Source organism: Crinia signifera, chromosome 19, assembly GCF_055691185.1.
Source record: "Crinia signifera chromosome 19, ASM5569118v1, whole genome shotgun sequence".
NCBI lineage: Eukaryota > Metazoa > Chordata > Amphibia > Anura > Myobatrachidae > Crinia > Crinia signifera.
The window spans coordinates 15,918,954-15,991,042 of record NC_139226.1 but is presented as its reverse complement, the minus strand read 5'-3'; the positions used below and the strand labels follow the sequence as shown (position 1 = coordinate 15,991,042).

Below are 72,089 nucleotides of genomic sequence, written 5' to 3'. Positions count from 1 at the left end.
GCCGACCCGACGTGTTAGTCATACACCTTGGAGGCAATGATTTGGTCAAGCGGACCGGCATTGCTTTGACAATACAAATTGAGACAGACCTGTCAAGGATACAGTCGCGTTGGCCCGGTGTGCTTTTGGTTTGGTCCGACATGGTTCCTCGCTTCACATGGCGCGGTTGTCAGAGCACAGAGGCCATAGAGAAGGCCAGGAAGAGGGTGAACCACGCTGTATCCAGATACGTAGTGGCAAAAGGCGGTAAGGCAGTCAGGCATCCTGCTATTGTAAAGGAAAACCCCAGTCTGTATAGGCCAGACTGAGTCCATTTATCGGACTCCGGCATGGCAATTTTCCTACAGGACATTATTTTGTGTTTAGTTTAGTTAGAGGAGCGGAGTTTAGTTGTTGTTTTGGGGTGGCGGGCCTTGTTGCACAGGTTGACCCTGCTGGGTAGTGGTGCCAAGGCAGTGGCGGTTGAGCGCTCTCGACCAGCACTCAGGTGTGGTGTCAGGTGGTCTCCGTGGGGTATGGCCCGCCCCTCTGCCAAGAAGGTAGGTGAGTCCCGACTCAACCCGGTGGGGCGCTGGACACTTCCTGGAATTGCCCGCGTCTGGCCCTAGGAGGAGCGTGGCATGCCGCCGCAGCGCAGGCTGTACACACAGTTTTGAGTGATGTTAGCGAGTGGGGCGACCTGGTCGCTGCCATGAGTGACATCCGCGTGAGGGTGCTGGTCTCAAGTGCTTCTTCTTGCCATCCCTAAAACAAATAGGGTCATACCATCTCTACAATAAATATTTTAGATGACCTTTAAACTTACGCACTTGGTGTCCGTGTATTATTTATAGTTTAAGGTGTCAGTGTGAGTTATTTCTAGGCTTAAGTGTTAGGTAAAGGTATAAGATAAAGCAGCATAATTCACTAGGCGTCTTAATAACCCATGATAGGCAACACAGATAGGAGTCATAACTGATGACTCCTAACAACAGGTCTGGTATATAGAACATTCGGTAACTTGGATGGACTGGCCAGCTCAGAGTTTAGATCTTCACCCTGTTGAGAACCTCTTGGATGAATTGGGGTGACTGGTCCAATCTAGGCTGACTCAACTCCACGTGTCACTGTTGGTCACTGTACATAAGGTACAATGGCAGAACGTACCACCTGCTGTTGTACAGGATCTTGTGGACATTTTTCCATGAAGAGCGTCTGCAGTAATCACATCGATGAAATGTCCTTTGCTGTATTTGCAGTCAGTGTCCAGTTACTTTTGCCTATATGAAATGATAATATCAGAATAAAAGGTGGTTTAACTAGATGTACTGTATCTTCTAATTATCCAAATGTGAGACCTGGTTATGACAATAAACCACATTTGCTAACGTAATAGTAATAGCATTGCAGGCTTGGGTGTGTAGTTATAACGACAGCTCACCATATACTGTTTTTCCTTCTGGGCACAGTTCAAAGATCCAAATTGTTTCTATAGGCCTATGGCACTAATACTAATGCTCCATGATAGATAGAATCTCATTGGTTGCCCACAGCAACATTTCTTCTTCAATAGAACTCCCATCTTAGTAAATGCACCCCTGTGTTTATGTGGACACAAGTTTTGGGTGAGTAGGGGTGGCCACAAGCAGCCCGCCACCCCCCCACCGATATATCTGTGACAATGAAAGAGGAAGGAAGTGTCATAAACTTTCCAGCCTAGTGCTGATACACATTGGGGAAAATTACTAAGGGAAATTTGTAAAAAATAGGTGTATTCGTATCCAGAAATACCAACTATTTTTTACAAATTTGTATCTTCGGGATTTACTATCCCGAAAATACGGCAATTCGTATTCGTATTGACGGCACATTCGTATTTGTATTTACAAATACAAATGTATAAATATGAATGAAGGAGGTTCCCAGAATGCGCCCTTCCTAAAGTGCGGGATAATGGTTATTCTATCCAACACCAAACCAAAATTTACAATGCCGGTACAAAAGGATAATTCTTTAACAATAAAAAGTTTTTATTTAAAAGTGGTCTTCTCAGTGAGGATGTTAGCCCAACGCGTTTCGTCAACAAATTGACTTCATCAGGGGCATTTTGACAGCAGCACAAAACATAGGAATTTCACACTGTAAATTACAATAGAACTGTGTCAAATAATGATAAAAATACATAATAAAAATGCAAGACATGATGAGGATGGAGGACAGGATCAGAAAAGAGGGATGATGGAGATGTTATTAAACAAAGGTCACTCTTAATCATTTATTCAGAGGAGTGGTGCAATCGATAGGTGGAGATTGAATAGTTAATTAAAAGACCCGTGAAAGATCTAAACTTGTCTGTGAATATCCAATCACCAATTTTACGACCTATAAGGTCATCATACCCGATATAGGTTCCTTAAATGGGATACATATATAGCGGTCTGTTTCTTATAAGTTGAAGATATTTTCGACGACAGAATCTAAGTAAGAAATAATTTCATGCTACAATCTGTCTGTACTTCCAAATGGAGAACAGAGGGATGAGGGGCTAATAGAGGTTTACATACCATAAGATATTGCCATGAGTGAGTATCTAATGTGGAAACACAGTCCACTGATTATTTCCGTATATAGCTTCTGAGGGAGATTGAATAACCTCAGCAACACAATTTGAGGAATTGACATCAACAAATATTTTCTAAAAATATAAATACAAAAAACTCCATTGGAAAAACATCTATTCGTCTATGTGACAGTGATTTAGCACCAATAGGAGTGGAACAGGATTACTTACAGATTGGTAGTGAAACCGGATGTGCTCTCCTGGATTCCAAACACTGAATGAAATCCTAGGACCAGTAGAGCTCTTATATAGGGAACTGCTGATTGCGTCATTTCCTGTTATCAGATTTCTATATATGTGGAGTGATCGGTTTTAATAGCCTCTAAATTAGTTGCTAATTGATGAGGAGGGCTTATTATTATTGTTAGATGTGCGCTATTCTCTGGAGTACTTTTATAGACTCCGGCTGTGTTTAAAAATCATTGTGTGACTATTTTAACGCCGTGGAACGCATGGCAACAGCGTCATGCGTTCCAAACGGCGGCCATTTTACTTCCTGTACGCGCATCTTCAGATAGAAGACGTCAGAAATATAGTGAGTGATGCCGTCGTCATGCTCGTCCTCTTTGCGGAGGGGAACTTCTCCGTGTGACTAGGGTTCCACAGTGTATCAGTGCTTTTTTATCCGACGGTCTTCCAGGTATATGGAGCGCATAATGCGTTCCATATTGCCTGTGTTTGAATTACTTAGGTGACGTGAAATATATGTAACTGGCCTGATAATATTTATCTATCTGGCCACTATCAAAGTGATCTTTTGAGTTAATTAGTGACCATGATGGTTTGTGGAGAACATATAAAAATGGGGGAAAAAAAAATTATATATGGGATATAATAAGAAAAGGTAAAAAATAATAATAATGAAATAAAAAAATAAATAAAGGTAAATAAAAATAAAAATAAAAATAAAAATACAAATAAAAATAGAAATAAAAATAAATATAAAAATAAAAATAGTAAAAAAAAATTTATAAAAAATATAATACAATGTGCGTGTGGTGGCTTCGTGTGTGTACGATACTAAGATGCATATGTACATGTGCCCTTTCATTAAAGTCAATCCAACCACCCCCTTGCCGTACTTCACTGTCACATTTACAAATTTTTTATTATCTAATAAATATTGGGATGAGGTCACAAATTTTTTAAAAAACTTTACAACAGTTGTATCTAATCAATGGTATACAATTCATTTTTCGGGATAAGATGTACAAACATCAAAGACTCATAACTTTCAGAATTTATCTGTAGTGAGGTATATCAAATGCCAGAATCCTATGGGGTACATCAACTCTTAATTACACCTTAGTTTATAAATGTAGAAAAATTTGATCCATGATACATTATACATTCATTTCAATACATTTATATATATTTTTCAGCTAACAATTTTTCTTATAGCGAGGTGAATTTGTAAGAGATTAAATTAATATATATCATTAGTGTAATACTAATATATTAGTTTGCCACGAAAGAGATCTAAAGGAATGCCCTGAAAGGGTGCACTACTCAATAGGATTTTATGGTGCAGGTGAAATTTTGAAGGGGAGAGGTGCATAGTGACCCTAATTAACTGGCCCCCAAGGAGATGAAAGAGGTGGTACAGAAAAAGGGTAAAAAAAAAAAAAAAAAAATTATGGTCACTTGCGCTAATAAATCGTTAGATGAGCAGCTCAATAATGGGAGAAAAAGAAAATAAGTCCTTTTGTTTCCTGTGACTGTGTGAAAAAAATTAGCGCTGGTGAAAGGAGAAAAATAGGGAAGGAAACGGGTTGCAGAAAGGTAAAAGGATGAGGTATAAAGAGGGTGAAGAAAGGGGAGAAAGAAGCAAAGCGGCACCTGTAAAGAAACGGGATTAATTGAAAATGTTTACGCTCCTTTGCAGGAGTAAAATGTGAGTCCGTTCGGGAAACCTGTAAGCTGTCCCTACCTCTATCCTGGCGCTGACGTGCAGGCTGCAGCGTGGAAGGGAGCGAGCGGCAGAGATGTGAGAGCCGCGTCTGAGTAAGCTCCGTTGCTGCAGCTTGTCAGCGTGTCCCGTAGCGTCCCGTCTTCAACTGATGGTATTCTTAGCGGGGTCGGAGCTGGATAGCGGGGTAGTGATGGATGGGTATTCCTCTTCTGAACGGGCAGCAGGATCAACGCGTTTCATGCGCAAAGCGCACTTTTTAAAAGAAGCTTTATTGGTAAAAACGGATGTGATCATCCACATTTGGTGGGAACCACATTGCCAAGTTCCATTTTCCAACAATTGAAAAATAAAAACGAGTGTCATAGCTTATTTTAGGTGGCTATTTTGAAAATTATTAAAAAAGCAACAGTGTTTACTATCAATAAACTTTTTGTAATCTATATACCCTACTTTCTTGGCACCCGTATCGAACTGTGTAATTTTTTTAACCTATACTTTTTATGACAAAAAGTTTATTGATAGTAAACACTGTTGCTTTTTTAATAATTTTCAAAATAGCCGTCTAAAATAAGCTATGACACTCGTTTTTATTTTTCAATTGTTCCAAAATGGAACTTGGCAATGTGGTTCCCACCAAATGTGGATGATCACATCCGTTTTTACCAATAAAGCTTCTTTTAAAAGAGACAACAGTGCCCAGCAGAACTTATCTTGAAAAAGTGCGCTTTGCGCATGAAACGCGTTGATCCTGCTGCCCGTTCAGAAGAGGAATACCCATCCATCACTACCCCGCTATCCAGCTCCGACCCCGCTAAGAATACCATCAGTTGAAGACGGGACGCTACGGGACGCGCTGACAAGCTGCAGCAACGGAGCTTACTCAGACGCGGCTCTCACATCTCTGCCGCTCGCTCCCTTCCACGCTGCAGCATGCACGTCAGCGCCAGGATAGAGGTAGGGACAGCTTACAGGTTTCCCGAACGGACTCACATTTTACTCCTGCAAAGGAGCGTAAACATTTTCAATTAATCCCGTTTCTTTACAGGTGCCGCTTTGCTTCTTTCTCCCCTTTCTTCACCCTCTTTATACCTCATCCTTCTACCTTTCTGCAACCCGTTTTCTTCCCTATTTTTCTCCTTTCACCAGCGCTCATTTTTTTCACACAGAAAAAGTTTGTTCCGTATCAGATTTAAAGAAATACCACTATGTCTACTTCTTCGTTCGGTCCTTTTGGAGACTAAGAATTCATGGTATGGAAAGAGTGATATAGAAAAAAGGGTATTCCATATCAGATTTAAAGAAATGCCACTATGTCTACTCCTATGTCTACTCCTTCGTTCAATCCTTTCGGAGACAGAGAGTTCATGGTATATATCCAGTAACTTTCTTTTTTAATGAGTTCTTTGTCCCTATTGCCTCCTCTGGGTTTGGCAGGCACCCGTTCTAGGACAGTGAATCTGAAGTTGTCCTTGGTTATGGTGGAATTATGTTTTTCAGCATAGTGTCTTGGGACACTGTGTATCTTTACCTTGTTTTTTACATTTCTAATGTGCTCTTGGAGCTTGGTTTGTCTTATAGTTTTCCCAATGTAGTTTAGATTACAACTACATGTAATCATGTACACCACGTGATCTGAGTTACAAGTTACAGCTTCTTTTATGTTGTAAATTTTTCCATTATCTAAGATGTGGTTGAATTGTTTTTTGTCCATATATTGACAACAAATGCATTTGTTACACGGAGTGGTCCCTGATTTTTTTGTCAGAAAATGTGTGTTTTTGGGAACTGAAGTGATGACAGGTTTCAATTTGCTAGGTGCCAGAATTGATTTCAAGTTTTTTGCTCGACGGAACACAATTTGTGGTTTTGGAGGAAGGTGTTGTCCTAATACCGGGTCACGCAAGAGGGTGCTCCAGTGATTTTCCAGGATCTTCTTAATTAGGCGATTTTCACAATTAAATTGTGTAATGAATGGTCTACATTTGAATTCAATCTTGGGTCTTTCAGGTCTTTGTAGCAGATTGTTTCTTTCTTCATGGTTTGCCTTTATACGGGCTTCTTCAATCTGTTCTGTACCATATCCTCTTTCTAAGAACCGATCTACTAAAAGTTGCGATTGGGACCAGTATTCGTTTTCATTACTACAATTTCATTTTATCCTCAAGAACTGGGCATATGGGACACTGTTCTTCCAGGCCGGATAATGGCAGCTATTTTCCGGTATGTACCTATTGGCGTCTACCATTTTGAAGTGTGTTCGGGTGATTATTTCTTGGTTTGGTTTTCCTTCTAGTTCGAGGTCTAAGAACTCAATTTTGTTAGGATCAGACTTGTAGGTAAATTTTAAATTGAGATCATTGCCGTGAATGTAGGAAATGAACTCTTTGATACTGGTTTCATCTCCCCGCCAGATGAATAAGAGGTCGTCAATGTATCTTTTGTATATTATTATCTTATCCTCAAAACGTGAACCATAGACAAACTTCTCCTCCCAAGTTCTCATATGGAGGTTGGCATAAGCCGTGGCAAATTTTGTCCCCATGGCCGTGCCCTGTTGTTGGAGGTAATAATCATTATTAAATTCGAAGAAATTGTGGTTGAGAATGAATTTAATACTATCCACGAGAAATTTGGTTTCAGATTCGGATTTCTCTGGGTTCCCTTTGAGTATACAACATCGATAGAATACGAATAGGAATCACCATTCAAAAGAATGGTGATTCCTAATTTACTTAACGGCGGTATTGAAAATACGACTGCTAATTTGCAGTAGACGGCCGCTAATTACAGGCCAATTACGCCAGGAAAATACACTTCATTTTCCTAGGGTATTTGGAAGAAGCCTGCACAGATCAGTCCAGTGGCGGGCTGGACAGGGGGGCAGGGTGCCTTCTGCCCCCCAGGCCAGAACAATTTAGTAGAAATAGGGCCGCTGTGTTTGCAGATCTGACAGCCGGGAAGGTTTCTGTGCTTCCTCCCGACTGTCAGTGTGAGTGTGTGGCTGCTGCACACACGCTGCTGTGTTTAGCAAGCAGCATGAGAAGGGGGCACTGTAAGGGGACTCTCCTGCACACCCTGATTATCATTCAGGAACCTGCCATAGGAAGAATCTCCTCTCATTCACAGGTTCCCCCCTCAGCCCCCCCCCCCACTACCAGATCAGCCTACTTCCTTATCCCGAGGTAGCTCCGCCCCCAAAGCTCGTCTTCTACTCTGGTCCCTGCTTCCCCCTGGCACCGCACAGGCTGGGGGAAAGCTGCACCTGATAATAGCTGCAGAGAACAACACAGAGGTACCCCCTGCACTGCAGTCTCTTCCGATTTCTACTGCAGTCTTTCTACCTCTCTCTCCCTCACCCCTGCAGTCTCTGTATCTCTTCTATGGGTTTTCTCACTCTCTCCCTTTCTCCTGCAGTCTCTATCTCGATCTTGTGGTCTTTCTGACTCTCTCTTTCAGTTTCTTTCCCTCTCCCCTCACCCTTGACTCTCTCTCTGTGGTCTCTCTCACTTTTCCCCCTGCAATCTCTCTCACTCTCACCCTCTCCCCTGCGGCCTCCCTCACTATCTGCCCTGAGGTCTCCCTCGCTGTCTCCCCCGGTGGCCTCCCTCGCTGTCTCTCCTGAGGCCTCCCACGCTGTCTCCCCAGCGGCCTCCCTCGCTGTCTCCCCTGCGGCCTCCCTCGCTGTCTCCCCTGAGGCCTCCCTCGCTGTCTCCCCTGAGGCCTCCCTCGCTGTCTCCCCTGAGGCCTTCCTCGCTGTCTCCCCTGCGGCCTCCCTCGCTGTCTCCCCAGCGGCCTCCCTCGCTGTCTCCCCAGCGGCCTCCCTCGCTGTCTCCCCAGCGGCCTCCCTCGCTGTCTCCCCTGCGGCCTCCCTCGCTGTCTCCCCAGCGGCCTCCCTCGCTGTCTCCCATGCGGCCTCCCTCGCTGTCTCCCCTGCGGCCTCCCTCGCTGTCTCCCCTGCGGCCTCCCTCGCTGTCTCCCCTGCGGCCTCCCTCGCTGTCTCCCCTGCGGCCTCCCTCGCTGTCTCCCCTGCGGCCTCCCTCGCTGTCTCCCCTGAGGCCTCCCTCGCTGTCTCCCCTGCGGCCTCCCTCGCTGTCTCCCCTGCGGCCTCCCTCGCTGTCTCCCCTGCGGCCTCCCTCGCTGTCTCCCCTGCGGCCTCCCTCGCTGTCTCCCCTGCGGCCTCCCTCGCTGTCTCCCCTGCGGCCTCCCTCGCTGTCTCCCCTGCGGCCTCCCTCGCTGACTCCCCTGCGGCCTCCCTCGCTAACTCCCCTGCGGCCTCCCTCGCGATCTCCCCTGCACTATCTCTTGATATTTTGCCTGCTGTCTCTTACTATTTCTCTTCCCTGTGGTCTCTCTATCTCCATCTCCCCTGCGGCCTTTCTCACTATTTCCCTGTGATATCTCTTCTGTGGCCTCTCACTATCTTTCTCTGGTCTATCACATTATCTCACCTGCAGTATCTCACTGTTTCTCCTGCGGTATCTCTATCTCCCTCTACCCTGCGGTTTCTCTCGCTGTCTCACCTGCGGTCTCTCATTATCTCTCCTACAGTCTCTCTTGCTATCTGATGTGTGGTCTCTTGCTATTTCCACTACATTCTCTTACTAATCTCCCTGCTGTCTCTTTCACAGTCTTCCTGTCCCTTTTTGATCTGTCTCTCACTTTCTCCCTGCCCCTGCAGGCTTTCTCACAATCTCCCTCTCCACTGCAACCTCTCTCACGATCTTCCTGTCCCCTTTGTTCTCTCTGGCTATGGGGCCCATTTATCGACAAATCGCATATGCAGTGCGATCTGGGCATGGTATTAGCACCCAATATCACATTGCAATATGCAATTCTATTGGCCGGATGTTCATCCCTGTGATGTGCTCCAGGTGCTACTGTGACCGCTGTACATGCACAGTCCCATTGGCCATTGCTGGAGAGGGTTCTGCAGGCTAGTTACGCAATGTGTGGCCCATAACTGTGGGGAATGTTAGCTGCGGGGAACAATTTCCAGGGATTCATAAATCAGGCAGCATCACATCTGCTGTCTCTCACTAGCTCCCTTTCCTCTGCCATTTCTTACTCCTTTTCCGTAGTACAGTCTCTATCACCCTGGGGCCACTTGCTTGTGTTTGCCCCCCAGGCTAATAGTTGCCAGCCAGCCCCTGGATCAGTCAGATCCGTGCAGGCTGCAGTGTAAAAAAATGTGAAAAATAAATAACTAATTTTAAAAAACGGCATGCCCAACCCCCCCACCCAACGCGCCCCCCCCCCCCCCCCCCCACGGTCGTAAATTGCCCTAGGCTCAAAGAGCCGGTCCTGGTTGTAAAAAAACCTGCCCCCAAAACGAAGCCTCGTCTAGCCGGGCTTCTCCCGGATAGGAGTTTTAAAAAGTCGGCATGTATGCCGCTCCTGCAGCACAGCTCAGCCTGAGAAATCTCCACCAAAGGGGTTAAAGGTCTATAAGGGTCCATTAAATGAAAAATATTTAAACTTTACAAAATTTTTGAGAATTGGATAAGCATAAACTTTAACCTATACTTTGGATGGGCATTAAGACTAGTTGCATTATCGAAAGTTGCTGAATTTTTTTACTATATTTTTCAATTAATTTGGTGTGCAACTGATAAGAACATATCTATACCCAGTAAGAACAGTAATATTAATAGTCCCTACTACTCCAAAACACTCTGATTATTTTTGACACCAGATAAACAAATGTATTTTCCACTTACATTATGTTGGGGTGCAGCTAACAGGCAAGGCCGGCGCCACCACTAGGCAGCTTTAGGCATTTGCCTTGGGTGCTGGCCACTGGAGGGCGGTACTGAGCTGATGGAGCAGCAGCAGGAAAGCTCCCACCAGAGGAGAGCAGGAAGAGGAAAGCAACTGCCAAGCCCACCCAGCAGGGAGCAGCAGCTAAGCTGTACCCCCGCCCGCCCCCTGGAGCACGCCCATGGATCAATCAGTGCTATTCTGCAGGTGGCACCCACTGCCCGCCCGCAGCCCCCGCTGATCCCTGGCTACCACTGCCTCCCCGTGCTGGTCAGCGGTAGTGGCCGCATCCGTGGGTGCACGCACCATGCGCCTGCACATGCGCAGAAACACGCCAGCGCAGACTCACAACATCGGTATTGCGTGCGAATGTGCGCAGTACCGATGCAATCTGAATAAGGCCCAAAGTCACACCTAGTAAGTACACTAATATATGGTGACTCTCCAAAACACACACAAACTCTTGAAATACGATGTATATTGATTTATAAAATAAAAATCAATTTTTGTTTTAATTCAAAAATGTATTTTCTGTATTCTGCATTAATTAATTTGGTGTGCACCTGATTGAAACATGACCATACCCATTGAATATAGTAGTAAACTGTATGCTGTCCTTCCAAAACACATGGAGTAATCAATCCTGAATCTGTCTTCAATGTTCCAACTGTTGAGTGTTGCAATGTCCGCGTTTTGTCAGAAACGGACAATAAATTGTCAGAATCGGCCGCAAATTCGACTATTTCTAAAAATTAAACTTTAAAAAAAGCAGAATCTGAAAGCCTTCAATGCTGTTGCTAAATCCGAGTTGCTGAAGTAAATAGCGGAACAGATTGAATGACCCTGTCAACCTTACCCAGGTTGACCTAATGACCCTGTCGACCTAAAGTCATGTCTACCTTCTGGCATGTTGACCTTAACTCATGTCAACCTAAATGCATGTCGACCTAAATGCATGTCGACCTAATGACTGTCTAACGACTTGCTGGTGACCAACTGATCCACATCTGCAGAATATGTGTGTGCTATATAAAAAAACTGTAAATAATAATGCAGAACTACCAACTACACCTTTGACCACAAGATGGCGCTGCTCCAGCATTTACATTTTCCGTTTTTGCTAATTTATTTTCATATACTGTATTTTGGTTTATTTATTCCAGTTATTTCCAAACTTGCTTGAAATATGCAGCACTTGGGTATTAGCAGTGACTCAGCCCACAGCTAAACTTAAAGTTACTTATTGAGAAATTCAGCAAAATTATTACATGATGGATCAGAGTTGCCGACTTTTTAATCTCCTCTCCGGGAGAAGCCCAGAGTGGAGACTTGCAGCAGAAGGTCGGGGGCGGGGCTTGAGGAGAGTAACATAATTAAGCGCGCCCCCCCATTATGGAAATTACCAGATTTGCCAATCACAACGGAGGGGGCGGGGCTAAAATGACGCAATTCTGCCACTTTAGCCCCGCCCCCTCATCAGAGATCTGCATATCCTGTTATTTAAACAGGGTACGGGGGAAGGTAACCACAAATGGGGGTTGCATTGGTCCCCCAGAAACCGGGAGGGTTGCCCACCTTCCGGGAGGTCGGTAGGGGGACCCGATCATTCAAAATGCAAAGCACTGGGTCCCCGCTCATTAGATATGTATAGGGCGGGACCAGCTCAGGGCTCATTGCTTCCTGGATCACCTGTCAGTTTAGCCAGAAGCGCCTCCCACAGACCCCACTGGCACCGCTCCCCCAAGCCTCCGCAGGGTAACCACAAATGGGGGGTGCAGGGGTCCCCCAGAAACCGGGAGGGTTGCCCACCTTCCCGGGAGGTCGTGAGGGGGACCCGATCATTAAATATGCACTGCACTGGGTCCCCGCTCATTAGATATGAATAGGGCGGGACCAGCTCAGTGCTCACTGCTGCCTGAGTCGCCTGTCAGTTCAACCAGCAGCACCCAGCGGTGTAGCTAGGTGCCACGGTGCCCGGAGCAAGGGCATATTTTGCGCCCCCCCTACCCCGGTAATGAATTAGGGGCGTGGCTAACATGTGTTTGCATGTTACATTTGAAAAGAAAAAACTTAAAAAATAAGACACTATATAAGACGCTGTAACGGAATCTGCTGCACTATATAAGACACTGTAACGGAATCTGCTGCACTATATAAGACACTGTAACGGAATCTGCTGCGCTATATAAGACGCTGTAACGGAATCTGCTGCGCTATATAAGACACTGTAACGGAATCTGCTGCGCTATATAAGACACTGTAACGGAATCTGCTGCGCTATATAAGATATTGTAACAGAATCTGCTGCGCTATATAAGACGCTGTAACGGAATCTGCTGCACTATATAAGACGCTGTAACGGAATCTGCTGCGCTATATAAGACACTGTAATGGAATCTGCTGCGCTATATAAGACGCTGGAACGGAATCTGCTGCGCTATATAAGACGCTGTAACGGAATCTGCTGCGCTATATAAGACACTGTAACGGAATCTGCTGCGCTATATAAGGCGCCGTAACGGAATCTGCTGCGATGTATAAGACACTGTAATGGAATCTGCTGCGCTATATAAGACACTGTAACGGAATCTGCTGCGCTGTATAAGACACTGTAACGGAATCTTCTGCGCTATATAAGACACTGTAACTGAATCTTCTGCGCTATATAAGACACTGTAACGGAATCTGCTGCGCTATATAAGGTGCCGTAACGGAATCTGCTGCGCTATATAAGACACTGTAACGGAATCTACTGCGCTATATAAGGTGCCGTAACGGAATCTGCTGCGATGTATAAGACACTGTAACGGAATCTGCTGCGCTATATAAGACACTGTAACGGAATCTGCTGCGCTGTATAAGACACTGTAACGGAATCTTCTGCGCTATATAAGACACTGTAACTGAATCTTCTGCGCTATATAAGACACTGTAACGGAATCTGCTGCGCTATATAAGACACTGTAACGGTATCTGCTGCGCTATATAAGACACTGTAACGGAATCTGCTGCGCTATATAAGACACTGTAACGGAATCTGCTGCGCTATATAAGACACTGTAGCGGAATCTGCTGCGCTATATAAGACACTGTAACGGAATCTGCTGCGCTATATAAGACACTGTAACAGAATCTGCTGCGCTATATAAGACACTGTAACAGAATCTGCTGCGCTATATAAGGTGCCGTAACGGAATCTGCTGCGCTATATAAGACACTGTAACGGAATCTGCTGCGCTATATAAGACACTGTAACGGAATCTTCTGCGCTATATAAGACACTGTAACGGAATCTGCTGCGCTATATAAGGTGCCGTAACGGAATCTGCTGCGCTATATAAGACACTGTAACGGAATCTTCTGCGCTATATAAGACACTGTAACGGAATCTGCTGCACTATATAACATGCTGACAGCTGTAAATAAATAAATATACAGCACAGCAGGGCAGCAGCAGATGCCAGAGAGATTCACTCCCCCCCCCCCTCCTCCCCTCCCCCAGGACCCACGAATCCCCCAAACCCCAAGTGTATTATTAATCTTATTACATCATAAATTAGCTGTAAAAAAAAAAAAAAAAAAAAATCCACCTTGAATAATGTTAGCAGGGCGGCACGGGCGGCAGCAGAAACTCTCCTCACCAGCGCTTGGGATGTCTGTGGCTGATGACGGAGGAGGGAGTGAGAGGCAGGCGACTGTTTGAGGAATCTGAGTGCTGCTGCACTGCGCTGCCCGGAAGCCGGTCCGAGCAGCAGCAGCACGAAATTACAATGGAGTGACAGAGTGACCAAGCGTCACGGACCGGGCAGGGGGCAGGAGGCAGGCGCCGGGCAGGGCAGCCGCCGGGCAGGGCAACCGCCGGCGCACGCTGCCCGTATTGATCTTTCTTCTGCAGGTATGATTTTTGCGGAGGGGGGGCGGGCCGGCGGCGCCATCCGACCAATCGGCGCCCGGAGCAGGAGCTCCGGTGGCTCCGCCCTCCCTACGCCTCTGGCAGCACCTCCCACAGACCCCACTGGCACCGCTCCCCCAAGCCTCCGCAGGGTCTGCCACATATGTAGCTACACCGCTGCTGTCATTAGTCATTGTCTGTTTATTTAGAGAAGCCCCTCCCTTTTAACAAGACAATCTGCAGCGCAGCACTGGAAGAGAGCAGGCAGATCTCATATTTAGTTAATAATGATAGTAATTATGATTATTATTAGTTTATCATTTATTTTATTATTATTTTATAATTATAGAATGCTATTTCTCCTATGTGACTCAGATATTAACTGTACGCCTTCATTGTTTTTCGTGTTATCTTAGCATCAATTACTAACTTCCTTCTGAGATACATTTGGTTGTATTTAGGGAATGTGTGAGCTTCATTGAAACTCAAAGTGGAAACAATGAACGATTGAGTTATAGAGCATGATATCACTATTAAGCCTTATATGGATATTCTTAGCACATCAACAGCTTGCAGTAGTAATATAATGCATAACAGCAATGGTACAAGACAGCTAGTATAATAGTGATCTCATAGAAACATAGAATGTGATGGCAGATAAGAACCACTTGGCCCATCTAGTCTGCCCCTTTTTTAAACATTTTACCTCAAACTGTATTTGATCCTTATTTCTTTGTAAGGATATCAATATGCCTATCCCAAGCATGTTTAATTGTACTACTGTATTTGCCTCTACCACCTCTGTTGGGAGGCTATTCCACTTATCTACTACTCTTTCTGTGAAGTAATTCTTCCTCACATTTCCCCTGAATCTTTCTCCCTCTAGTGTCAGTGCATGTCCTCGTGTTCTGTTGCTCCTCTTCCTGTGAAGAATGTCTCCCACCTGTACCTTCCTCCCTCTAGTTTCAGTGCATGCCCTCGTGTTCTGCTGCTCCTCTTCCTGTGAAGAATGTCTCCCACCTGTACCTTGTTAAAGCCCTTGATATATTTGAAAGTTTCTATCATGTCCCCCCTTTCCCTTCTCTTCTCTAAACTATACATATTAAGATCTTTAGTCCTTCCTGGTACATTTTGTGATGTAGGCCATGCACCATTTTAGTTGCTCTTCTTTGTACAGTCTCTAATGTATTTATATCCTTCTGGAGATATGGCCTCCAGAACTAAACACAATACTCTAGATGAGGTCTTAACAATACAGTGGCATTATTACTTATTACTTTCTACTGCTGACACCTCTCCCTATGCAACCAAGCACCTGACTTGCCTTGCTTTGCTACATTGCCTACTTGCCTTTAAGTCCCCTGAAATAGTGGCACCTAGATGCCTCTCTTCTTCAGCAGTTTCCATTATAGTGCCATTTATACTATATTTACTGTAGTCTTTGGATTTTTGAGACCCAAGTGCATGCTTTTGCCTTTTTTGGCATTAAACTGTAGTTGCCATGCTCTTGACCATTCCTCTAATCTACCTACTGTAGATCATCAATCATTTGTTTTACTCCTCCTGGTCAGAGCCAGATTAAGGTCTAAATTGGCCTGGAGCTGAAAATGATCAAGGGCCTATTATGCGCAATAATGTGAGGGGCGTGACCAGTGTTCTGGTTGGGTGGTCTGCTCATGGGTGTGTCTTTATTTGTGTAAATGCTTTCAACTAATTATATATGCCTGGAAAAGGCAGGGGGCTGGCATAAGAAAAATGCATGGAGATATATTGGCAGGTGCCCTCCAAAGGTACACCCGCAGGATGCCGATGTCCTCAGATACTTGCGGGGTGAGGCGGCACTCCAGTTATAAAAAAAATACTGAAAGCCGAAACTTGGTAGACAACATTTCAGCACCTTTTATGTGGTCACCTAAAGTTACCACACCGTATACCCCTTATACAAATCATGTAACACAATAGTAACCCCCTTATACTGTACTTGCCTCTTACATATTATGACATATGGAATGAGCCAAAATTCACACCAATTGAGCCAAAATTCACACTATGGCAAACAGATTGAGTCAAAATTCACGTTATGCCACACAGATTAAGGCAAAATTCACATTTTGCCACATGGAATGAGCCAAAATGCACACTATACCAGGCATGTCCAAACAGTGGCCCTCCTGCTGTTGTGAAACTACACGTCCCAGCATGCCTTGACATAGTTTTAGCATTCCCTAATAGCAAAACTGTGGAAATGCATGGTGGGACTTGTAGTTTCACAACAGCTGGAGGGCCATAGTTTGGACATGCCTGCACTATACCAAACAGATTGAGCAAAAATGCACAATATGCTCCATAAACAGGGGCATTTGGCGCGCATTAAAAATTGACACCATAATGCCCATTACATGTTAAGCCACACACCATAATGTCCATTAGGTATTATGCCAAAAACCATAATGCCTATTAAAAATGATGATACATAAGTGTTGCTTACCTACATGTTCATTGTCAGGGGTTCGATGCTCATTGCCAGGGGTTCCATTCTCGTTGCCATGTGGGATTACATGCTCATTGCCAAGGGGTAATACATGCTCGCGGTAACTGGGGGACAGTCACCGCGGGGCAGAAATGACAGCCATTGACAGCAGGGCCAGATTAAAGCAGGGGCAAAAGGGGTCAGTACCCATGGGCCCCCTCTAGCTAGGGTCCCCCTGTGGTTGGCATGTATTTTTAACAAAAACATTATTATTATTTTTTTAGCTAAAGGTTTTGTGCATGGGAGTGGGGTAGTGCTGCAGCTTCACCTATCTGCCAATGTGACATTGATTAATGGTGCTGAGCATCGGGAGCTAAGGCACACTGACTGCACAAGTGTGCAGTGCATTACTGGGAGTTGACTAAGTCCCATGACACTTTGCACAAGAAGGCAGAGGCTGAGAGGTTTATGCTGAGCTCTGATTGGTGGAGCTCATTACATGCTTCTCAGGCCTATGGAGGACAGCAGCAGCCTAGTCATGGGAGGGTTTTTAATCAGAGGCACTGACACTATGAGGTCTCCTACAGTCCTACAGAGTAAGCAGTTACCCATTGACCAAGTTTATACTGTCTTTACTCTGTGTTTTGACAGTATAATATTCTCTCATGCAATTTGTGGCCAGTAATGACAAGTGCAAGGGGGTCCCCCTGTCTAAAGTGCCCCGGGCCCCCCGAAGGCTTAATCTGGCACTGATTGACAGCCGTGCAGAGAGCAGGGGGCTGCCCGGCTGTATTCAGAGCACTGCATGTCCCGGCTATTTGAAATAATTCCCCTTTCACACCAGAAAATGCAGGGACTTACCCGGGAATATGATCCCAGGATCATGCAAGGACATTCTCGGACTGGCCCCTTTTACACCAGCCTAATCCCTGCATTGTCTGGTGTGAGGGGGAGAGAAAACCACTGCCACCCCCTTTAAACAAACAGCTATATCTTCGGAACCAACTGACCCATTTAAATGTAGGCTTCGAATGATTTTGGTCCCGTGAAACTGGGCCGTTTGGTTACAGAGAATTCTGACCTCAAACAACATTAACAGCCATGAAATTACATTTTAGAAATGAAAAAAAAAAATTGGTTTACCCACAATATCTCTAGAACCAATGAACCCATATGGACCAGGTATCAGATTGAAGGCCCAGCGATTTGGGTTCGACTGAGATCAACCTCGAGCTTCTGTAATGCCGGAGTGGGAACTGACAGCCGTTGGAACCAGGTGGAGGTCGGAATTAGCGGGTCCCATGTTATCCTATGGGGACAACGTTCCAGGTTGCCTGGCGGTATCTCTGGTTCCCGGGGGGCTAGCGACACGGGGCTGGGCTCGTTGGAAAGCCCGGGTCCTCAGCTACAAAATTGGAGATTGGGCCTGGAGCTGTAGCTCCATCAGGCCCATTATTAATCCGGCCCTGCTCCTGGTGTGTCTACCCTGTTGCATACCTTTGTGTGATCTGCAAAAAGGCATAGTTTACACTCAATTCCATTTGCAATATCACCAATAAAGATATTAAAAAGCACTGGTCCAAGTACAGATCCCTGGGGTACTCCACTGTTAATCTTTCCTTCCTGTGAATGTAATCCGTTTACTACAACTCTTTATTTTTCTGTCCTACGAGCAAGATCTTGGACGGGATGTAATAAGGTAAAAATGTGGTAAAACCCTAATTGTTGGGGGTTTTACCACATTTTCAAATGTATTAAAACCCGACTACCGTGTTTTGCCGGCTTATCTTAGCCCACCGCAACCCACGTTTGGCCTTCTTATCTTAGCCCACCGCAACCTGCTAACCCCTGCCACAGGTGCCGACCCCACTCCCCAGCTGGCATACCTCCATCAAACTCCTCCTCCCCCTAGCAACACAACTAGAGGTCCTTCTGGCTGCAGAGGGCAGCAGTAGGCACCCAGGACACCGGCTTCCCATCCATGAAGAAGAGCTGAAGAGGGAGAGCCCAGGGATGTGATGGAGACCCCCCGTACATCACATCACAGGTATCGCAGGGAGCCTCCGTCACTGCATTGCAATGCTAATCACATATGTTAGTACATATGCAATATCATCCCATTGGTGGCGTGACAAGGGGGGCGATGTACTTTAAAACATCCTGCCCAAAATCCATTCAACCATCTTAAAATCCAATCGCAAACTTTCAAGTTTATTTAACAATCTGCACTGTGGGACAGTGTCAAAAGCTTTACTAAAGTCTAGATAAGATACATGATCTTCCCCGGTAAACCCATGCTGTTTAGGATCCTGTAAATTGCTGGTTTTGAGATATTCTACAACTCTTTGTTTTAAGAGTGTTTCCATCAATTTCCCTACTACTGATGTAAGGCTCACTGGTCGGTAGTTGCTTAATTAATGCTTGCTTCCACTTTTGTGCAGTTGGACTACATTTGCTATTTTCCAGTCTTCTAGGATTACTCCAGTAGCTAGTGACTGATTGAATAATTCTGTTAATGTTTTTACTAGCTCACCATTAAGCTATTTTATTATCCTTGGATGTATCCCATCTGGCCCCATTGATTTATCCACTTTCAGCTTTGTTCTGTTAGGTCTTTCTCCTCTGTGAATGTAATTGTTTCTCCCTAATTTTTCTCATATAATATAAATATGGTGATCTGTTCATATGACCTGATAACATCATTGGTTATTAACATCCTTGAAGCAGGCAGAAGCCAAAAAAGTGAAGGGGGTGGAGGGATATTGACAATGTACATTTCATTGTGTGTGTGCGTGTGTGTGTGTGTAATTATGTAATTGTTTATTTGATACTTTGAAGAAATAAGAATTCACTAACCCAGATCAAAGAGAATTATGTTTTAAACTTTAATCATACATGATAAATGATCATACTCAGACATGAAAGTGACATTATTGTACATTTGACTGTTATTCTTTATTCCTTAATATAGATATTTAACTTTACACCAATCTCCCCTGTAGGTGTAGCCAGTTAATCTAGAACGGTTTCTCCAAAACGTCCATCAACATTTAACATCGTCGGCAATATTTGAATAAAGATTTTATCTTTGTGCATCAGAACGATTAGTGCATAGAAAAAACACAAACATTATACACACTAATGAAGTTGCGATGGCTTTGATTGCATTGTAATCTTTGTCTTACTGCCCTAAGATAAAGAGGATGAGGTTTAATTTTTAATTGTCAAAAAATGACATATATGTGTGTATAATAAATTCATGTCGGCTTACAGTATGTCAACAACACAACACGCTGGGAGACGAGCGCCAATGGACAAATAGAGATGGCACGTTGAACCTTGCTTTTAGGACTTACTGTAGTACAGGGGACGTTCTAGCTTATGAAACAAGGAGATTTTACAGATGTGGCCAAGCTCATCATTGGCCGATCACCGCCGCTTGAACCACTTTGTTGCACCAAATTGACACCTGTGTTACAGAATTGTCCTGCTGCGGTATCGCTGCTCAATGCATTTCTAAGAACTCAAATTAAATGCCTGTGGCAATAGGATTGTGCAAATCGTCACAAGAGTCACGCGCATGATTGGCGATGAGTGTGGCTACATCTGTACTTCATGAGAGCCCACTTGTATTTCATTTATGCTGTTATTAATTTATACAAGAAAGGATTTGAAAACATTCGCCAGATTGGAAAGGTTTCGGAAATATCCACAATATGGAAATAATTGTTTAAAGTACAGTTGTCACCCAGTACAGGTCATTGGCACTATATTATCTTCACTTTCATTTTCCATTCACACAGTATGCGCTATTTGTAATGTCTGCTTGATTTACTGGTCACCTCCTGAAAAATGAATCGACTAACCGAAAAAGTAGCGCCTATCAGTTAGATTGAACTTACGCTGCACTCATCACATGCATGCTGGGCCAGATTAACAATGGAGCTGATGAGACAACAGCCTCCTCATAAAATAGGCCAACCATGGTGGGCGCCACTTGGTAACCCATAGATCACAATAAGTAGTATTTTCTATTTTCCACACATAATTATACAATTTCTTAATTTTCTATTCACATTAGGGAGACTCTGAGGCTGAAGGTGCAGCAGATGTGCTGCACACAGTCACATGGGGCTGGACACATCCCCACGTCAATGGCAACACCCACACATCACTGGTCCCACCCCTTCTGCTTCTCACAATGGCCCTTATTCTGTTTCGTGCGGTACGGCCCGCGTGCGGCCGTACCGCCGATGTTTACAGTCTGCACATGCGCAGAGGTCAATCTGCGCATGTGCAGCCCCCTTCGCCGCAGACGTATTTCGTCCGCCGCAAAGGGGGCGTATAGGGGCGTGAGAGGCTTCATGCCCTCATTTCCCTATGTGTACGCCCCGCGTTTCATGGGCGTTCCCATGCAAACGCGGGGCGTATGCATGGTAATGAGGGCATGACGCAACTCATGGGGGCGGAAAGCTGACGTCGACGGATGTCAGCTTTCAGCCCCCATACAAGCTACCACACGGACGATTGTCCGTGTGGTCTCAGCTTGCGGGAGCTGCCGGGGCGTGCGGACCTGCCTTCGATGGTCGACGACCATCGAATGCAGGGGGCAGCTCCCACCATGGTGGAGGCGTACGCCTCCACCATTTTTATGCGGATCGCCAGCCGTCCGTGTACGGACGGCCGTGGCGATCCGTAGGGTGGGCGGGGATTGGTTTGTGCGGCCGGAGCCCCGTGTGCGGCTCTGGCCGCACCAACCCGAATAAGGGCCATTAGGCTCCTGATCGTTTTAAGACGTATACCCAGTTGGCTTTTAATCTGGCCTTGTAAAAGATGTCACTGGCAGTGGCGTAACTCCCGGAGGCAATGGAGACATTGGCCGCCGGGCGTTAGCCACTAGGGGGGGCACAGAGGAGCCAGAACCAGGCATCTCCTGTCCTTCTGCTTCTGCAGTGAGCGGCAACGCAGAGCAGTCACAGCAGGAGAGAAGGAGCAAGTGCAAAAATTAGGGGGGCAAAACTGTGGGAGCCCAGCCAGATCAAAGTCAGCAGCACTTACAGTCACTGCTGCTACGGCAGCCGGGTCCTGTGTGCACTCACTGCAGGCATGAAACTGAAAGTAAACACAATATCATTTACTTTCAGTTTCTTCCCTGTAGTGCTGTCCGTGCACCCGGCAGCCAGATGAAGATGGGGCTAGTATTATCAGCCCCTGACACCCCTCACCAGCCTTTCCACAGGGTTTAATAAACCAGTCAGCAGGCTGAGGCTCTGGAGGAGCTGGACAGTCCGAAAAGGGGGCGGGGCCAAACGGTAGGCCCTCAGGATGAATGGTGAGTGTGACAAGGTGCACTCTATGTATTTATTTATCTGTGTAACTATTGTATTATATATGTGCATTGGTGTGACTGGCTGTGAATAGGTGTGTGACTGTATATGTGCATGGGTGTGACTGTCTGTGAATAGGTGTGTGACTGTATATGTGCATGGGTGTGACGGCTGTGAATAGGTGTGTGACTGTATATGTGCATTGGTGTGACTGTCTGTGAATAGGAGTGTGACTGTATATGTGCATGGGTGTGACTGTCTGTGAATAGGAGTGTGACTGTATATGTATGCATACTGGTGTTTGACTATGTATATATGACTGAATGTATGCATAGGTGTATGTATGCATATGTGGGACTATATATGTGTGATTTTATGTATATTGTGTACGCAGTTGCACACATGCAGACAGGCTGACGGGGACCGGGGGGAGGTTGTGTGCTGGTGGGTGACAGAGATCCTAGTCTCAGCTACTGCTTACTGTCCCCATGTTAGCAGTTAATAGATGCTGGGGGGGGGCACTGCAATCTTTGTCGCCTCCGGGCACCTGGTATGAACTTACGCCACTGGTCACTGGTGTGCAGATGTGTAATTGTTGTCCAGAGTGTTAGTTGTGCACTGCTCAGGAGAGTGCATTGGCACTAGTGTGCACTAATTGTGTCATTTGGTCCATTCTGCAATTATTCAGTAAGCATCGGTGAAAGAATTGACATCTTTCCATTTGCCTGATTTATCATCACGAGTGCAAAATTATCTCCGTCTCCTATTTTTAGCAGATGTTTACTATTACCACTGCCCGGTATGACATGTCTGTAGCAATTAAGATAATTTACTGTGAGTGAAGTCAGGAAGCAGTTCCCAAACTCTCCACGTTAGTTAGCTATTAACCTTCACTCACATATTTGTAATAAACAGCACAGCCTCTCTACGTAATTGTATAGATCTTTAATGTGATCGTTAAATAGTCTAGAATATTTGTACGCTAGTATTCATTTGTTATCTGTTTTGAGCAATGTTATTAGTATAGTATGTGAGTGTCAAAAATTGAAGCCTAAGGGCCACGGGTAGACTGTCTCTTAGACAGCCCTTGTATTTTAGGAACAGTCACCTGTGATGTAAGCATGTTCCATGCACGGCATATTAATATATAATGCATGCACTTAAGTGCTTGACGTAAAAAAACAAACAAACACCAAAAGTTGCGCCCCGAATGTTTACACACGGGAAGTTGAACACTGTTAGAACAGTGGCGTTGTATGCTACCGATGGCCAACGTGGATTAGAGCATTAATCTGAATGCCGATATAACAGTTACCGCCAGGAGGAGTAAGCTGGAGCGCAGATGAATGCTATCGTTTGAGCAGGTAATCTCTCTCTTCAAATTTGTGCCTCCATAATTGTGTGACTGGCTTCCGATGTCACAGATGGCTTTCGTTCCGCATCCTCGGACGGCCGTCTTCCCATACTTTGCTCCTACAAAAAAAAAACAATTTATTTGGTGTTATGTGTATGCTCGGGGTGTATCTATAACACTGTATATGCTGCGTCAGTGGATCTCAACCTACAATGTCAATAATTCCCTTTTTGCTCTGCTGTCTGGGTTAACCGGGTCAGGGCTCCGTGTTAAAGGCTCCCGAAAAAATAATTTGGGTTGGGTGTTTCCGAAATCCAACCCTGGAACTTACCATGATCAGACCTTGGTAAGGGATAAAAACGGAAGACCAGCAGTTGGGATCCCGTCAGTCAGATTACTGACGCCAGCATTCCGATGGAGGGAATCCCAACTGGCTTAGGTAAGTATACTTACCCTCCCCCTGCCCTCTAACTCTCCCACTTCACAGCCTAACCCTAATCCTCCTCCCAGCCTAACCTTAAGTCTTCCCTCTAGTGCCTAAACCTAACCCCCCTAACCTACCTCCTAATCTAATACCTCTCACCCTGCAGCCTAACCCTAACATCCTCCCCACAGCCTAATCCTAAACCTTCTCCCAGCCTAACCTTAATCCTTCACTCTAGTGCCTAACCCTAACCCCCATCTCCTAAACCTAACCATCCTTCCCGCAGCCTAACCGTAACATACTCCCCACAGCCTAACCCTAATCCTCCTCCTAGCCTAACCTTACCCCTTCCTTCTAGTGCCTAACCCTAACCCCCATTCCCTGCCTCCCCTCTCACCCTGCAGCCTTACCCGAACATACTCCCCGCAGCCTAACACTAATCCTCCTCCTAGCCTAACCTTACCCGTTCCTTCTAGTGCCTAACCCTAACCCCCATTCTCTGCCTCCTAACTTAACCCCTCTCACCCCGCAGCCTAACCCGAACATACTCCCTGCAGCCTAATCCTTTTCCCAGCCTAACCTTAACTCTTCCATCTAGTGCCCAACCCCCATTCCCCACCTCCTAAACCTAACCATCATCCCAGCAGCCTAACCCTAACCTCCTCTAGTGCCTAACCCCCGTAACCCGCCTCCTTAATCTAAACCCCTCCTCCCCCGCAGTTTAACCTTAACCTCCCCAGCCTAACCTTAACTCTTCCATCTAGTGCCTAACCCCCATTCCCCACCTTCTAAACCTAACCATCATCCCAGCAGCCTAACCTCCTCTAGTGCCTAACCCCCGTAACCCGCCTCCTTAATCTAAACCCCTCCTACCCCGCAGCTTAACCTTAACCTCCCCAGTCTAACCTTAACTCTTCCATCTAGTGCCTAACCCCCATTCCCCACCTCCTAAACCTAACCATCATCCCAGCAGCCTAACCCTAACCTCCTCTAGTGCCTAACCCCCGTACCCCGCCTCCTTAATCTAAACCCCTCCTACCCCGCAGCTTAACCTTAACCTCCCCAGCCTAACCTTAACTCTTCCATCTAGTGCCTAACCCCCATTCCCCACCTCCTAAACCTAACCATCATCCCAGCAGCCTAACCCTAACCTCCTCTAGTGCCTCACCCCCGTACCCCACCTCCTTAATCTAAACCCCTCCTACCCCGCAGCTTAACCTTAACCTCCCCAGCCTAACCTTAACTCTTCCATCTAGTGCCTAACCCCCATTCCCCACCTCCTAAACCTAACCATCATCCCAGCAGCCTAACCCTAACCTCCTCTAGTGCCTAACCCCCGTACCCCGCCTCCTTAATCTAAACCCCTCCTACCCCGCAGCTTAACCTTAACCTCCCCAGCCTAACCTTAACCCTTTCCTCTAGTGCCTAACTCCTTAACCTAAACCCCTCCCTCCCTGCAGCTTAACCCTAAACCTTCCCCCAGCCCAACCTTAACTCTTCCATCTAGTGCCTAACCCTAACAACCATACCTCGTCTCCTAAACCTAATCCCTCCCATGCCACACTGTTGGGGGGAAAGATAGCAAGCTATCATTCAGGGTGCTGTATGGTGAGCTGTTGAGCCAAGCTGCAGCAAAAAATTGAGTGGAGGGTCAGGTCCACATAAACATATACTAAGCAGAAAAAGGGTATTGCTGCGCTAATAAAGAGTGCAGTGTTGAAATTTAAAAATATATATTTATTATAAAAATAAACAGTGGGTCATGACATAAATATTGTCAATAATAAGAAGTATGATAAAAAAGATGTGCATATACCAGATTTGATATTCACCCAATAACCTCTGTTGATAGATAGAGTGGTGTCCGTCTCAGTGAGCTCCTTGGAGGGTAAAGAATTATTTGTAATTCCAAATGCAATGGGGTGCCTGAATAAGATCTGGTTGTTTAGAGAGGTGGCGTTCCTCCCAGAGTTCTTTATTATCCGGTTAGGGTCCCCAAGGTGCAATGTGGTGATGGAAGTCCCATTGTAATGCTAAATCTAATTACTGCAATGACATGAATGTACCTGAATATACATCTGTCTGGAAGATGCACTTGTTTTCTTGTCCAGTGCAGTCAATTGTTTCACTAGTGTGACACCAGATTGAATCGTGCGAGGTGCAGCTCCGGCAGGACAGACCGTTTCTCTGGGCGTCATCCAGTGGCACTAGGGGTGACAGATGTGTGATATTAGAAAGAGAAGTTGGGTGACATTTAATAGGATGAGAGATTCCAAAAGTGAGAGATTTGGTAAGAAATCTCCAGTTTTTTTTTTTTTTTTTAAAGCAGCAATCATTTACACTGAAACAGCACTTTGGTTTTGAAGTGTAAATGATTGCCGCTTTAAAAAAAACCCTGGTGATTTCTTACCAAATCTATCACTTTTTGAATCTCACATCCTATTAAATTTCCCCATTAATATCTGACTGTTGCAAGTAAGTATACTTGCCTCCAACTACTTTGCGGCATCCTCCCCACTGTGGTGCCTCCTCCTTTACTTCCCCATAGGGCCACCTCCTCCACAGTTGTGCCGCCCTTAGGGGTGCCAAAAGGAGGCTCTTCCCCCAACCTATACATATGCTGATGCCCTTGATCCTATTAATAACTTATTAAAACTGTTAAAATATTCCCAAGATTTCCCTATATCCAGGGCGGGCTCTACCATTAGGCAGCTTTAGGCAGCTGCCTAGAGCGCCAGGATCTGGGGAGGGCGCCACCAAGTCTGCAAATCGAAAAATCAAGGGTGTCTATGAGGATCCTTGTTGTACTTAATGTAGGTGGCGGCTGTGGAACTTCTAAGACCTCACCTCCATACGTTCCCTTGAGACATACTTCCCCACTCTGCTGCCTCCTCCTTGTAATCTGTTGTGGGTGGCAAAGGGGAGGGTGCAGAGGGCCTCCAGGGAAAGCAGGGGACTTGCCCTCCTTCCCGGGGGGCTGGGAGGACCAGAGTATTTTTTTTTGTGGGGGGGGGGGAGTAGGTTGAAGTTTTGCCTAGGGTGCTGAGAAACCTTACACCGACCCTGCCTATATCTACTACCTTTTATTGTTGACTCAGTCTAATATCTCTAGTCACAGGTGGTTGTATATTATAATTAGGCAGGGTAGACGCCAGAAGATATGTTTTCCGATCTTGCGGTTTGGAGTGACCTATCGGGTACATTGTCTGGTGTGCAACCACAATATGCATGGGCAAGACTGGATGAAGGGCCTCATGAGAATAGAGCTGAAATTATTCAAGGGCCTATTAAGTGAGGAGGAGGTGAGGCCAATGCCATGTAGGCATCTACAATCCATACATTATTGTCTCCCTAAATATATATATGTTCAAACATTGCATTATTATGTGGAAAATAGAAATGCAATGTGCCGGAGCGCGCTACGTTAACAATGTCGAGTTTACACACTAAACAATATTGTTCACAAGGGCCTTATTCTAGTTCACTCTTTCTGACAAAATCCTTCTTAGATGGACAAAACCATGTGCACTGCAGGCGGGCAGATTTAACATGTGCAGAGAGAATTAGATTTGGGTGTGTTATTTTGTTTCTGTGCAGGGTAAATACTGGCTGCTTTATTTTTACACTGCAATATACTGTAGATCTCACTTTGAAGTAAAACTCCACCCAAATATAATTCTCACTGCACAAGTAACATCTGCCCCACCTGCAGTGCACATGGTTTTGTCCATCTAAGAAGGATTTTGTCAGAAAGAGTGAACTAGAATAAGGCCCAAAGCCCTTTTCTGAGCCTAGTGTGTATGGGGCTTAATAGTATTAAGTAGATCTTGTGATCTTAATCAGCGATCATTGTCCTTATTTTTAGCAAGCCTTCAGTATTACATTAGATCAGGATATCTGTTATCTCCCCATATTGGTAAAGGTCACTTCGTTCCAACATTCAGTTCATATTAAATCATAAGGACTTGAATCATTTGACGTCAGCCAGACACCGGAGACCCATTAAGACATGATACAAGCAGAATAGGGGAGGGACTTGGTTTCTTACTGGATGACGAGATTCAGGAGGACATGAGATTATGGGGGAAATTTACTAAATGCTGTATTCTACTTCACAGGTCATGTTGCTATGGGTAACCAATCAGAATCTACTTCTTATTTATTTAGCACCCTCTAGAAGATAGTAGACAGGATCTGATTGGTTTCCCATAGCAACATCACCTGTGAAGAAGAATACACATCTTAGTAAATTTCCCCCTATGAGTTGTCAAAACTTAATTAAATAAAAAAACAATGTGTCTCCGGCGAGGCTCAATAATATATACAGTATATACCGCTGTCTTACTACATTGCTGGGGGCACCGTCATAGAGGGCTCCATGGTTTATGTAACCTGTATATACTACTGCTCGTGAAAACACAGTCACAAGAATACTCTGTTTGAGGCTACTTGGTTTTCTACTACCCACTAAGATTTCTACATTTCATCTAGATTTCTATTTGATTTTCCTACATAAGCAAAATCGAATCAAAATCAAACAGAAATCGAATGCATTCGATTTCAATTCGATCCCGCGGCATAGAAATCGAATAGAAAATTAGACTTTGTGGGCAACACTATATAGTACAGATCTGTACTATATAGTCTAAATCGAATATCTACACCGAGCGATTCGATCCCAATCATCGGGATTGAATAGAAAGTAAATTGCACGGTGTGTACACCCCGTTACAGTCGCTGCAAGCATCCTAGCAGCGGCTATTGTACAACGCGCACCTCTGGGGAACTCGGACTGTATGACATCATTGTCTATTAGAATATTTGTATAAAAACATGTTCTTCTTATCCAAAATAAGGAATCATATAAAAAATAAATGACAGTCGAGACCTGGGAAGCGTGCTCCTATAGGGTATGACCAACAGTGTTCCTCTAGAATAGCCCAGGCCAACCTGTGGCTCTCCAGATGTTGTGAAACTACAAATCCCATCATGCCTTGCCACAGTTTTGCTATAAGGGAGTGTTAAAACTATGGCAAAGCATGCTGGGATTTGTAGTTTCACAACATCTGGAGAGCCACAGGTTGGCCAGGCCTGCTCTAGAACTTACATGCTGGGCTGGAGGGGTAGCAGGAATCTGAGTAACAACAGGATATAGCGGTTTTGATTTTGCCTCTCTGGTAGCCGATACTCCCAGATGTTCCGCAGGTGTTACGTCTTTCACACGACCTGGTAAATGTTTTTGTTGCTCTCCCCTCTGGAAGGAAAAGAAATTGAAGGAAGATGTTAAGATACAATCGTGTATTTTCTTGTCAAGAAACTGAATAGCAGGTACAGTAGCAGCAAAAAAGTATCTTATTAACCGCTTAATCGACAGTCTTTATTAAAGGTTGAGTATCCCTTATCCAAATATATGTAACTGGCACTACTGGGGTCATGATATGTAACTGGCACTACTGGGGATGTCTGTAACTGGCACTACTGAGGACATGATATGTAACTGGCACTACTTGGGACATCATATGTAACTGCCACTACTGGGGACATCATATGTAACTGCCACTACTGGGGATGTCTGTAACTGGCACTACTGGGGACATCTGTAGCAACATTACTGGGGACATGATATGTAACTGGCACTACTGGGGACATGATATGTAACTGGCACTACTGGGGACATCATATGTAACTGGCACTACTGGGGACATCTGCAGCAACATTACTGAGGATATATGTAACTGGCGGACATGATATGTAACTGGCACTACTGGGGACATGATATGTAACTGGCACTAATGGGGACATCTGTAGCAACATTACTGAGGATATGATATGCAACTGGCACTACTGGGGACATGATATGTAACTGGCACTACTGGGGACATCTGTAGCAACATTACTGAGGATAAGATATGTAACTGGCACTACTGGGGACGTCTGTAACTGGCACTACTGGGGACATCTGTAGCAACATTACTGAGGATATGATATGTAACTGGCACTACTGGGGACATGATATGTAACTGGCACTACTGGGGACATGATATGTAACTGGCACTACTGGGGACATGCTATGTAACTGGCACTACTGATGATATGATATGTAACTGGCACTACTGAGGATATGATATGTAACTGGCACTACTGGGGATGTCTGTAACTGGCACTACTGGGGACATCTGTAGCAACATTACTGAGGATATGATATGTAACTGGCACTACTGGGGATATGATACAGTATGTAACTGGCACTAAATATGTACAACATCGCTTAGCATTAATATTTAGTACCTGAGATTGCACACAACTTTGTTTCATGTGTTAAAACATTGTTTCGTGCACAAACAAAATATATTTGTGTGTATTTCATGTGTTTGATGTGTTTATACAAATAAATGTAAGATACCTCAAGATACATCATTGAAATATAAAAATATTCTGAAATCCATTATTCAAAATTATTCTGGTCCCGAGCATTTCGGATAAGTGATACTCAACCTGTACTTATTTAAGTGTTATTAAGTGTTATTAATATATTCAAATATTGTTATTTTTTTGCACTACACTCCCATGTGCCATAGGCTCGCAGTGGTTTTAAACCCTAATAATAGTAACCCCACACCCCCGTAGTAGCAAAGAAAAAATACCACCTGTAAAGAGCCCCCTTTTTTATACCCCACTCCTCACCCGTGGCCAATGTATTTTTTTGTTATTTTAATCCCCCTCCAGCATAATTTTGTTGTACCACTCCCCTACCCCCACTAATGATTGATGTCCCCTACCCCCTCGTTCAAAAATCACCTGGATTGCAAATTCTCGAAATAGCGATTCATGCTGTCTGAGACCCAATTATCCTTATGGCTTCTTGCATTTTAAATAAGATTTCTCTTGGCCAATTATATGGAACCACGTGTAAAATAAAATACATGAACAAGTCCTGAAACATCAGTGTTTTTTTCTAGTAGATCTTCATCATTGCTTTGGGGCTCATCTGTAATTGAATGTATGTAATTTTATGAAGTGACTCTCAGATGTAGCAGTACACCTCCACGCCTCTAGGTGTCACCATCTCAATCTCCCTGACATGTTTATTCAAAGTAGGCACGCACGTGTGATTTACTGTAATAATCGCTATCAATATAAAAAGATGTATCAAAAATAATCAGGTGTATATTTAGATCAGAACTGTGCCTTCTTTCATTGCTTATCTAGAATCTTGTCCGGTTCGGACTTGTAACCTATAGTGGGGTCACAGGATAATTTACCATAGTCTTCTAGATCCCACATAGATTCCCCTTCCCTTATCTGCAGGGCGAAACATAATGTCATCTCAATATTTTCACGGCAGTCCATTGATCCCTATACAAATTAGAGATTTATTTGTTTGTTTGTGTGTCTCCGATACAGGTTTGTGAGTCAAGTGCTTTAATATAGCTCTGGATTGCCATATTGTTTGCGTATTGGGTCAATTCCTGACTTGAAGATATCGTCTTTTAGTTCAAACATAGATGTTGGTGTCTCCTCTTTATTGTAGAACACTCTTAGTTTAAGTTGCCTATTTAATCTTTGGATGTCAACTTTCAACTCCAATTCCTTGAATATCTCAGTTGGAATAAATGGGTTACAAGCCGGAACTGGGCCAGATTCTAGACATACAGTAGCAATGAAAGAAGGTATTGTTTCCCCCTCGGTGAGCTCATTTCTGAAAATGGAATGCCCAAGAGTTCCACTGTTATACTGTTTACCAAAATGCATAAGAGCTTAGTACACCCTTTGGGGCGGCCAATAATATCAACCAAAGAATTCCTTTACAACCCTGGCCAACATTGCTGGGTCAATGTATCATACAGCCCACCAAGAGAATGTGCAATCTGGTAAATCATTATGCAATAGAAACACCTATCCTTGTGTATCATTGTCTATTCCCATTTACATTGTAGGCTTGCGAGCAAAAGAGAACACTACGCGCCCAAGAAATTATTGGGCCGATTCAGACCCGTCAAATTCATCCCTGTCCCCAATTGTCCAGAACATTTGAAAAGGACACAATACTGAAGCAATGAAACCATGTAGACTTCCGATACATTACCCATTATAGTGATGGTGCTGGTAGCTGCACAAACATAGTCCTTAGGACACACTCTTTCCTCTCCTGTGCAAGTTAACGCATCTTCAGATCTGCAGACCACACATGTAAGAGAATGGCCTAAAGAAAACAATAAAAACATGTTAGTGGTTTTGGGACCTGCACAGTGCAGTTTAATGATGTTATGGTCAAGACAAAAGATTCCCAATGGTGGTCATTGAATAAAGAAATAAATCAATCAAATAAAAAATAGGGAGTGACATTCTATGGGCTGAGAGAAAAGTGCATATATTTTTCGCACTCCACATCGCCGCTCTTCGCACTTTCAGAAATCGCATTTTTTTGTCATAATTTGCATATTTAACCCCTTCCCGACATTTGACGTATATATACGTCATGGCCGGGATGTACTTCCAGACACATGACGTATATATACGTCATGACTTCAAAGTGCCACTGCGTCTCGAGACGCAGTGACAGAGGGACGATGTCTGCTGTCCCTGACAGCAGACATGTCCCTGTATGCCCAGGGCGGGCGGCGATGCCGCCCCCCGGTCGGCGATCGCTGTGATTGGCTGTTCAATGTGAACAGCCATTCGCAGCGTTTTCCTGTGTTACCGGTGAATCAGACGCTCGGTAACACAGGTGTCAATCACCGCCGGGTGTGAGGGGGCATGAGGGGGTCATCGGTGACGACGACACCTCACCCCACCTGCCCCCAAGGCTGTGATTGGTCCGTCGGACCGACGGACCAATCACAGCCAAGGCGCGCCATTTAAACTAACGGTGACTGCGCTGCAGACGCCATTCCGGTCTGGAATTGCGTGCAGAGCGGTCACCGGCCACTCTCTCGTGATATACATACCTGAACCTTGCCTGATACTTACCTGATCACCGCTGATCACCGCTGGTAGCGTGCTGCCAGCAGTTGGATGCTTCCTGGATCTTGTGACTTCCTGTGTCCTGCTGCTGCAGTGTCATAGAGTCACAGATCGTGAGAGATAGTGACAGAGAGTGATAGAGAGTGATAGAGAGTGATAGAGAGTGATAGAGAGTGCTATATTTTGTGTCTGCTGCACCCCTTTTGTGCTGATCAGTATATCTGTGCTGATCAGCAACTTTTTTTTTTTTTTATATATATATACCTGTCAGTTGCACCAAAGGTTGTGCTGCCTGTGCAACTGACTGCTGCCCCCCCTTTTGTGCTGATCAGTTTAAATTAATTAACTGATCAGCAACTTTTTGGGGGTCCAGGGTTTTTTTTTTATATATACCCTGTCAGGTTGCACCCACAGTTGTCTGCCTACTGCCCCTCACTGCTAATCAGTGTCGCATCACTGCATCACTGATCTGCAGTTTTTTTTGGGGGGGGGGGATTGCAGTGGGGTTTTGTTTTTACACCCACGTTGCTTTTGTGGGTGCTTTTGTGGGTGTCCTGTGGCCGCTGATCAGTGACATACATCACTGAACAACATTTTTGGCACAGGGTTGATATTTTATTTCTGCAGTTTTTTTAAATTGTTTTTTTTTTGGAGAGTGCTGTGGTATTTTTTTTTTTAAATTGTTTTTACACCGGTTGCCTTTGAGCGCTGTTCAGTGACGGACGTTACTGACCAACATCTGTGCTCAATTTTTGGCGCAGGACCTTTTTTTTTTTTTTTTTTTTAACCCCTTCAATTTTTTTTTTTTATTGGGATCAAATTCCTGTATAAAGTATTTTTTTTTCTGCACTACATACACACTACACATTACATACCCCCCGTGTTGAAATAAAGTTTGTACCCCCCCAAACACTATACACGTGTTGAAACATTACACTTACAGAAACACAAAAATAAAAATGGCATCCCAAATGTCATCCCAAATGTCATCCCAGTCATCCAGAAGAATGTATTCAGCGGAGGAGGCATATGCCATGCTTGCCTCTGACTCTGACACAGCCAGTGATGCAAGCGGGGAATTTGAAGGATTCGTCTTAAGCTCCTCTTCCTCCTCTAGTGATGAGGGACCCCCTCAAAGACACCCCCGTAGAGCAGCTGAGACCCCCCCCAAATGATTGATCCCGTATGGACCCCACCACCAGACAATTTTGAGCCCCAGGTTCCTGAGTTTTTGGCCATCCCAGGAATCCAATTTGATTCAACAGGTCTCAGAGAAATTGACTTTTTCAAATTATTTTTCTCTGATGATTTTATAAATTTAATGGTGGACCAAAGTAATTTATATGCCCAGCAGTTTATTGCTCAAAACCCCACGTCATCATTTGCTAGGTGGACCCCTGTAGATGCAATAGAGATGATGACGTTTTGGGGTCTGGTGTTACATATGGGCATAGTAAAAAAGCCAGAAATTAGGCAATATTGGAGTACAGATGTTCTGTACAGCACCCCACTTTACCGTATGGCCATGACTCGGACTCGTTTTGAGATAATCCTTAAATTTTTACATTACACCGATAATGCACAGTGCCCACCCAGAGATGATCCCACCTTTGACCGGCTATTCAAAGTCAGGCCGGTCATTGATCATTTCAGTGCCAAATTTGCAGAGATGTACATCCCTGAAAAATTTATTTGTATCGACGAGTCCCTTATACATTTTAAAGGAAGGGTTAAATTCCGTCAGTACCTTCCCAGTAAGAGGGCAAGGTATGGCATAAAAATGTATAAGCTGTGTGAAAGCACCTCAGGGTACACCCACAGGTTTAGGGTATATGAAGGGAAGGACTCAAGAATTGAACCGCCAGAATGCCCCCCCTCCCTCGTAGGTGTTAGTGGAAAAATTGTCTGGGATTTAGTGCACCCCTTCCTGGATAAAGGTTATCACCTCTATGTGGATAACTTTTACACTAGCATCCCCCTGTTTAAGGCCCTTGGTTCAAGAGGTACAGCAGCTTGCGGTACTGTGCGCAAGAACCAAAGAGGCCTCCCAAAAACGCACGTTGCCCAATTACTGAGAAGGGGTGAAAGCAGGGGAATATGCACCGAAAATATGTTGTTGGTCAAATATAAGGACAAGAGGGATGTCCTTATACTGACAACAATTCATGGAGACAGTACCACCTCCATCCCTGTACGAGGTACCAGTACCCACACCTCAAAACCTAATTGTATCCTAGATTACAATAAGTACATGGGCGGAGTGGATCTTTCAGATCAGGTACTGAAGCGGTACAGTCCCCTGCGGAAAACAAAAATCTGGTACAAGAAGCTGGCCGTGTATATCATCCAGATGGCACTGTATAACGCTTACGTGCTATTCCGTTCTACCAGCCAGAGGGGGACATTTATGCACTTTCAAGAGGAAGTCATAAAGGGCCTAATATTTGGGAACCAGCAGGCAGAGGGCCCCAGTACTTCTAGTACTGGCCCCCGTATTGTACCAGGGCAGCATTTTCCTAACGAAATCCCCTCCACTGCAAGAAAGGGCAGGACACAAAAAAGGTGCAAAGTTTGCTATAAAAAGGGAATAAGAAAGGATACTATTTTCCACTGTGAAACTTGCCCCGACAAACCCGGCCTATGTATAAAGGAGTGTTTTAAAATATACCACACATCTATGGATTATTAGGTTCATCATTTCACCGTGCTTCAGGGGTCTTGCTAATGCCACATAGCACCCACCATTCATTCCACCAGAATCTGAGCTGCAAAATCCAAAAATCACTCCTTCCCTTCTGAGTCCTGCTATGCACCCAACTGGTATTTTTTGGTCACATATGAGGCATTGCCATACTCGGGAGAAATTGGGGCACAGATTTTGGGGTGCTTTGTCTCCTTCATTCCTTGTGAAAATGAAAAATTTTGAGCCAGAACTGCATTTTTGTGTAAAAAATGTAATTTTTCATTTGCACAGCCCAGTTGTATCAAAATTGGTGAAACCCCTGGGGGTTTGAAATGTACACTATACCCCTAGATGAATTCCCTGAGGGGTGTAGTTTGCAAAATGGGGTCACTTGTGGGGGGGTTCTACTGTATTGGTGCTTTGGGGGTCTTGCTAATGCGACATAGCACCCACCAACATTCCACCAGAATCTGTGCTGCAAAATCCAAATATCACTCCTTCCCTTCTGAGTCCTGCCATTTTTTGGTCACACATGAGGCATTGCCGTACTCGGGAGAAATTGGGGCACAGATTTTGGGGTGCTTTGTCTCCTTCATTCCTTGTGAAAATTAAAAATTTTGAGCCAGAACTGCATTTTTGTGTAAAAAATTTAATTTTTCATTTTCACTGCCCAGTTGTACCACACTTGGTGAAACCCCTGGGGGTTTGAAATGTACACTATACCCCTAGATGAATTCCCTGAGGGGTGTAGTTTGCAAAATGGGGTCACTTGTTCCACTGTATTGGTGCTTCGGGGGTCTTGCTAATGCGACATAGCACCCACCAACATTCCACCAGAATCTGAGCTGCAAAATCCAAAAATCACTCCTTCCCTTCTGAGTCCTGCCATGCACCCAAATGGTATTTTTTGGTCACATGTGAGGCATTGCCGTACTCGGGAGAAATTGGGGCACAGATTTTGGGGTGCTTTGTCTCCTTCATTCCTTGTGAAAATGAAAAATTTTGAGCCAGAACTGCATTTTTGTGTAAAAAATGTAATTTTTCATTTGCACAGCCCAGTTGTATCAAAATTGGTGAAACCCCTGGGGGTTTGAAATGTACACTATACCCCTAGATGAATTCCCTGAGGGGTGTAGTTTGCAAAATGGGGTCACTTGTGGGGGGGTTCCACTGTATTGGTGCTTCGGGGGTCTTGCTAATGCGACATAGCACCCACCAACATTCCACCAGAATCTGAGCTGCAAAATCCAAAAATCACTCCTTCCCTTCTGAGTCCTGCCATGCACCCAAATGGTATTTTTTGGTCACATGTGAGGCATTGCTGTACTCAGGAGAAATTGGGGCACAGATTTTGGGGTGCTTTGTCTCCTTCATTCCTTGTGAAAATGAAAAATTTGGAGCCAGAACTGCATTTTTGTGTAAAAAAATTAATTTTTCATTTTCACTGCCCAGTTGTACCACAATTGGTGAAACCCCTGGGGGTTTGAAATGTACACTATACCCCTAGATGAATTCCCTGAGGGGTGTAGTTTGCAAAATGGGGTCACTTGTGGGGGGGTTCCTAACTTTTAGCATCTTATGGTGCCTAGAAACCTACATGGTGCCTAAAAAATAATCTCATAAAAAGGAGGCTCCAAAATCAAGTAGGTGCTCCTTCTATTATGAAGCCTGTGGTTTGGTCAACGTGCACACTAGGGCCACATATAGGATATTTATGAAAAATATTAAAGAATTGGGGGAATCAATTTTTAGTCACATTTCTCTAGTAAAATCTACTGTGTTTCTTAGAAAAATGTATTAAAATTGCAAATCTGCAAAAAAAATGAAATTTTGAAATTTCACCTACACTTTGTTTTAATTCCTGTGAAACACCTAAAGGGTTAACAAACTTCCAAAATGCTGTTTTGAATACTGTGAGGGGTGCAGTTTTTGAAATGGCATCATTTATGGGGGTGTCTCACATACAAGTCTCTCAAAGTCACATCAGAACTGAACTGGTCCCTAAAAAAATCAGTGTTTGAAATTTTCTTGAAAATTTGAGAATTTGCTATTCATATTTTAAGCCTCCTAGTGTCCAAAAAAATTAAAAGGATGTTGAAATAATGATGGAAACATAAAGTAGACATATGGTCTATGTTAGTTATTAACTATTTTGAGTGGTATGATTATTTGTCTCACAAGCAGAAAATTTAACATTTTAAAAATTTCTAAATTTTCCATTTTTTTACGACATTTTGGTATTTTTCACAAAAAAACACAGACTGTATCGACCCAAATTTACCACTAACTTGAAGTACCATGTGTCACGAGAAAACAATCTCAAAATCACTGGGATAAGTAAAAGCAAAAAAAAGTTATCCCCACTTAAGTGATACCTGTCAGATTTGAAAAAAAGGGCTCTGTCAGGAAGGCAAAAACAGGCTGCGGCGGGAAGGGGTTAATGGGATGCGCATTAGAGGCTAAAAAGTGCGATTGAGTGTGATAATGGGCGAATTTTCGGCATTAAAATGTGCGATTTTTAGGCATGAAAATGTGCGAATTTGAGCTTATGTGCGATTTTGGGTTTGTATTAAAAAAAAATTGAGTGGGGTCCCCCCTCCTGAGCATAACCAGCCCCAGGCTCATTGAGCCGGACCTGGTTCCAAAAATACGGGGGACAAAAAGTGTAGGGGTCCCCCGTATTTCTGAAACCAGCCCCGGACTCTTGGACCGGTCCTGGTTCCAAAAATACTGGGGACAAAAAATCTGGGGGGGGGGGGGGGCGTATTTTTAAACCAGCACCGGGCTCCAACAGCCCGCAGTGTCATGCCACAGCCGGGGGACACTTTTTACATAAGGTCCCCCGGCCATACCATGAGCACCGTGGTTGCTCAGCCTTGGACGGGGTACCTGGAGGAGTGGGGACCCCCCCAATAAAGGGGCCCCCCCAAGGCTTCACCCGTCCAGGGCTGAAGTCCCGGGCTGTCACCGGTGTCCCTGACCAGTGGACGCCGGCCTGATGGTGTAAAATCTTTCAATCCTAACATTGCTTTATACAGGAGAACCACAAGTCCCAGCATGCGGGGCATTAATGGGCCCGCTGGGACTTGTAGTCCACCTGTAAAAAGAATGTTAAAAGAAAACACACACACAGAAAAGTAAAACTTTATTACATACACATCCACACACCTCACTTTTACAACCACATACTCACCGATCCAGGATCCAGCGCTGGTCTCCCTTCTGCTGCAGAGCCGGCTACCCCCGCACTGACAGCGGGGACAACCGGCTGTCTCCGATGCAGTTAACAGCTTCAGTCGCGTTGTCCCAGCGCGACACAGGCTGAGAGCGTGATTGGGCGATACGTCTCCATGGAGACGCATAGCTCAGCCCTGATTGGCTGAGCTATGCGTCTCCATGGAGACGCATAAGCCGAAGACGCTCTCAGCCTCTGTTGCGCTGTGACAACGCGACAGAAGCTGTTAGCTGCATCGGAGACAGCCGGTTGTCCCCGCTGTCAGTGTGGGGGGAGCCGGCTCTGCTGCAGAAGGGAGACCAGCGCTTGATCCTGGATCGGTGAGTATGTGGGTGTAAAAGTGAGGTGTGTGGATGTGTATGTAATAAAGTTTTACTTTTCTATGTGTGTGTTTTCTTTTAACATTCTTTTTACAGGTGGACTACAAGTCCCAGCGGGCCCATTAATGCCCCGCATGCTGGGACTTGTGGATCTCCAAGTCCCAGCCTGCGGGGGAGGTCTGCTGGGACTTGTAGTTCTCCTGTATAAAGCAATGTTAGGATTGAAAGATTTTACACCATCAGGCCGGCGTCCACTGGCCAGGGACGCCGGTGACAGCCCCGGGCTTCAGCCCTGGAAGGGTGAAGCCTTTGGGGGGGGACCCCTTTATTGGGGGGGTCCCCACTCTTCCAGGTACCCTGTTCAAGGCTGACCAGCCACAGTGCTCATGGTATGGCCGGGGGACCTTATGTAAAAAGTGTCCCCCGGCTGTGGGATGACACTGCGGGCTGTTGGAGCCCGGTGCTGGTTTAAAAATACTGGGGCCCCCCAGATTTTTTTGTCCCCCGTATTTTTGGAACCAGGACCGGTCCAAGAGTCCGGGGCTGGTTTCAGAAATACGGGGGACCCCTACACTTTTTGTCCCCCGTATTTTTGGAACCAGGTCCGGCTCAATGAGCCCGGGGCTGGTTATGCTCAGGAGGGTGGACCCCACGCAATTTTTTTCTAAAAAAAACACATTTTTTACAGCAGAACCATGCACAGATCTCAATGATCTGTGCAGGGTTCTGGCCAACTCGCATATCAGAACCTGGTCTGAAAAAATGGCGATTATTAGACACCTTAAAAGTGCGATTTGCGAAATCCCATTCCATTAAATAAGCGAATTGTATACTTTTCTATTGGAAAACATCTGGATGCGATAAAAGTGCGAATTTTTACCGCACTTTCAGTGCGCATGACTTATCGCAAAAAATATGCGATTTAGGGACCTTTTCCCATCAGATTAAATATGCGAATTCACGGAAAAATGTGAATTAGCCATTTTTTGGAGTCAAAATCGCCAAAAAACACAACTCTCATTCCATAGAATGTCACCCAAGAAGTGGAATTTGATGCAGTACCAATTGTGACCAATAGAGCCCACTGTTCCTATTATGGCAATTAATGTGGATACGAGCTATGGGGGTGATTCTAGTCATTTCGAAACAGGGCAAATTTGGCCCCGTTCCGATGGTTGGGGGACTTTCATGAGCATATGCAAGTCCCCTTTGTGAATGAGCCTCTCACAGGGAGTGGGCGGGGCGGGGGCAGGCGGCTGTGGGGTGGGGCAGGGATGCAGCAAAACACACAAGACACATTCACATTGATGGTTTTTGAGGCTGGTCATTAAGACAAAATTATTCAGAAATAGCTTTTTCCACAAGCTTAAAGCTCTTTTATTGTATTGGGGCTATATCAGACTGACTGCCCAGAGAGGGCGGCCAGCCAGCAGCAGTGGGGGGAGTTTGCAAGTGGGCATGACGCTTGTCTTATATGTAAACTCTCCTAACCAGCCAGAAAGTTTTCTATACCCCCTGCTAACCAGTATGCTGGAATCACGTTATGTGACAATTGGGATAAGAGAGTTTATAGAGAGATCAAGTGGAGAGAGAGATAAAGAATCACAACCAATCAGCTTCTGACTTCTTACAGGCTGTGGGGTGATTGAAGAACAGGAATTTATATATAAAAGGCTAACTACTCCTCACCTCTATGAGATGAAGTACCGCCAGCAGCCACTAGAGGCCACACGACAGACAAAATGACTCCTTTGTTGCTAAAAGATGTCATAACAGAAAGTGAAAGCAATTTTTGCAGGGACACTGATCTGTTTCAAACTTGCTGGATATGGAGATAGGGAGCTGTGAAGAAAGAGATTAGAGGTACAGTAGGAGCAGATAGGCAATGGGGGGTGGGGTGAAAAGTTTGTGTCACAGTTCAAAGTGAAAGTAAAAACTGTCACAGCTCAAATTGAAAGTACATTGCAGATGCAGTCATTTTGATGGGCGTTCAACCAGATAATTGTTAAATGAGCTACAGATGCAGCCGCTCTCATTAGAGCGGCTCCTGCTGAAAGGATCGCCTGCCGCCAGCCTCAGCCAGCTAGCGCAGTGCAACAGAATGTGGTGTGCACACACAACCCGCACGCGTGCCCCATTCTCAGCAATGGGACACGAGAGCGATTGAGCCACTTGCGTGTCCCCGTCCGCCGGCCCGCCCACCGCAGCACCAGATTTTATCAGATGATATTAAAAATGAGAAGTCCACAAACCACGCTTGCATTAAACAAAATAAGTGAGGATTGGAGATGGATGAGGTAGGTTGTTTAAAATGGAAAAAATAGGGGAGCCACTTCAGTTTTTTCTTTACAGCTGTGGGGTGACGCTATCTGAACATTAGGCTTTTGTTATCCCTAACTCGGACATCAACTGTACGAAATTTAAGCTGATGTCATGTATGAAGATTTCATAAATGGACAATATTCAGCTGTGACAATGAGAATAATTATCACTGGATCAGGTTCCGAGCTTCATTAGGTCACTGTGTTCCAGCAACAACAGAAGACTTATAGATGTAAGATAGACAAGCAGCACTCGCAAGCATTGGCCTACACTCGTCTGTTCTCTCAGCGCAGGGCCTGCTTACTCGCATTGCATGTTCAGAATACATACATCCCAACTGTTTTGATTTTTATGGGAGTCCCATTATCTTTGTGCCTGTCCCTCTGTCCCACCTGTGGGTAGCATACTGCGCCTCAGGTCCGCTGGGTCTAAATTATTTGAGTTTTGTCATATTAACCATTTGGATACCTACTTTGGACTGTAGAGGACCGAGATACACTGGAGAAGGTAAGTATATATTTTTATCCACAGGTCCATACTGGACAAGTGAACCGAACCTACATGTCAAGATAGGTGAGTATATGTATGTATGCATGTATGTATGGTGTGTGCATGAATGTAATTAAAGTTACACTGTACACGGTATGGTTTTGTATTTGAGTATTGGTTTAGCACATTATAGCACAGCATTGGCATAGCACATTAACTCACAAGGGGGAATTCACTGGAGAAGGGCGGCAGTCCATAGTCAGACATTTTAACGTCCAAATTTTTTTAGGGAATTGGCCAATGCAATGGCGTGCATCTTTAACTTGCCCAATGCAAATCGGATCCGACTTCGGCCCGTGTTATAAAGTCTCACACAAAACAACTCTATAATGTTGGACATAAATAGATTTTTTGCTGGGTGAGTTACAATTACAAGTACAAAATTATAGCACATTTGCAACAAATAAATATTTTTCAAAAATGATTGCTAATCTTAATATCGAAGATCTCCCAAAATAACTCATGTGCTGAACTTGTCATTTTTTTTTTTTTTTACATTTTCCCTGTAAAATTCTTCTTATTTATAACAGATGCATTGGAAACACAAGCAGCTTTTGCTGATTAAAATGATAATATTTGGCATGCCTATATTTTTTTATTTGAATTTTTAATTGTAATTGCCAATGTATATTCATACAAAATGTATCCTGCTAAACACTGTAACATAATTTGGTATGCAGATACAGACGCAATTGCACACAGAATATAGGCGTTCCGCAGCTGTATCTGCATACCAAACATCTGTATCCAACTTTTTTTTACCTGCCACTACTTTTCGGAGCCAAAGGTATCCAACATTTCATGAACCTGGACTCTATTACATAGGATGACTGCAAATGTGTGACTCCTATTACATCCCAGCCAATATTGTGCCTAATTCGTGTTTATTCACATTAGCAATATTTATGAATTATGCAGGAACCGACCGATTTATAATTGGTGTGAAATTGTATTATTAAAAATGTTACTGAAATGTATGAAAGCTAGAATATACCATTTGCAGCCTCTAACAGTTTAATTGTAGAAATTGCACTTATATAAGAATTAAAATGTAAAATGTGTTCTAATTTGTCTCCTGAGCATATGTTTAACAGATTATATAACCAAATAAGGATAAAAGCAGACACATAATATTGGTCTGGAAGCTCTCTGATAGTTAATCTGCAATACAAGATTTATGCATCTACAGGGGTCGATCCAGGACAAAATGACATGGGGGAGGGGCACCATGACAGGAAAAGAGGTTGGGGTTATTTGTGTACACAAAGACTGGGAGTGGCCTCAAAGGGAATTCCGTACACGTATGACAGAGAGAAGGTGATGCCTTGGGGAGGTGGAGGGTTATAGGTGAGAGAGGGTGATGGGAAAATAGTGACATAGGGGAGAGGCGGAGGGTGATAGGTGAGAGAGGGTGATGGGAAAATTGTGACATAGGGGAGAGACAGAGGGTGATAGGTGAGAGAGGGTGATGAGAAAATCGTGACATAGGGGAGAGGCAGAGGGTTATAGGTGAGAGAGGGTGATGGGAAAATCGTGACATAGGGGAGAGGCAGAGGGTGATAGGTGAGAGAGGGTGATGGGAAAATCGTGACAGGGGAGAGGCGGAGGGTTATAGGTGAGAGAGGGTGATGGGAAAATAGGGACATAGGGGAGAGGCAGAGGGTGATAGGTGAGAGAGGGTGATGGGAAAATAGGGACATAGGGGAGAGGCAGAGGGTGATAGGTGAGAGGGAGTGATGGGAAAATAGGGACATAGGGGAGATGCAGAGGGTGATAGATGAGAGAAGCTAGCAGCAGGAGAAGCACAAACACAACTTTAAGAGCTATGTGTGCAAATGCTAGGAGCTTAGGAAATAAAATCCCAGAACTAATTGCAATAATGACAAGGGATGAACTGGATATTGTGGCTATTACAGAGACATGGTGCAATGAAAATCATGACTGGGACATAGCTATACCAGGATATACTTTATTTAGGAAGGACAGAATGGGAAAAATTGGAGGAGGGGTTGCAATATATGTGAAAAAATATATAAAGACTACCTTAATACAAAGTATTGAAGAAAAAACGGAGGCCCTTTGGGTGACCATAGAAACAGGGGAGAAGGCGATTCTTCGTATAGGGGTGATCTACAGACCTCCAGGTCAGGAAGAGGAACTAGACAAGAGCCTATTGCAGGACATCAATAAAATGGCATTAAAAGGAGAGGTGATAATCATGGGAGACTTTAATCTACCTGATGTAAACTGGGAGCTGCCTGTTGCAAGTTCCACCAGAAGTAGGGACATGCTGAATTCCTTGCAAGGAGCATCCCTCCAGCAATTGGTGAGGGAGCCCACTCGTAAGGACGCAATATTAGACTTAATACTTACAAATGGTGACAGAATATCTGACATAAATGTGGGTGAAAATCTGGGATCCAGTGACCATCAAGCAGTATGGTTCAAAATAAAGACAGAGACTGACTCATCGCACACAAAAACAAAGGTGTTAGATTTTAGGAAGGCTGATTTTGTAGAGATGGGAAACTCTGTAAGGGATTCTTTGGCAGAGTGGAAGAACGTGGAAGGAGTGCAGGATAAGTGGGAAAAATTAAAAAGTGCAATTCTAAAAGCAACAGAACTTTGTGTCAAAAGAGTAAGGAAAAACACAAGAAAAAGAAAGCCATTGTGGTTTGCAAAAGAAGTAGCAAGTATTGTGAAAGCAAAAAAGTTGGCCTTTAAGAAATTTAAGCAGACGCAGAAGAATGAGGACAAAGAGGTGTATCTTGTTAGACAGAAGGAGGCTAAGAAGGTAATCAGATGTGCAAAAGCACAGGCTGAAGAGAAAATGGCCCAGTCAGTGGGTAAAGGGGGGAAAACTTTTTTTAGGTATATAAGTGAAAGGAGAAAAACAAAAAGTGGAATAATTAGACTGAAGACAGAGAGTGGAAGTTTTCTTGAGGGGGACAATGTAATAGCAGATAATATTAATAATTATTTCTGCTCAGTATTCACTGCTGAAAGAGAGGGGAAGGGGCCACAGTTAAGTTGCAAGTATAGTCAGAAAACTGAGGGAGAGATAAGTACATTTACAGAGGAGAAAGTCCTCACAGAACTCTCAAAACTGAAAGTGGATAAATCAATGGGGCCAGATGGGATACATCCAAGGATACTAAAAGAGCTTAAAGGGGAGCTGGTAAAACCAATAACAGAATTATTCAACCAGTCACTAGCTACTGGAGTAATCCCAGAGGACTGGAAAACAGCGAATGTAGTCCCACTGCACAAAAGTGGAAGCAAGGAAGAGGTAAGCAACTATCGACCAGTGAGCCTTACATCAGTATTAGGGAAATTGATGGAAACACTCTTAAAACAAAGAGTTGTAGAATATCTCAAAACCAGCAATTTACAGGATCCAAAACAGCATGGGTTTACTGGGGGAAGATCATGTCAAACAAATCTTATTGACTTTTTTGACTGGGTGACTAAAGTAATAGATCAAGGTGGGGCTGTAGATGTAGCTTATCTAGACTTTAGTAAAGCTTTTGACACTGTCCCACATCGCAGACTGTTAAATAAACTTGAAAGCTTGGGATTGGATTCTAAGATAGTTGAATGGATAAGAGCGTGGTTGCAGGACAGAAAACAGAGAGTTGTAGTAAATGGAGTACAGTCAAAGGAGGGAAAGGTTACAAGTGGAGTACCCCAGGGATCTGTACTTGGACCGGTGCTTTTTAATATCTTTATTGGTGATATTGCTAATGGAATTGAGGGTAAAATGTGCCTTTTTGCAGATGACACAAAGGTATGCAACAGGGTAGACACACCAGGAGGGGTAAAACAAATGATTGAGGATCTAGGCAGATTAGAGAAATGGTCAAGAGAATGGCAACTAAAGTTTAATGCCAAAAAATGCAAAATCATGCACTTGGGTCTCAGAAATCCAAAGACTCAATATAGTATAAATGGCACTATAATGGAAACTACTGAGGAAGAGAGGGATCTAGGTGTCACCATTTCAGGGGACTTAAAAGCAGGTAGGCAATGTAACAAAGCAATGAAGAAGGCAAGTCAGATGCTTGGTTGCATAGGGAGAGGTATCAGCAGTAGAAAGAAAGAAGTAATAATGCCACTGTATAGGTCATTGGTACGACCTCACCTAGAGTATTGTGTTCAGTTCTGGAGGCCATATCTCCAGAAGGATATAAATACATTAGAGACTGTACAAAGAAGAGCAACTAAAATGGTGCATGGCCTACATCACAAAACGTACCAGGAAAGACTAAAAGATCTTAATATGTATACTTTAGAGCAGAGAAGGGAAAGGGGGGACATGATAGAAACTTTCAAATATATCAAGGGCTTTAACAAGGTACAGGTGGGAGACATTCTTCACAGGAAGAGGAGCAACAGAACACGAGGACATGCACTGAAACTAGAGGGAGGAAGATTCAGGGGAAATGCGAGGAAGAATTTTTTCACAGAAAGAGTAGTAGATAAGTGGAATAGCCTCCCAACAGAGGTGGTAGACGCAAATACAGTAGTACAATTTAAACATGCTTGGGATAAGCATATTGATATCCTTACAAAAAAATAAGGATCAAATATGGTTTGAGGTAACATGTTTAAAAAAAGGGGCAGACTAGATGGGCCAAGTGGTTCTTATCTGCCGTCAAATTCTATGTTTCTATGTTTCTAGGGTGATGGGAAAATAGTGACATAGGGGAGAGGCAGAGGGTGATAGGTGAGAGAGGGTGATGGGAAAATCGTGACAGGGGAGAGGCGGAGGGTTATAGGTGAGAGAGGGTGATGGGAAAATAGGGACATAGGGGCGAGGCAGAGGGTGATAGGTGAGAGAGGGTGATGGGAAAATAGTGACATAGGGGAGAGGCTGAGGGTGATAGGTGAGAGAGTGTGATGGGAAAATTGTGACATAGGGGAGAGGCAGAGGGTGATAGGTGAGCGAGGGTGTTGGGAAAATAGTGACATAGGGGAGAGGCAGAGGGTGATAGGTGAGAGAGGGTGATGGGAAAATAGTGACATAGGGGAGAGGCAGAGGGTAAGGCTGAGGAAGAGAGAGTTTGTGGGAATGTGTAGGATGTCCCAGTACGCATTCACTCTCTACACTCAAAGTCAGTGAGTTCTCCCCACTTACCAATGTAAAGACGGAATCGCTCATTAGCAATGTGTTGTTAAGGGTTAGACCAGTGGTTCTCAACCTCAGTCCTCCAGGACCCTCATCAGTGCCCATTTTCCAGGTCTCCACACAGAATCACAGGTTAAATAATAATCTCCACCTGTGATCTTTTTAAAATTATGTGAGTAATGAGTGCACCTGTGCACCTGCTGGGTGACCTGGAAAACGAGCACTGTTGGGGGTCCTTGAGGACCGAGGTTGAGATCCACTGGGCTAAACTACCCAAGGGCTAGATGGTTATGGTTTAAAGGGTCTACAGTGTCTTAGTAGGCAGTCATCAGGTCGACACTAAAAGGTCAACATGAACAATGTCGGCATTGACAAAAGGTCGATAAGAGAAAAATGTCAACACCCATACCTCCCAACTTTGGAGGAGTCGGATGAGGGAAGCAGCTGCTTCCCTCATCCTAATTTGGGGCGTGGCCTATACTCGCGGCTCTCCCGCGAGGCCACGCCCCATTTTGACGTGTGGCCACGCCACGCCCCCATTTTGACGCTATGGGGGCATGACCCAGAGGCTCTTTGACGCTATGGAGCCATGCCCCCAGCCCCCTGGCTACGGGAATAGACGTTTATTCCCCGCTGCTTAGCAGCCGACAGGGGGGAATCCCAACAGCCCCCCCTCACCGCGGGACACTGCCGGCCGCGGGAGGGACAGCGGGACAGGTCCTGATAATCGGGACTGTCCCGCTGAAATCGGGACTGTTGGGAGGTATAGACACCTGAAAAGACAAACATGCATTTTTGTTTACCTTTTTTGTGTCAATGTCGAAACCTTGGTGCCCTTCCCCCACTGAATTTGCCACTGTGCTTCTATATAATTAACTCTCCTTAAAGGAAGGTATCACTGCTTGGCAAGTACTGTATATAGTTAACATTGCTTAATTGGGTTTATTACTTATAATTACATGAGGCTAAATAAGTTATATATTATTATGTAAGGAAGCGTGAATCACACACATGTGCTGAGGGTGTAATCTGTGATTGTGTTCTGGGATAAGGGTTATTTAAGTATTGGACATGTCCCACAGATACTTCTTCTGGTACATGGAGTAGTACGAAGCTCTACTCTGGACTTTGCACCATACATTTCACACATTGCTGAACGATGGGAGTGTACTACATGTGGTGCCAAACACTGATAATTAGGAACTCTACCTATAATAATAGTTTATAAAAAGAACTTTGCATATCTAATTATTGGCTGCAGGGTGAAATGTGTTTTTTTGTTTTCTTTTCCTGTTTGGGCCAAACCACTCTCACAGGTTTTGGTTTGTGTGAGTTTGTGTGTGTGTGTGTGTGTGTGGGGGGGGGATTATGCAAATCAACCATTCGCATGCCTACGGGGGTTCGGGAAGGGCGGGCAGCCATTGGTGGACTCGCAAGGCTTCGTAATTCGCAGCATTGCGAGTCATCTAGAATTAGGGGCTGTATACAATACTCTGTACTGGACATGATCAAATGCTACTGGCCTCTCAAAACAATAAATATTTTGATGCGGAAATTGTCCTAGGACATAATTGGCAAATTTATTGAGAAGTTCTGCAGCTGCTATTCGCACAGCACAGGGAACGCTCAGGCCAGGCCCAGATCGCATTAATTAGACATTCCTTATGTTTTTTGCCTCTTTATATCAGGCACTTCCTGATGCTCTTATACAGGGTGGGGAATTTTTGAGTCAAGCAGGTCTCCCTGAACTTAGCACAGAGTATAGGCACTGTCTCACGCTCCCCAAGACTACTCGTGGTCTCTCCTTATAGACCAACACCCGTCTTCAATAAATGTTATTATTATTTATTTATTTATTAACAGTTTCTTATATAGCGCACACATATTCCGCAGCGCTTTACAGAGAATAATTGAACATTCACATCAGTCCCCAGTGGAGCTTACAATCTATGTTCCCTACCACATGTACACGCACACACAGACATTATAGGGTTAATTTTGTTAGGAGCCAAATAACCTACCAGTATATTTTTGGATTGTGGGAGGAAACCGTAGTACCTGGAGGAAACCCACACAAGTACGGGGAGAATATACAAACTCCAGGGCCAGTTAGGGCCAGGCCGGACTGGGATCCAAAATTGGCCCTGGCATATTGATCAAACAGGCCCACCTAAAGCAGGCGGGACCCTTGCGCGGCAAAGCCACGCGGCAAAAAGAGGGCGTGGTCTCATGGAAACACACAAACACACACACATATACCAGGACACAGCCCCATACAAATAGAACACATGTATACACACAGCCACATATGCACATCCACCAACATTTGTACACACAGCCGTATTCACACATACATGCTACACACATGCCTATACACACACACACAACACACATACGTGTATACACACATGGCTATATACACACAGCCACATATGTCCATATTAGTCTAAATATGAAAAAAGGTACTCTTTACCTAGAAGGGCGCCCACGATTTTGATCGTGGGCATCGTAAGGGAAAAAAAATTGCGTTGGTCGCATCGCATGCGACCAAAAAATCGCATGCGATGCGACCGACGCGATGACCGCGATTTCCCATAGGGAACAATGTTAAATGTCCCAATTGACCCGATTTCCCATAGGGAACAATGTTAAATGTCCCAATTGACCCGATTGTCCATAGGGAACAATGTTAAATGGCCCACAGAGGCCAAATAGGGACCCTTAAGTGTAAAATGGCCCCCACAATTGTTAACGCCACCCCATGATCAACGTCAACCCGAAGGGTGGCGAGCGCAGCGAGCTCGCGAGGGGCGGCGGTACGCGTCCTACGACCTTTTCATACCCCCACTATCCACGTCGGCGTGGAGTTGAGAATAGAAAGTGTGGCGAGCGCAGCGAGCCACCGCGCCCGTAGCGTGGCGAGTGCAGCGAGCCCCGCGAGGGGACGCGGACACCTGTGAAGCCCGCGAGGGGACGCGTATACCTCGCTGCGCTCGCCACGCTTAGGGCTCGGTGGCTCGCTGTGCTCGCCACACTTTCTATTCTCAACTCCACGCCGACGTGGATAGTGGGGGTATGAAAAGGTCGGAGGACGCGTACCGCTGATCCTCGCGGGCTCGCTGCGCTCGCCACGCTTCGGGTTCACGTTGATCGTGGGGTGGCGTTAACAATTGGGGGGGACATTTCACACTTCAGGGTGCCTATTTGGCCTCTGTGGGCCATTTAACATTGTTCCCTATGGAAAATCGGGTCAATTGGGACATTTAACATTGTTCCCTATGGGAAATCGGGTCAATTGGGACATTTAACATTGTTCCCTAGTGGAAATTGCGGTCATCGCGTCGGTCGCATTGCATGCAAAATTTTTAGTGCATGCGATGCCCGCGATGGCCGCGATGGGCGCCCTTCTAGGTAAAGAGTACCTGAAAAAAAGCCCCATATGCACATAAACACAGGAACTGCCCCTTCTCACCTATGAGACCTCGGTCCAGTCGGAAGGACACAGAGGGCTGGGGAAGTGGAGAGCTGGATGGGCTGCAGGTCTGTCAGGAGGCAGGGGCATTGCCTGACACTGCGACAAGCCCCGCCTCCTCCTCCCACTTAGTCGGGGATTCCAGAGCAGCGCGGCTCTATACTCCCCTCTCCCGCGCCACTTAGTCACATCATGACAAGCCCCACATCCTCCTTCCACTGAGGCGGGAATTACAGAGCAGTGCGGCTCTACACTCCCCTCTCCCGCGCCGCTCAATCGCGTCATGAAACAACTATGCTAATTAAGTGCCCACTCGAGCTGGGAAAAATTCGGCCGACCTGGCCATCGGCCCTTCTGGCTTTTGCCAGAAGGGCCAGATGGCCAGTCCGGCCCTGGTTAGGGCCATGGTGGGAATCGAACCCATGACCTCAGCTCTGTGAGGCAGTAATGCTAACCATTACACTGTTTATTCAAACTCCTTCATCCAGCACAGATTGGTTTTCCCAGAAACCGGCACAAACTACATAATGGGGGTTATTCTGGTTGATTTGCAAGGCTTCAAATTTGTACCGGTAAAACCGCCCCCCCCCCCCCTTCCCTGGCACGCCGCACACGCTTGCACGGGCTGGAAATGGACTTTTAACATAAACATCCATTCACAGGCTGTGGGCGTATGCACTTGCACAGAAATGCAGCTGCAGGAAGAATCACAAAAACAAAGGTGTTAGATTTTAGGAAGGCTGATTTTGTAGAGATGGGAAACTCTGTAAGGGATTCTTTGGCATAGTGGAGTGCAGGAGAAGTGGGAAAAATTCAAAAGTGCAATTCTAAAAGCAACATAACTTTGTGTCAAAAGATTTAGGAAAAACACAAGGAAAAGGAAGCCAGTGTGGTTTGCGGAAGTAGCAAGTATTGTGAAAGCAAAAAAGTTGGCCTTTAGGAAATATAAGCAGACGCAGAATAATGAGGACAAAGTGGTGTATCTTGTTAGACAGAAGGAGGCTGAGAAGGTAATCAGATGTGCAAAAGCAAAGGCTGAGGAGAAAATGGCCCAGTCAGTGGGTAAAGGGGGGAAAACTTTTTTTAGGTATATAAGTGAAAGGAGAAAAACAAAAAGTGGAATAATAAAACTAAAGACAGAGAGTGGAAGTTTTCTTGAGAGGGACAATGTAATAGCAGATCATATTAATAATTATTTCTGCTCAGTATTCACTGCTAAAAGAGAGGGGGAGGGTCCACAGTTAAGATGCAATTACTGTATAGTCTATACTTGTATAGTAATAGTTCATTTACAGAGGAAAAAATCCTAACAGAACTCTCAAAACTGAAAGTGGATAAATCAATGGGGCCAGATGGGATACATCCAAGGATACTAAAAGAGCTTAAAGGATAGCTGGTAAAACATTACCATAATTATTCAACCAGTCACTAGCTACTGGAGTAATCCCAGAGAACTGGAAAACAGCAAATGTAGTCCCACTGCACAAAAGTGGAAGCAAGGAAGAGGTAAGCAACTATCGACAAGTGACCTTTACATCAGTAGTAGGTAAATTTATGAAAACAAAGAGTTTTAGAATATCTCAAAACCAGCAACTTGCAGGATCCGAAACAGAATGGATTTATTGGGGGTAGATCATGTCAAACAAATCTTATTGACTTTTCTGACTGGGTGACTAAAGTAATAGATCAAGGTGGGGCTGTAGATGTAGCTTATCTAGACTTTAATAAGGCTTTTGACACTATCCCACATCGCAGACTGTTAAATAAACTTTGAAGATATTCTTCACAGGAAGAGGAGCAACAGAACACGAGGACATGCACTGACACTACAGGGAGGAAGATTCAGGGGAAATGTAAAGGAAGAATTACTTCACGGAAAGAGTAGTAGATAAGTGGAATAGCCTCCCATCAGAGGTGGTAGAGGCAAATACAGTAGAGCAATTTAAACATTCTTGGGATAGGCATATTGATATCCTTACAAAAAAATAAGGATCACATATGGTTTGAGGTAACATGTTTAAAAAAGGGTCAGACTAGATGGGCCAAGTGCTTCTTATCTACCATCAAATCTTACGGGTGAGATTTAATAGGATGAGAGATTCAGAAAGTGAGAGATTTGGGAAGAAATCTCCAGTTTTTTTAAAGCGGCAATCATCTACACCTCAAAATCAAACTGGTTTTGCAGTGTAAATGATTGCCGCTTTAACAAAACAGGAGATTTCTTCCCAAATCTCTCACTTTCTAAGGCGGGAATTACAGAGCAGTGCGGCTCTACACTCCCCTCTCCCGCGCCGCTCAATCGCGTCATGAAACAACTATGCTAATTAAGTGCCCACTCGAGCTGGGAAAAATTCGGCCGACCTGGCCATCGGCCCTTCTGGCTTTTGCCAGAAGGGCCAGATGGCCAGTCCGGCCCTGGTTAGGGCCATGGTGGGAATCGAACCCATGACCTCATCTCTGTGAGGCAGTAATGCTAACCATTACACTGTTTATTCAAACTCCTTCATCCAGCACAGATTGGTTTTCCCAGAAACCGGCACTAACTACATAATGGGGGTTATTCTGGTTGTGTTCCCTGTTGGTTACTCCTCATTTTCAAGCACTGTTGGACTTTGAGTTTTTGTCACCTTGATATGTCTGTTTTATTGCTGTATTTGTTATAACTGAAGGAGCCTATACACGCTCCGTTTTGCCGGTCCGTTTTGTACTTTTAAAGTACTTTTAAAGTACATATCGTATCGGATCGCATGCCTTGTGCATGCATTGTGCATGCACTGCGATCCGATCCGATGTGTACCTAGTACAAAAAGTATGTGCAGCACATACTTTTTGTACCATACTATGTGATACGCTGGAGCGCGCATCGCATAGTACAGAACGGAGCCGCCGGTCCACAAAGGATCATGTATGGGCTCCTTTAACGAACGAAAATCCTATTTAACAAAAAAAAAAAAAAAGAATAAGAATATAGCATATTTATAAAACATTGTGGGACAGCAGGTGGCAGACAGGATGGCAGCTTGATAAAATTGACACCATAGAAAGAATGTTTTCACAAGAAGAGGCTCTAGAGCAGTACATGAAATTAAGGTGGAGTAGGTAGTAGCAGGCAAGTAAAGTTTTCTGTGATGATTGATTGATTTTTTAATTGATTGAAAATATTTGATTAATTGAATTCATTGATTTAGAAAACTATACACATTTAAAAAGTCTGTTTTGCAGCAAATGAGAAGAGAAAAGGCATTAAAAGAATATAATGTTAATAGCCAAGGATTCCTGACAAGGGTTGAAAGAGTGCCCAAGAAAATCAATCATTTTTCACTGCAGTGCTGCAAACTCCACATAAGCCAATGGTACATAATAATAAATATTAGGAGGATATCATGCCACCATAATACCTCCTTTCAAAATGGGTAACACACCCATGTAGTACATTTATTAGGTGCCGAAGAGTGTGTGAGTGTGAGGAATATTTCCATATTTTCCCCTGAACCTAAAGTCTAAATAATCTTTGTATTACTTGATGAGGAGGATCCATTGCATTGTTAGGGAATACATCCCCTCGCATGTTAGAGAGAGGGGAGGCGGGCTGGCGTTTAGCCAGGTGGCCTCTGAATCAGGCCTTTTGTCAGCTGTTGTGTGCTAGCTGGTCTGTGCTGTAACTCTAATTTTGGCCACTAGGGGAGTGTCTCCTAAATCATTAAATGGGTGTGGCCAGTTCAATGCAAACTTTACAGCATTACATATCATAATGACAAAACAAATAATGAAAATATTATAGATCTGTGTGTGTATTTGTGTATACAGTACATGAGGAGCATGCACTATGTGAATAATAGGCATGTACAGTATGCTTACATACAATGTATATACATACATTCATACATATATATATATATATATATATATATATATATATATATATGTATATACATACAGTACATACACACACAAACATGAATTTACCTAAATGATAGGTTTTCCCGATTAAAGGATATTATGGAAGAATAGATAATAGATAGATAGATAGATAGATAGATAGATAGATAGATACTGTATAGAGAGGGAGAGAGAGAAAGAGAGAGAGAGAGAGAGAGAGAATAGATAGATAGATAGATAGATAGATAGATAGATAGATAGATAGATAGATAGATAGATAGATACAGTAGGAGCAAGTTTCATCTTTGCTCCTTTGGTCATGGCTAGCCAGATAGATAGATAGATAGATACTGTATAGAGAGGGAGAGAGAGAAAGAGAGAGAGAGAGAGAGAATAGATAGATAGATAGATAGATAGATAGATAGATAGATAGATAGATAGATAGATAGATAGATAGATACTGTATAGAGAGGGAGAGAAAGAGAGAGAGAGAAAGAGAGAGAATAGATAATAGATAGATAGATAGATAGATAGATAGATAGATAGATAGATAGATAGATAGATAGATAGATAGATAGATAGATAGATAGATAGATAATGTACATAGATACAGAGATAGAAATAGATAATAGACAGATACAAAGATAGATAGATAGATAGATAGATAGATAGATAGATAGAGAGATAGAAATAGAAAAATAGGATAGATAGATAGAGAGAGAGAGAGAGAGAGAGAGAGAGAGAGAAAGAGAGAGAGAGAAATAGATAGATAGATAGATAGATAGATAGATAGATAGATAGATAGACAGATAGAGAGAAATAGTTATAGAAAGATAGGATGTCTGTGTGTGGTGTGTGTGTGTGTGTGTGTGTGTGTGTGTGTGTGTGTGTGTGTGTGTGTGTGTATGGTGTGTGTGTGTGTGTGTGTGTGGTGTGTGTGTGTGTTTGTGTGGTTGTGTGTGTGTGTGTGTGTGTGCAAATGCTGCAGTCAGCAGTAAATCTCCAGCACACTCCTCTGTTACTGTAGTCATATCATGTATAATTATATCTATGATGTCGCTGAGTCCTTCCAGTCACCCCCAGGCTGTGAGTACACTGCTCCCAGTGCCAGCTGTGTATATGCAGAGAGTGTATTAAGGTCCCTGCGTTTGCTGCAGTCTGTGGTTGCAGATCACTGCAGACATCCAGCCTCCTATGCGGAGGACTGAGACATCTGCAGGGAGGACACAGCAGCGCAGCTCAGACATTCTCATCACCAGGATAACGTACAATGCAGAACTGTGGTTCGGGGGGTAATATGTATATATGATGGGGTATCACACAGATAGGACTGAGCACCACCAATAAGAAAACTGCTAGTAACCAAATGTCCCATATACCAGTACATCACAATTACAGTTTGCAGCATCACTACAACAATATGCAGGCATGTATTGCTGTACTGCATATATCTAATAGATACAGGAAAGGACAGGAGTGGGAGCATCATTTCCTAAATATATACAGCACACACAGTATATACAGAAGATGCTGGGTACCTGAGAGCTTCCTGGTACCCAGGAGACATTGACTCACCCATAGATGCGAGAGTTAGGAGGATGCAGGTTACAACGATCAGAGATCCCATCATGAGGCTGTATAGCTGCATCTATACTGACTGTGGGGACAGACTGATGTAGTGGGAGCTCCGGGTGCTGGGATGGGAGGAGGGAGGATCCTGAGACACGCTGCTCGGAACAATTGCAGGCATTAAATATTCAGGATCTCTATGAGTTCAGGACAAACATTTCTGCTGTCCCAGCGTACATTCATGTGTGTCTGTGGGGGTGTGTGTTAGTGTGGGTGGGTGCGCCTGTCAGTCTGTGTATCTGCAGTTCTCTTTGGGACCATAGATTATAAGGGATGCGAGTGACAGTGGCACACATGGGATTTCTAGAGGGAGGGTTCCTTATGCAATCCAGAATCTCCCACTCTGCGGAACATTGGGGCAAGTGCTGGCATCTGGACATTTACAGTATGTACACATTGGTCTTTTTATACACTGGATACTGTATGGAATACAGTATTAGTATCTAACATTATATATGATCTGTATCAAACATTTACATAATATAAATATGTGGTCAGGAAATGGTTAAACTCCCCTATAAAGAAACTACAAACAGTTCAGAATAAAACAAGTTCTGTACTTTCTAAGCTCACATTCTCCTACCTCATGGTAAGGCTCCTGTCTCTTCTACCTGGCAGCTGCTCTCTGAACCAGTGCACTGATTGAATGCTCAGATACACACACACAGCAAACTTGGGGCTAGGGCTGAATCCTGGGAATATCCCCAGCATGACTGGGTGGTGGGCACCGAGTTGATAGCCAAATGAGAATTAATATTGTTTTGCCTGTGGAACTACATGTCACAGCAAGCCCCAGGTCCCAGCAAGCCTCCCTCTGCATGCTGTCATTGGAGAACCACAAGTACCAGAATGCATGTCATTAATGGGGCTGCTGGTACCTGTTGTTCCACAGGTAAAACACATATCACGATAAAGACACAAACACGCACGCTGTGAAACACAACTTTAATTAACATTCATGCACACTTATACACTCACACATATACTCACCTATATTCCCAAGTGGCTCTTCAGTCCTCTTGACCAGTAGAATCATTAGGGCACCAGTAAAAATACTCACCCATATCCAGAGTAGATCGGTCCTCCTTGTTCCAAAGAAGGCATCCAAGGGGTTAAAATACCAAACCGCATTACACAAACCACTTCAGACTGAGGAGAAGCATGTGTTTTCAAATGCTGCTCCTCTTTGCAAATGATGGGGACTTTTGTCAATGGGGTACCCATGAGCCAACCACCATAGAGCTCCAGAGAAGCTCCTCCAGTGATAAGATCTCTGCGTCCATAGAACTCAATGTTATGAAAATAGCATTGAGCTCTACAATGGGAACTGGCAACTGTGGCAAACTTAATTGAAGCTAACGACAACATTAATAGGGGTTACACGTGGTTAGCTTCAATTAAGTTTGCGTTCAGAAGCAATTGCCTGTTCCCAACCTAGAGCTCAGTGTTTTTTTCATAACATAAAGTCCTATGGCACTGGGAGAGCCAATCACTGGTGGAGCTCCTCTGGGATATGTTGGACTGCATTTGCAAACCTTTGTCCATAAATTCTGTGTTTGCCCCTGACATGCTCCAAAAACCAGCCCCCATCACCTTTCCCAAACACTCCAACTTGCACATAAATACTCACTGCGAGCAACATTGCAGAGTTAAGGTGCATACACACTGTACAATGTTTTTGACCAATTTCGTTGAAAGACATTTCCCTTGAAACCAGTGTCCTGGACAAAAGATGTTGACGACAGACGAAAGACGGCAGATCTAGCTACAGTTTATAGGCTCTTTTTGAAAGATATCCTAATTGAGCTGCATGCACAGTTGACGAACGACCTTGATGAACAACTGGCGGGTATGCGCATCATCATTCCTGGTTCATCGCATAAACACTGAAAGATATTTTGACCGATTTTGTTCAGAATGGCCGAAATGACCGAAATTGGTCAAACAAGTTGGTCAAAAAAATTGTACAGTGTGTATGCACCCTTACTGTACTATGGCCAGTGCGCAGTGCGACTGTGACACATGAGTATTCAGTCATTAATCGCTCAACCTCTGTAAATGTTGGGGTATACGGTCGTTAGGTTAATGCTTTTTAAGGTCAACATACGTTGGGTCATTTACTAAAAGTTGACAGGCCTTAGGCCGACACAGGCAAAAGGTTGAAATGCTTAAGGTCAACAGGGTCAAAAGATTGACAGGGTCAAAAGGTCGAGACAAGCAGTAGATTGACATTGGGAAGGGTGACAGTCAAAAGGTTGACCCATGTCGACCTTTTGACTGTCAACATTCCCAATGTTGACCTAATGCTTGTTTTGGCCTTTTGACCCTGTTGACCTTCAGTGGTTGATCCAATGTACAGTAGGAGCACATCTCATCTATCTTCCTTAGGCCATGGCTCACCGTGGCTCACCATGGCTACCCTATTGTTCTCAGCTGCAATACAATACATAGAACAATACAGTAGGGGATTAGCAGAGTAATCCAATTACTCACTTCATCCTATTATAGGGATAGATGACAGTGGCACCATCTGTATGTCAATCTTAATTTGGTTGACCCAATGACCCATACCTAATATTGGTATATTGTGCATCTCTGAATCAGGCCCTTAAAACCATATTTAACCTCATAGAGGGGCAGATGTATTAAGCCATAACAAGAGATAAATGTAAGGCTGATAAAGAGAGATAACCGTCCAGCCAATCAGCTCCTTACTGACTTTTTTCAAACACAGCCTGTAACATGGCAGTTAGCAGGTGATTGGCTGGACGTTTATCTCTCCTTATCACCCTGGCATTTATCTCTTGTTAAGGCTTAATACATCTGCCCCAAAGAATAAAAAAAAAAGTTGGGTCTTAGAATCTGGAGGGGGGGCTGGGGGGGGGGGGGGGGGTTATTCAGACCTGATTGTTGCTGTGTGAATTTGCAAAGCGGCTGATTAGGAAGGACTGCGCAGGTGTATGGATTGTAGTAGGCATGTGCGAGGCCAAACTGTGACAAAATCATGTGGATATTCTGATTTCTAGCCATTCGGATGTTGAGTGAGAGGAAGCCGCCCATGTGGGTGTCACCCGGACATTTCCTAAGAGTGTCAGGGAAAACGCTGCCTGCCCAGGCATTTTTAGGGAGGGTCTATGACATCAGCTCCGGCCTCGATCAGTATTATTCTATCACACAGGCAGAATAGGTACTGGGTTACGCACAGACAAGGGTTGCTTACTTTTAGGCTGTCCCCTCTGGGAGCGGACAGCCAGATAGAGGAAGCAGGGGGCAGGGCCGGCAGGCGTGACAGAAAGGGGCAGAGCCAAGGTGGGGCTAACATGTTGAGGGGCATGGCCATTGCGATTGTATCATCATTGCCACGCCCCCCCCCCCCCCCCCCCCCACCAGCTGTGAAATGCAGGTATTCCACACACTCCAAAACATTGGCCTCTCTGGCACAGTCTTCAACTGGTTTTCCTCTTACAGATGGAGTACAAGCCATCCTTGCTGGTGGATCGCCAGAACGTCCCCGCTGGCGACCCGCCAGCAGCCTCGCCAGCGAACATACTGAGATGCGCGTGCGTCTCAGGCGCACGCGCGTCTCAGTCTCCGTCGCCAGCGCGACGGAAACCCTGTCCGTCTCCGCCTCAAGGAGACGGACAGGGTTAGGGGGGGTTAGAAGGGGGTGTGGGCAGGTGGCGGCGACCCCGGGTTACCACCGGCAAGCCGGCGGCGACCCGGGGGAACGGATGGAAGCGCCGTCGGAAGGGGACGCGCGTGCCTCTCGTGCGCGCACGTCCCCTTCTCGCCATCGATATGGCGCTGGCGGGGGATGGCGGCTGGCGTCACCAGCGCCATCCCCTGCCAGGATGAGCCGTACTCCATCTGTACCTCTTCAACCGTTCCTTCTTAGTCTCTGCCTCTGGCTCAACCTCACCACCTTCCATCCTTCCTGTCGGGGTCCCTCAGGGTTCCGTCCTTGGCCCCCTTCTGTTCTCTCTGTACACCTCCTCTCTGGGTGCACTCATTAACTCCTTTGGCTTCCAATATCACTTCTATGCGGATGACACCCAAATCTACCTCTCCTCTCCTGATCTGTCCCCCACTGTTTTCTCTCAAGTTTCCAACTGCCTCTCTGCCATCTCCACCTGGATGTCTGAGCGATTTCTGAAGCTGAATATGGACAAAACTGAGCTTATTATCTTTCCCCCACCCAGAGCTATGCCCCCTACTAATATCTCTATCACTGTTAACAACACCATCATCTCCCCTGTTCGCCAACTCCGCTGCCTGGGTCTCACTCTTGACTCCTCCCTCTTTGCACCCCACATCCAAGCCCTGGCCCATTCTTGCCGGTTCCAGTTACGCAACATTGCTCGCATCAGGCCCTTTCTCTCGCAGAGTGCAACTAAGCTGATCATCCACTCATTGGTCATCTCACGGCTTGACTACTGTAATGCTCTCCTCACCGACCTCGCTCAATCCCAACTGGCTCCTCTCCAATCTGTCCTCAATGCTGCAGCCAGGCTTATGTTCCTCTCCCGCCGCTCTAATTCTGCCACTCCCCTTCAACAAAATCTGCACTGGCTTCCATTCCCCTACAGAATCCTCTTCAAACACCTCACACTCACATACAGGGTCATCTCTAATTCCATTGCTCCATATATCTCTAACCTCATCTCCATTCATACACCCTCCCACCCTCTACGGTCGGCTGACGACTGTCATCTCTCCTCCACCCTGATCACTGCTTCCCATGCTAGAGTACAGGACTTTGCCCGTGCTGCACCCCTTCAGTGGAACGCACTCCCTCGCTCCATTAGACTCTCCCCGACCTTGCAAAGCTTCAAACGGGCACTAAAAACTCACCTATTCATCAAAGCGTACCCTTCCACTGCATAAACCAGCTGATTCTCCGACCCCTTGCCTGTTTACATCCTGCTATCTAACCACCACCCCCTCGGTTGCACCTCTTGTAATCTGTCTGACTCCCCTTCCTACTAGCTTGTAAGCTCCTCCGAGCAGGGCCCTCTTCCCTCCTGTTGTCAAAGCCCTCTTCTCTTCACATTTCACTCACAGCTCTCCTATACTCCAACACTCAGTGACCATCTTTGTCCGCATACTCATCTCCATCATTGGCCTCAAGCCTCTAGTTGTATGTTGATTGAGTCCTCACTACTTACATTTAAGCTGTATTGTGTATTGATCTGTGGCGCTCTTTATTTGTACTGTATTTTTGTTATTTACTCAATGTTATTCCAAGCTTTGTCTCCCTGTATCATTCCTTTGTACGGCGCTGCGAAACACTTGTGGCGCCTTATAAATAAAATTATAATAATAATAATAATAATAATAATAAGTATTACAGGCATTTCACAGCTGGGGATGGGGGTCACGATTTGCATGATCAGGTTCCCGCAGACCCCAAGCGAATGGGGATTGAGAGGGGCTTGCCCACCTTCCCGATGGGTCAGGAGGCAGACCCGATTTTAAGGATCCTCTCAGCCATTCCGGGAGGGTTGGCAAGTATGGCACAGACTGCACGCACTGGGTAAGCCATTTAGTGGTGAGTGAGTTGCGGGTTGTTTTGCAGCTAGATCTGCAGACTTGCAGGGGGCGGGATCTCCCTCACTCTGGGCGGTGCCTATCAGATTGCAGGACTCTACGGAATCACCCAGCAGCGCTGAATAACCCCTAGTCCTTCCCTGCAATACTGGAATACTATACAAACTTGGGGACAAAAGCAAATTAAGCTTCATTCTAACTTACAATGAAATAGCAGAATAATATGATAATTGCAATTCATCTATGGAAATATTTAACACACAATCAACAAACAATTAGTCAATGGGCCCGATTCGGACCCGATCGCACAGCCGCGTAATCACAGGGTGCAGCGTTCAGTCATGCCGCCGCTCCACTAAATTGAAATGCCGCCTTGCGAATTCATGTCATCGCTGTGTAGATGGATGTGTACGGCAACTATTTACAGTCGTGTGAATAGGTCCAAATACTCTGGAAACAGGCGCACCATCGCGTGATTCATCCCAGCCGCAATGGGATGTGGCCACTAGTTGGGCCCTATTTAGGTCGACATGCACTGGGTTGCCCACTGAAGGTCAACATGGCAGTGGCGCAACTAAGTTTTGGGTGCTCCGTTCTTCTTTTGCTGAGGACCACCACAAAATGGCCGCCCCATACAGCAGGCAGTTTCAGAGAACTGTGTGCTATATGGGGGCGGCCATTTTGTGGTGGTCCTCAGCAGAAGAACGGAGCCGCCGGGACCAGCGAGATAGGTAAGTCTGCGGGGGATTGGGGGGGTGTAACTATAGCACCGCAGCCCCCGGCGCCCCGAACATGCACAGCGCCCCCCCCCCCCCCCCCGCGGTGGCGGGGGCTGCGGTGCTATAGTTACGCCGCTGCAACATGGCTAAGGTCAACAGGGATGGAAGGATGACAGCCAACCCTTTTTTTTTTGAGCCCACATGTGCCGACAGGTGGTCTTTCCTACCCTACCATCCACTTCGGCGTGGTGGGAGAATATATTAGTGTGCCGAGGTCAGCGAGCTACCGTGCCCGAAGCATGGTGAACACAGCAAGCCAGGCGAGGGGACACAGTACACTTAGACAGTATTCATGTCGTCTGTGTCGACATTCAAGACAAAAAAGTGAAATATTCATGTTGACATTTTGACTGTCGACCTTCTCACTGACGAACAGATGCTTGTGTTGACTGTCCAAACCTGTCGTCCTTAGCCATATTGACCTATTTCAGGTGTTGACCTACAGTGGTCAACGCAATAGCTGTCGACCTACTGTAAATGACCCACACCCATCGCCACAGAGCCCTAGACTTATTCGACGATGCAATAGAAAAAGGCATATCCATCCTGAAGCTGAAATTCCCAGGTACGCCTCCCGTTTTTCTTGACACTCCCAGTATTTTCTCTCCCACGCCTGCATTTCCTAAACGGGCGATTTCCACCCCCCCAGACACCTACTTCCTGTCAATCACCTTGCAAACAGGACTTCATCACAGGATCACTGATTCAAACCGTGCAGTCAGGTTCGAATCAGACCCAATGTTTGAAATATACCACATTATTTCCCTGTGACAGCATTGTACTGTCTCCCTGTGTTATATACTCACCAGCCGTCAGAAGAGCTGAGATACAGAGGAGCGTGGATATATATCCCATAACTGCTGGAGCGAGGCCTGCAGGAAAACGATGATGCAATGCAGGCTCGGTGTTACATTTTTCCCTTTCTGTACTTTGTAACAATAATCGTCAAGCTTCAGAATATGTATCAGGCAGGGCGAAAGCGTGGGTTAATATTGGTAGTGAAAGTGTATTCGCCTGGAGGATGACATTTGCTAAAATAAACTTGGTGTAATATTTCATGTGACTCTGACAAACAGCCAAAAGGATATGTGTTCCAGGAGGATGGGCGGTGTCAGGGTATAAGTGGATCGGTGAGAGGAAAGTCATTGGCTGCACAGTTGTCTATTTGTAAACAAACAAAGAGAACCGTTACCCTGCATTCTCCGCACCTGGCCGGGGGCTGTGTGTTTTAGTTTAATTTAGGGATGCTGAATTCAGAGTTTTTCTATAATGTCAGCTTTAGGAGACACAAAAAAAAGGAAAGCGGTAATACAGTAGTTATGTCTGAAAAAAGCAAGATAAGCAAAAATTTCAATTAATCTCTGTAGAATTTAAACATTCGAATCGTAGTCATGTAGAAAATGTTACTAAAACTACATAAACATTTAGGGACTAATTCAGAGCTGGTTGCTAGACAAGTTTGTTCTCAATATGGGAAAAACCGTGTGCACTGCAGATGGGGCAGATGTAACATGTGCAGAGGTGGAAGGGTGCTACTAGCCAGAGGCAAAAGTGGTCACTGTGGGGCATGTACAGGGGCATGTACGGAGTGCCTCTCAGCCAGCGTCAGGGCTCGCCAGAATGCCCCTGCTGGCAAGACAACACCCTATCTGACTGGGACGCCTAATGTAGGGTACACACCACGACGACCCGCTCACGATGCACATTGTGAGCGGGTCGTCAGTGTTTCTTCAGATGATGCGGGGGGGGCAGGACCCGCTCACGATGTGCACCGTGAGCGGGTCCGATCCAATGGCGACCCGCACCCGGCTGTATGGTCGTTATTCAGATCCTACCTGCAGCAGGTAGGATCTGAATAACGACGACCGACCCGCGGGACCGCGCATCGGATTGGTATCGGTCCACACCAGGACAGAAAAGGGCCCAATCACCACACAATCTACATCCAATTGGTCGGAATTGGATCTAGATTGAGGGGATCGGGCCCTAGTCGTCCTGGTGTGTACCAGGCATGAGTGTCTCTCACGCACGCGCGTCCCAGTTACAGAGCGGCGGGGGGCGTGAACCTTGCCTGTCTCTGCTTCAGGGAGAAGGGCAGGGTTAGGAGGGGGCGGGGGGGGGGGGAGGTGGGGGTTATTTAACACAGGCTAATTTATGTCCTTTGATTAGCTGGTCATGTGACCTCAGCTGTAGGCTCTCTTAATTAGACCTGGTATATCTGTTCATATAGAGGGCAGTTCTCTAAGTTATAAATCTACAAAGTGAGAAATTACAATGTGGGACATACTCATAAAGAACAGTTAAAAAAATCAGTTGAAAAACATTGAACAACTTCAAGCAAGGTAAATACAATACTTATTACACAATATTACTATACTATATCCACTCTACTTAACCCAGGGTTGCCGACATTGTTATTCTCCTCTCCGGGAGAAGCCCGGAGAGGAGAGTTTCAGCAGCCGCTCAGGGGGCGGGGCTTAAGTGTAACATCACTAAGCCCCGCCCCCATGATGTTAAACCAGCCGAATTCAGGGATCTCTGTGGAGGGGGCGGGGCTAAAATGACGCAATTGTCATTTTAGCTCCGCCCCCTCCTCTGAGACCCGAGGATTGCGGCAATTTAATGCCGCGATCCGGGGGACAGCGGGGTTCCCCCCTGAATCCGGGAGGGTTGCCCACCCTTCCGGGGGGCCGGGAGGGGGACCCGATTTTCGGGAGACTCACGGAAATTCCGGGAGGTTCGGCAACCCTGACTTAACCCTTTCTCTAACATACACACTATCACATCATGCTCACCAAACTGCTACTTCTCAGTTCATTACATGGAATACTCACCAAACTTCAACCATCCTATAATCTCCCTGACACTCACCACTCTGTGCACATTGCCTCTTCCATTATTCACTCCCCTCTTCACTCATGAGCTCTTTACTTACTTCTCTTCTTGTACTTTCACATCCACATCCCATCACCTATACAAAAAAACTGCAAACATCCACCTATATCTATCTCTCCTTTCTAATCTTATTAGCTGGTGACATATCACCAAACCCAGGCCCCAACCACCTGTCCCACTCAGAGTTTACTGGTTGTATGCCTAGAAATTCAGCTAACCTCATAAATATCACATGCTTTACACCACACACCAAACAACTTAAATGTGCCCTATTGAATGCACGCTCTGTTTGCAATAAATTAACATCCATCCATGACTTCTTCATCTCTCACAACTTCAACCTGCTGGCCATTACAGAAACCTGGCTCACACAATCAGACACGGTCTTGCCTGCAGCACTGTCACATGGTGGTTTCCACTTCACTCACACCACCAGGCCTGGTAACTGTAAAGGAGGTGGGGTTGGTATATTACTGTCACAAGCCTTCACATACTCAGTTCTTCCACCAGTTCCTTCACTCACATTTAAATCATTTGAAGTTCACTCTATTAGGGTTTTTTCCCCTTTCTCTCTGCGTGTTGCTGCTATCTATCGCCCACCTGGGCTTCCCAAAACTCAATTACTAGAAGATTTCTTTGCCTGGCTCCCCCATTTCTTATCCTCTGACATCTCCACTATCATCCTGGGTGACTTCAATAGTGATATTGACAGTCCACCATCTTTGCATGCTTCCAAACTCCTTTCTCTAACCTCCTTTCTCGGCCTCTCCCAGTGGTCTGACTCCTCTACTCATGAGGAAGGCCACTGCCTTGACCTTGTTTTCACCAGGCTGTGCTCAGTCTCTGAGTTTACTCCCTTCCCTCCCTCTGATCACAATCTCATTACCCTTTCACTCTCCTCCATTACCCCAAGCTCACTGACACTGAAATCATGCAAGCCTACTCTAACCCGCAGAAATACTAATACTATTAATTTTCCACAACTTTCCACCTCCCTGCAACAACAGCTCTCACTAATTGCTACATTTATCTCTCCTGACTCTGATGTTTCCCACCTCTACCAGACTCTTGAAACAGCCCTTGATGAAGTGGCTCCAGCTACCCATTACACCCCACGTAGGCTTAGATGCCAACTGTGGCACTCCAAAACAACAAGACAACTACGAAATCAGTCACGTAAAGTAGAAAGCCAATGGTGTAAATCTCGTAGTATGACTGATTTCCTCACATATAAGACTAGCCACCATTCCTACTGCAATGCTTTGGACACTGCCAAACAAACATACTACACTATCTCTCATCTCTTCTCATGCCACCAAAACTAGGCATTTTTTAAACACATTAAAGTCTCTTCTGTACCCTTCCCCTCCTCCCCCACCGGCTACCATCAGTGCACAAGTACTTGCCTCCTACTTTAAGGACAAGATTGATAACATCCGAGATAAAATGGTATGCTCCACAACTTCTAAACCTCTTTCTTTCCCACCTTAACCCTTTGGCACTTTCTCTTCATTTGAGCCCACAAATGAAAAGGAAGTAGCCACACTCTTCTTATCCTCCTACTCTACTACCTCACCTCTTGATCCTATACCTGCACAAGTCATTAAAAATCTATCTCCTGTGCTTATTCCAACCTTAACTAAAATCTGCAATCTCTCTCTTGTTGCTGGTACTTTTCCTTCTCTGCTCAAACATGCAGTGATTACTCCAATTCTGAAAAAACACAATTCTGACCCTAACTCTCTCAATAACTATCGTCCTATCTCTCAGCTCCCAAGCCTCTACAAGCTACTGGAGAGACTTGTCTACTCTCGCCTCACAAACTTTCTTAACTCTCACACCCTATTAGACCCTCTTCAGTCAGGCTTTCGCTCGCAACACTCCATTGAGACAGCACTGACTAAAGTGGTGAATTATCTGGTAACTGATAAGTCTAAAGGCTCACTACTTATTCTTCTAGACCTTTCTGCTGTGTTTGACACTGTGGATCACACTCTTCTCTTACAAACACTACACTCCCTAGGTCTTAATGATACAGCCTTTTCCTGGTTCACATCTTACCTATCTGATCACTCTTTCAGTGTTCACTTCTCTGACTTTATCTCGCCAACTCAAACTCAATATTTCCAAAGTAGAATTACTTATACTCCCGCCAACTAAGAACAGTTACCATCCTCGACTCTGAACTGTCATTTCTTCCCAACATTCAATCTGTCTCCAAATCATGTTACATGCATCTAAAAAACATCCAAAATATGACCCTATCTCACACAAGACACGACCAAATCTTTTATCCATGCACTCATTATATCCCGCAGTGATTATTGCAATAGTCTCCTAACTGGTCTTCCCAAGAACAGACTCTCACCACTGCAATCCATTATAAATGCTGCTACTAGACTGATCTTCCTTACAGGACACTCATCGTCTGCTGATCCTCTCTGCCAGTCCCTTCATTGGTTGCATGTATCTTACCATATTAAATATTAAACACTTCTACTCGCATATAAAGCTATTAACCATACTGCACCAGCTTATATCTCTGCACTTATCACAAAATATCTCCCATCTCGACCATTCCGCTCTGCACAAGATCTGCGTCTCTCTTCTGCACGGATCACTAGCTCCCATTCACTATTACAGGACTTTCATCGGGCTGCTCCCATCCTATGGAATGCCCTTCCACGCACAATAAGACTCTCCACTAGCCTCCAAACTTTCAAGTGTACCCTGGAAACTCACCTCTCAGGCAAGCCTATCATATTTAAGTTCTACACGCATAACCCTCTGAGGCACTTATGTATTATATAGCTTCCCTTCTGGACTTGTAACTTGGTGTGACTACTATTCTATTACTGGTGCCTGTCCTTGTGTTTCCCTCCTATATCCCTATAGATTGTAAGCTTGCAGCAGGGCCCTCCTACCACCAAGTCTGTCTGTTGTTACCCAATTTGTTTTATCACTGTCTTCTATTGTAAAGCGCAACCTAATCTGTTGAGCTATATAAGAAACTGTAAATAAATATATATATATAAATATATTTGGTACTTGTGTATTAGCACGGCGCCCACGATTTCTATCTTATGGTATCTTATTCAATTTAAAATTGTATACCATTGCATATGGCATTCAATGGCATACAATGAGATGAGATGAGATGAGATACGATTTTAAATTGTATAAGCACACTAAAGGGTGCTTTCAATGTTAATTGGCCCACCTATAAGATTTTTAATTGTATAAGCACCTTAATGGGTGCTTACAATGTTAAATGCACCCCCACGCCACCCGCACTATCACCGCCAACCCGAAGCGTGGCAAGCGCATCGAGCCCACGAGGGGCGTCGGTACGCGTCCTCCGACCTTTTCATACCCCCACTATCCATGTCGGCATGGAGTTGATTTTATATAGTGTGGCGAGCGCAGCGAGCCACCGAGCCCGAAGCGTGGCGAGCACAGCGAGCCCCGCGAGGGTCCGCGTTTTATTTTACATTTATTATGCGTCCGCTCGCCATGCTTTGGGCTCGGTGGCTCGCTGCGCTCGCCACACTATATAAAATCAACTCCACGCTGACATGGATAGTGGGGGTATGAAAAGGTCAGACGACGCGTACCACCGTCCCTCGTGCATTTAACATTGTAAGCACCCATTAAGGTGCTTATACAATTAAAAATCTTATATGGGGGCCAATTAACATTGAAAGCAACCATTAGTGTGCTTATACAATTTAAAATCGTATCTCATCTCATCTCATTGTCTGCCATATACAATGGTATACAATTTTAAATTGTATAAGATCGGGTCCCATCGCATCGCATCTAATCTCATTGCATACCATATTAAGCCTTATGGTATGCAATGCGATGGGCGCCGTGATAATACACAAGTTCCGAATATTTTTATACTATAGATATCATTCAATGGTCGATGACCATCAAATGATTTTGGGCCGGCTGGGCGGTGGGGCTGGCATTCGCATGGCCGGAGGGTGGTGATTGAAGGCTTGCTATGTAGCGAACTACTGCTGCTTAGCGAGCCAACCAGAATGACCCCCTTAGTCTGTTATATGGCTCCTGCTCTAGTTCCACCATCCCATTTGAATACATGCTGCTGCCCCAGTGGCGTAGCTACGTTTTGGGCACCCCCCCGCCGTTAGGGGGGCGCCAAGCATTCCTACCCCCCCCCGCCCCGCAAACCCCCTCTCAATCCCCCACAGCCTTACCTATCGCGCTGGTCCTGGTGGCTCCGTTCTTTTGCTGAGGACCACCACAAAATGGCCGCCCCCATACAGCAGACAGTTTCAGAAATCTGTGTGCTATATGGGGGCGGCCATTTTGTGGTGGTCCTCAGCAGAAGAACGGAGCCGCCGGGACCAGCGAGATAGGTAAGTCTGCGGGGGATTGGGGGGGGGGTTAACTATAGCACCGCAGCCCCCGGGCGCCCCCACATGCACAGCGCCCCCCTGCTATAGTTACGCCGCTGTGCTACCCTGTTACCGGTGCAAATTCAAGGTGTGGATTACGAGCTCTGTGGAGTTACATTGCCACAAGCTATGGGAAGGAGGAGGTGCTGCCACCTGTCGTTCCGGCTGCGGCATGCAGGCCATTTAATGCGAAGGTGCAGAATGAGATTTGCAGATTTGCGGTGCTACAATTGCGCACATGCAGATTTCACAACAACGAAGACGTATTAAAGTCAGAGTTTGTCGGCCGAGCTCTGACTTTTTTAAAGGGGCAATCCAAAGGGGCAAAACCATGCCATAGTAAGGAATGCCCCTTTAAAAAAAAAAAAAACAGTCCGAGTTCAGCCAGCAAACCTCACGACCGTCAAACTTGGACTCCATGACGTCTGGCCCGTTGTTTAAGTCTCTGAATTAGGCCCATAACCATGTCATTAGGTGTCAAATATACAAAAGATAAAACCTTCTGGATCGTTAAGTATAAATGCAACCATCTATTTCCCAATAAAAAGCAACAACATATAAATATAACATACATAAACAATAAATGAAATGAAATATAAATATCTATCGTTCCCGTCTGAATACATTATTTGGGAATTTGGAGAACTTCTGTGTAGAAATATAATTAATGTAACTACTGTAATTTATGTGACCAGGAAGCTGTCAAATCTATATTTGACACAATTAATATTCATTATGTCCTGTGCATGATGTTCGGTGAGATTATAATTTGGAACAACAATTACAGTTCTGAGAAGTAATTGGAACTCTTAATCGGACTCTCCCATCTCCCGCCTGCCAGCACGTGTCAGTGAATTGAACTCTTTCGGCGCCATCACTACCATTAGATGTAACATATGATCTTTGATTCCATCAGGACAGGGATCGGAACCTGGGTACGATTACTAGGACAAAATATCGGAGACCGTGTATGGTGATTATAAGTGGCAGACTCACGGTTAGCAGTCCAGATGAACAGAAAGTAAGGGGTGTGGTAGATGAAGGGGTATCCCTGTGCTCTGTGACATTGGTTATTGGTGCTGGCAAAGGGGGTGGGATCTCACATAAAGGGGGCGTGGCCTTACAGCCCAACCCCCATTTACATCGATGCGGGGGGTCCGAGTGAAGCTTGGATGCACAAAGTGACAGACTGGCTTCATTGCCAGCGCTTCCATGTCACAGGAGCCAGGTGCTGCACCTAATGCCCAAATTGTGGAGTCTCGCAGCAGATCTGGGAGAGTGGGTATACTGTATAATCACCAGAATGTGGCTCAGCGTTAGCAGTAATTTCAGATAGGCAAAGCATCCGGAGTCCGGAGCGCTGTGAACAGCATCTATACTTGGAGCTATCCTATAGAGCTGTGGTTCTCAAACTCGGTCCTCAGGACCCCACACAGTTTACATTTTCCAGGACACCCGGCAGGTGCGCTCATTACTCACTGACACATTTTAAAAGATCCACAGGTGGAGCTAATTATTTCATTTGACTCTGTGAGGAGACCTGCAAAACATGCAACGTGTGGGGTCCTGAGGACCGAGTTTGAGAACCTGTGCTATAGAACATCAAGGTGCAAAACAGAATAACAGCCAATCAGAGGGAAGCGGGCAGGTCCTGACTCCTGTGCAGAATACATGCACTGTGATTGTGTGATTCCCTCCACATTCAGCCCAGCCTTTTTCCCATGCAACCACGTTACTAACAGCATACCTCCCAACTTCTGTCCTGATGAAATAGGGACACTCGCGCAGCGAAGCCGCGCGAGCGCCCAAAATGGGTGGGGCATATGCAAATGAGGGTGCGGCTTATGCTAATTAGCCGTAACCTCATTTTCATACGAGAATAGACGCTGTGCGCATGCGCACAGCGTCTATTCTACTAGATTGGGGGGTCTCCCAACTGCCACCCCCCGCAGCGGGACAATGCCTGCCGCGGGTGGGACAGCGGGACAGGACCCGAAAATCGGGACTGTCCCGCTGTAATCGTGACAGTTGGGAGGTATGCTAACAGTGCTTTCTTCTATAGTAATTACAGCCCTGCACAGACCTCTGGCAGAGAGAGGGTTAAAGTACACCTTGCTGCAACAGATAACTCCAGGAATTGTATTAATAGAGGAACACGCCCACCTCTGTCACTTACTGCGTGTGATGCAATGTTATGCAAATTCACTAAGCTGCACTATAACGAGCACTAATTGCGCCGGCAGAAAGCGGCTATAACTGCTTCATTATTACTCACTCTGAAAGTAGGACAATGTTGTGTCAGTCAAGCTTTTCTAAAAAAAAAAAAGGTACTTGTTTCCTAGCACGGCGCACGTTGGGGTTGATCGCATGCCTTAAGTTAAGGTACTTAAGGCATGCGATGGACGCGATTTTCTGTCAATTTCCAGCTTAATTTCCGGTAAAAGTGAAAATCGCGGTGAACGCGTACATCGCAGGCCACCCGACGCGATCAACACGATTTTACATAGGAAACTATGGGAAATGGGCCA

General features: G+C 45.1%; 1 protein-coding gene across 2 annotated transcripts; it reads right to left on the bottom strand.

Annotated features, from left to right (window-relative positions):
• Window positions 1–19,491: 19,491 nt before the first annotated feature.
• LOC146042184 (phospholipase A2 inhibitor and Ly6/PLAUR domain-containing protein-like) lies at window positions 19,492–63,260 on the bottom strand. 2 transcript variants are annotated; one of them, XM_083162111.1, is made up of 5 exons: window positions 63,049–63,260; window positions 31,822–31,938; window positions 28,843–28,989; window positions 25,802–25,942; window positions 19,492–23,430 (listed from the first exon to the last, which is right to left on the bottom strand). In XM_083162111.1, the coding sequence occupies exons 1-5, from the start codon at window positions 63,095–63,097 to the stop codon at window positions 23,237–23,239; spliced, it is 648 nt and encodes a 215-aa protein (XP_083018237.1). In that variant the 5' UTR covers window positions 63,098–63,260; the 3' UTR covers window positions 19,492–23,236. The 2 variants fall into 2 exon arrangements, with proteins under 2 accessions (XP_083018237.1, XP_083018236.1); XM_083162110.1 differs by lacking the exon at window positions 63,049–63,260 and adding an exon at window positions 55,863–56,179.
• Window positions 63,261–72,089: the final 8,829 nt, after the last annotated feature.

What these genes read in the sequence shown, in the direction of transcription:
- LOC146042184 (XM_083162110.1), bottom strand. Translation starts at nt 55,935, where the DNA reads ATGCAGCTATACAGCCTCATGATGGGATCTCTGATCGTTGTAACCTGC. An exon ending in CAGCACCATCACTATAATGG is followed by an intron (nt 28,990 to 31,821) that starts GTAATGTATCGG and finishes TTTTCCTTCCAG; the next exon opens with AGGGGAGAGCAACAAAAACA. An exon ending in CCAGACAGATGTATATTCAG is followed by an intron (nt 23,431 to 25,801) that starts GTACATTCATGT and finishes TTTTTTTTGTAG; the next exon opens with GAGCAAAGTATGGGAAGACG.